We start from the raw sequence: 72,089 nt of genomic DNA, 5'->3' as shown, positions 1-72,089 counted from the left end.
TGACATGGACACATTTTTTGATTAACAAGATGCTTTCCAGCGGTGTTTGTTACACATTGCTACATACCTTTGGTATGGACCAATTACTATTATGTGTGATGGGAGTGTTTTAATGTTTGCAGTGACTATGAAGTAATATTGCATAGTGTTCATAAATATATTGGCATTTTGGGACACTTTTTCATGAAGTCCATATATTTGTGTCCATTGATGTGACTTATGCATCTCCAAAAACATTCTGTACTAATTGGTCTCTCCGCCGTGTCCCAACAATTGTATGTTCATTGCAAAATTGGTACTCATCTTCCTCATCATTATTCTCCGGGCCTTCATGGTCCTCATTTCCCTCATCCCATAGGACATTGGTCTGCACACATATGTGGTGCAAAATGCAGCACACAAGTATGATCTTACATACCATGGAGGGAAGTAGAGTAATCTCCTCCCATAAATGTCAAGACAATGAAAGTGTGACTTAAGGACTCCAAAGGTTTGCTCCACTATTGAGCAGGTCCTGCTAAGTGCATGGTTGTAGCTCCGCTGGGCCTCCGTCTGGGGCTGTCCACATGGGGTCATTACCCATGGGTGCAGACCATACCCTTGGTCAGCTGACAAGACAGGAGGGGAACAATCAGTCAATGGTCATGATAGTTGATAGTCCCACATTCAAGTACATTCATTTACTTGCCCTGAATGATGACATACACATTTTAACAAGTATGGGGTAAGCACTGATATTGTTTGGCATACTCTTGCTTTTATTTTTGGTATGACTGACACCGTACTAAACATACAATTATACTGGCCTATGTGATACACATACTCTTTGTGATACTTGTGAGTGACAATGCCATGGAAATGGTGAATCTTTACAGGTATAGAGAGTCAGTTTGCCACTGAGGAGGCACTCCTCTCACACTTTTCTATTGTGTTGGTTTGGGACTACTATTGGCATTTCTAACCTACAATATGTCTGATTTTTCAAAATGTAGCCGGGGCAGTTGATAGTGTCATATTCATTCACACATATTTGGATGTGACAGTAGAAGTCACTGCTGTTCATTAGCTAGTGCCATGGATAGATTAGTGAGTGCATTTCAATGTGGGACATGATAGTCTACACCCGGTGGTATGCTGTGTCCACTATGTTGACAAAACACAAGGGTAGAGATATGTGGGAGTCTTGCGCTGTACAGTGCAACTGATAAACTATTGATCCTGCACTGTTTCACTGATTGAGGGCAGTGCAGGACATATTTTTAGCATGATGCAGTGTCCTGGGTCTGCAATCCTCACTGACAGACAATGGGTAGCATTGCACCAAGACAGGCACATTAGCAGAATGGTGATTGTGTGGGTCCATGTTTTATGAGATGTACTTGTACATGAGGGTCTACCTTGCTGCACAGCCTGAAACCTTTGAGGACTGATAGAGTAGGTCTGTGTGGCACAAAGTGGACCACACATAGGATAGGACGTGTGTAAATGATGATTAATGTATATTTCCATGGAACGCATGACCTGGAGCGGGCCAATTATTTGAAACTTTCTCAGTTTCACAGGTATTGGATACATGACATGCCTCGTGACCATGAGAGTTACCTGTGAATACACAGACAACAGAAATGGAGGCTCTTCCTTTAACGCAGTGTTGCAGCACAACATTTTACATAGTGTTGCATTGCTGAATTTCTTTCCAACATTTCGAGACACACACAGGGTGTCATTCATGAGTTGTTGCCAGAGGGCAGCAAAGGAAGTCACTTAGCTGTCCTGCCCTACATCAAAAGTATAAAGCAGGAATGTGCCGTATTAATGAAATACAACTCATTTGTGTTCCTTCCGCATGCACCTGATCACAAATTGGTGCCTAGCGCCAAAACAAGCACCTTTTCACCATGGAGCAGGTGTGCCCCTGTTGTTAGCTCAATTGTTTGTATGCAGTAAGGGACACCTTCCTGCACAAAAACAATCAACATAGGATTTTTTCCTCTTTTTATGTGCGCTACAGAATGCAGGACACATAGAAAGATGAAATAACAAGGAGAAATAACGTTTTTTCTCCTCGTTATGCCTCCCCTGGGGAAGCACACAGTTTTGACACATTCCCAGATTTACAGATCCTTGAAAATGTGGGAATGTGTCAAAACATGTTGATGTTGCATGGGAAACCCCCCCACAACACCTAAGGAGCACATCCTTGATGTAGAGTATGGCAAGGCAGTGCTGTGTGCTCCCTTGCCTTACTCCATATCTATGAGGCCATGCAAAGTCAAGCAGGGTGACTGTTTGTTGCCCCATAGATAAGATTGAGAGACCTGCACTACCAGAGCGTCATGGAAATTGATGTTCCAGCAGCTCACGCCTCTTGTTCATGAAGCCCACATTGGCTTAGCAGGTCTTAAGTGTGACTTGCAGGGTTGTACTGCACATGTGCCATGTAGTATTGTGCAAGTCTGAGTCTCACACCTGCTACGTATGCACTGTCTCATGTACCCAACACAAATATGGTTCTTTTATCTAACATATTTTACTGTCATGAGGTCATTCATGTGCTTCAGATGGACTTACCAACCAGTAGGCCATTCCCATATCTCCCATTCTGGAAGCACTAATTTATGATGAATGTCTGAAGATGTATGCATCATGAGCACACCCAGGGTACTTTGCAAGCACATTGATGTACATCCCCAGCTGGTCCCCTATTCACTACACGTTGATTTAATATGTGTGCTTCTGATTGTGTTACAGGTGGGATGTAGCAGCAGGAGGCACCAGTTATACATTGGTGCAGTCCATTTCCTCCAACACATGTGGAAATCTAGCAATAGCATAGAAGCCATGCTTGTTTTCAAGTAGTTTCTGCTGTGTGTTGGGGAACATGAGGTTCTGGGATATGAGGCTTATGTTGACATCAAGAATGGATGGGAGGAATGCGGCGCAGGAGGACTGAGATGTTCCTGCCACTTCCGCTGTGGTGGTTTGGAATAAGCCAGGTGCCAGCATGTGGAGTACTGCCATAAGCTGGGCCTGCAGAGGGATTTTGGTGCACCTCTGGGATGTTGCCTGCAGACCTGGTGCAATCTGGTGCAGGAGCTGGACAATGGCCTCCCTTCTGAGCCTGCAACAGAAGATGACCTCCTCCTTCCAGAGGTCAAAGAGAGTAGTCCTCTGCTGGTATGTTCACTCCCTTCTCCTGCGCTGCCTTCATGCTGGTGGTGGTTGTTGTTGCTGTCTTCTTCCTGCTCCGAACTGCAGTATGAGTAGCTCCGTGGCGTAACAGAGCTTGTCATAGTGCTTTTGGTATGTTCTGCCTATGTCCCAGCGCCAATGCCTGGTTTGCAGACGCACAGAAATTGTGATTCATTTTGGACTCTGCGTGTTATTTGCTAACATGCGTCACTTTCCAATGAACTTGCAGATATGGATGCTTCTGTTCTGCAGTGGATTTTACGGGGGAGGTCTACCTTGCATATATTTATTGTAATATGAAGCAGCCGGATGTGGTGCAGGTAAAAAATGAAGCAGGACAAATAAAAGTTACGCATTATGCCTCATGCGTCACTTTATAGATATGGAGCACAGAATGCACCACCACTGCGTAAAACCAAAATTAGGCAGCAGCGGCTTACGCTTCTTGTAAATGTGGCTGTAGGTTATAGCAGAGACTAACAGTGCCTGGTGCCATATCTGAAAAATGTTTCTGAGCCTAGTTCCCAGAACCCATGTTGAGGCTGTAGGACCATTTCTCAGAAAGGCGCCACCAGCATCATTGTGTACATTGCATCAACAACAAATAGTAGATATTTTAAGTGAATTCTATGACACCATGTCTCGTTACACATATATTTGTGAAGACAGGCACCAGAAAGTGCTAGTCCCCTTCCTAGGAGATGCAGACTGACCCATCTTATCCCGCTGGCTGTTGCTTTTTAGGCTACTGTTTCTATTATTGAGCAGTCCTGCTTTTTAGTTGAAATGTTTAGTGTTTTTATGTTTAAGGCTCTAATACTGTAAACTGAGTAGTTTGTGTTTTGTGGACATAATAATTAAATGGTTGAATGACACAATATCAAGGTTGAAAATATCAACTGACAAATATCCCTTCTACTATATTGTCTTACAATACATCATGAATGTAAAACTATAGTTACTATTCTTAACAATGGCTCTACTAATCTATGCTTTCTTTGCAATGTATTCTTTAGGTCAATGAAAAGGAAATATATTTTGGTGTATAATGCAACTCGTGTGGTATTATGTGTATTTACCAAACACAAATACATATATAGGAGGCATAACTCATTAAGGTGTGATCAATTTAAAAGTCTAGTTCCTAGTTCCTTAGATAGTATATCTGTCTCAGTGTTTGCGGACTATAAATCTTCGCCCTATGGGCTGGTGCACTTTACTTTTTTTCAGCAGTGTGTTTTATTCTTTTTTCCTTTTACCCCCACAGTCCTTGGGGGTCCTTCAAGGTGACAGAGCGTATGCCCAGGGGACTTTTCTCTAAGCACCTTCTCGTATGCTTCCCATTGGAAGGCAGCAAGAGCCTGCATGTCCGGACTTGCCCATATGCTGTCCTTTCAACAGTAGCAATTGGAGGCCTACCAAGGCGGCAAGAAGATGTTGCCAACCGTCCAGCAGTAGGACTCGTGAGGTTCAGAAGCTCTGCTTGCCAGCCATAATATGAATATCATCCCTAGCCGGAACACACTGAGGTGAATCACTGCCGCAGTATTTTCTCAGAACCACAAACCACTGGCTGTCAGTCACCAGGTCTGTGAAAGGGCCTATTGTGTGTCCCTGAAGCAGGCCTCCACTTGCACAATCTAGCTGAATAGGAGAGCTCCCTTGAAGACAGGTCTCTCTGCAGACCTCTGGGGTTCCGTGTCATCCAAAGGCTAGTGCTAGTGAAGCATCTCTGGGAGGAATACAACACAGTAACAATTACACTAAACCCAGAGTTTGCCAAAGCTGTTGAGACTTGCTTTAGAATAAATTAAATACATTTTGAACTTCTATAAACTTTGACACCTGCAAAGACCTATGCAGAAAGAATTTGGCAACTTTAAGAACTGACACAATCACCAGGAGGTTACGTCTTCAAATCACATTCTTTTTTAAAAATATCTTTATTAGCTTTTCAATGCTTATGGCACATTGCGATACATACGATTGACATTTATAACTTTGATGCCCACCAGGTACTTCAAACGACATTCTTTTTGTATGAATAAAAGTTATTTGCTTCTAAAAATCTACACTTTCGCAGTAGTGTCAATAATTCTTCTCACAAACATGCAGTCACTTATCATCTAGACACTTTGTCGTGCAACTATTGTGTTTCTGAAACACAATAGTTGCACGAAACAAATCCTACAAAAACAAAATAGGTTCCTCCAATCATTTTGTCTTTACAAGAGTGATCATACATTTATGGAGGCAAATAAACAGGGTAGAACCTGCCTTTTTTGTCCATCTGCGTTGGTGCAGCTGGGTTTAAACCAAAATCTGTCATAATCTGCTCCTTAGCAGAACTAGAAATAAAAATATTTTCTGGGCCCAAAAATGACCAAAACACTGACTTTTGGGTGTGCCCAGTTCACCGACCGTAACAGTCCAAAAAGGTGTGAGCTGCCTGTTGTTATTCTGAATGTACCTTTGGTAGCCATTCGGAGTGATCTGACTTATTTATTGCTTGAGGAGAGTCAATCGGAATTCCTGAAACAGTAGACCAAATACAGCCCTTAGAATAAGTCCATATGGTTAGATCATTCAGAATAGCTGGGAGAAAACCATTCAAATGTCACTGCCCCAGACCTGCCTTCGCATCATACCCTGTCTATGATAAGTGGATGAGCTGGCAATTTAGCATTATTGTTGTAGCTTGTGCAAGATAGCACTGTAATTTTATTTCTGTCCAAGGCTGCGGCAACACCTCATGAAAGGGCAAATGTTTCTGGTATTTGGCTTCTGCTCCCACCAGACAGTAAACTGATAAAACAGAGACTAGTTCTAAAAAGGGGGCCGAGAATCAATGTTTCAGATGAAAAAGAGCTGTACAGCATTAATTCCAGGCTGTAATTCCCCTATCTTTCTCTGACAGACTCACAACTCCTAAGCAAAGAAACCACTGACTCACCTAAACCTCAGTTACAATCCCTGTCAGCAGTGAACCAATACTGGGCTAATATTGGTACCAGAAACAGCAGAGTTATAGCTCATGTTACACATGTGTTCAAGAGTTAAGAGATCTGCAGACAATCACTGCAGTGTATCCAACTAAACAGAGGGTACTCAAGACGGGAGGGTGAAGACCTGCTGGGTGGGAGCTTTGGGAGTTGGGATGTTGGAGGGTTGGGTGAGCAGGGATTCCATTCAGAGGGTGGACAATATTATGAAAAGTAAACTACATTTTTCTTATCTGTGTGGAGCATCATACTACAAAATGTAAGTAGGATACATGTGGGGGGTGTTTTCTTAGGGAAATATGGCGCTCAAATACTCAATTTACCTAGTATTTTCACTTCTAATATCAAATAAGCGGTGCTCTTAAAAGGGAAAAACCCACCTTCGTTCTCCAAACCTGAGTAATCAATTGACTGTCAGACAACTACAATTCACATTAAGGCACACGCTTGTAACAATAGTAAGACATAATTTGTCCCATATTACAAGTTCTCAATATGTAGGTAAGTGTTCCTTTAAGAAAATACTCACTATCCAGATCCACATGTTTCGATTTTGTCCATCATTATAACATCTTGAAAAACATAACTTCAGTCCTTCTGTGTGATTCAACCAATTTCTTAATTTTAGTTCAGCCAACACGTGTTTCGTCGTGGGAAGTAACCCATAGACTTCATCAGGGCTAATAATTGTCAAAATACTCACACTGGTGGCACGTTTCTTCGCTACACAAAAATATAATCTATTTGCTGACTGTATTCTTCAGCTAATACGACATATGGATGAATGGTAACATTTATAAACGGAGGAGACCGGACCCGATATAACCTTGGGAGAATTTTGACAATTACCAGCCCTGATGAAGTGCTTACAAAATGTAAGTCAATTAATGATTCTATTCGAGTACAAAACTATTGACAACAGATAGTCAATACCACCAAACCTATAGGACAAAAATTAACAAGTATATCAGACAACTGAACACAATCAAAAGGCTGCTTTGTGATTGTCTTCTAACTGATTGATATTTACCCAGTAGATTCGCAACTAGTACCCTAGACAAGTCTCATCATAGTATCAACCCAAATGGCACCTAGGGCCTCATTAAAAATGTGGTGGTCCCACCACATGACCACCAAACTCGCGGGGAGGACACCACCGCCATGGCAGTGGTGTCTCTCCTGCCCTATTACAATGTGCCTGCTGGTCTGACCGGGGGTAACATTGCAATAGAGCATTCCAGCCGGTCAGACCAGCAGTAACAGTGCTACAAGATAGCACTCAGGTCCCTTAAATGAGCCGAGTGCTATCTCGTAGCACAGAAGGGGCCAACCAGCAACCTCAGAATACTGCATACATTGGACATTCCGATGGTGCTTTGGCAAGGGGGGCCCCGTCACTACCTTTCCGCCAGCCTTCATGCGGGGTCCAACCATGAAAAGGCTGACAGAAAGGGGGCTGAACTCAGCTGATTACAAGCCTGACTACCGTCATGTCATCATGAACCATGTTCCCAGTGGGGATGCCAGTCCTTTGGCAGTCCACCGATGTTAGACCTGACAGCCTTATGGTGTTCATCCCCCAATGTTTTGCCTGCCTCCCTCCACTTTGCTGACACTGTTTTTGCTGGTTTTAGGACTCTGCACACTTTACCACTGCTAACCAGTGGCAAAGTACATATGCTCTCTCCATTAAACATGGTAACATTGGTTCACACACAATTGGCATATTTGATCTACTTGTAAGTCCTTAGTAAAGTGCACTACATGTGCCCAGGGCCTGTAGATTGAATGCTACTAGTGAGCCTGCAGCACTGGTTGTGCCACCCACATAAGTAGCCCCTTAACCATGTCTCAGGTCTGCCATTGCAAGTCCTGTGGGTGCAGTTTCACTGCCACATCGACATGGCATTTAAAAGTATTTGCCAAGCTTTAAACTCCCTTTTTTCTAAATATAAGTCACCCGGAAGGGAGACCCTAGGTAACCCCTAGGGCAGGGAACTATGTAGATAGAAGGCAGGACAGGTACATGTGTGCTTTTTCTGCCCTGATAGTGGAAAATTCCTAAATTTGTTTTCCACTACCGTGAGGCCTGCTCCTTTCATACAATAGCATTAGGGCTACACTCATATACTGTTTGAGTGGAAGATTCTGATCACAAAGGGGTAACCCAGTAATATTTAGTATGGCCAGAATGGTAATAGAAAAACTTACTTATTGGTGAGATTGGATTTTATACTACTATTTTAGAAATGCCACTTTTAGAAAGTGAGAATTTCTCTGCACTTAAAATCCATCTGTGCCTTACAGCCTGTCTCCAATCCATGTCTCGGCTGGTTGACAGTTCCCTTGTGCATTTCACCCAGACAACCACAAACACAGGATACTCAGTCACATCTGCATTCATCTGCATACTGAATGGGTCTTCCTGGGCTGGGAGGGTGGAGAGCCTGACACTTACATTTCAAGGGCTAATGGCCTGCCCCCACAAAATGAACTGCCAAACCCCTTACTGGGACCCTGTCAGACAGACCTGTACTGAAAGGGGACCTTGTGCACTTCAAAACCACTCTTTGAAGTCTCCCCCACTTCAAAGGAATGTTTGGGTGTATAAGCTAGGTCTCTGACCCCACCAACTAAGACACTTATGGACCTGGATCTGCAACCTGTCAAGAGGAACTGCCTGGCTGCCCAAAGGACTCATCTGGACTGCTTTGCTGTGAAGGACTGCTGCCCTGTTGTTGCCCTGCTGCCCTGCAAACCCCTGACTTTGCTAAGAAGTGCTCTCAAAGGGATTGAATTGAGCTTACCTCCTGTTTTCTGAAGCCTCAGGGCCAAAAAGACTTCATTTCTTCAAGGAACCTCCTTGTGCACTGAAAATCGTCGCATAGCCTGCCGTAAATGACGCACAGCCTGTCCTGCGAGGAGAAAATCACTGCACAGCCGAACCGGAACTACACAGCCCGACTTCCCAAGCGAAGATCGACGCAGCGCCTGCATTGCGACTGGAAATTCGATGCACAGCCTTATTGGATCGATGCACAGCTGAGCTGGAATGATGCAGCCGGACTTCCTGAGTGAAAAATTGACGCAGCACCTGCCGTGGGACACAAAATTTGATTCATCGCCTACTGGAACGACGCCTGAGACTTCTTCTCGCACGCCCAGTATTTTCCCTGCATCACCCCTGGGCGCCAAAGAAACCCACATTGCAGTGAGGAACCAAGACTGAACCCTGGAAAACGACGCAAAGCCCCTTGCAGCGTGAAAAGAAATGATGCATTGTCTGTGCTGCGCTGGAAATTCCGACACACACCATATTTGCCCACGCATGTCCTCCTCTGCAGTCTCTGTGCATGTAATTTTTGACGCAAACCAGGTACTTTGTGAAACCGAGAGACAACTGTTGATTTCTAAGGTTTACAACTCTTTTCAATCTTGCAAGAGTGATATCTCAACTTATGCTTATTGAATATTTATCGTTTGGCCTTAATTTAATCAGATAAATATCTTATATTTTTCTAAACCTGTGTGGTGTATTTTGTGAAGTTTTCACTGTGTCATTGTGTGATTTATTGCACAAATACTTTACACATTCCCTTCTAAGTTAAGCTTGACTGCTCAGTACCAAGCTACCAGTGGGTGGGAACAGGATAATTTGGATTGCGTGTGACTTACCCTGGCTAGGATTGTGGTCCCTAATTGGACAAATATGTATACCTTTGCCATCTAGAGACCCCATTTCTAACAACCGCCAAAGTCATAATTTGGTGATCGGACCGTCAAAGCTGTGGCAGTTTGACTGCCACCACGAGTCTGGTGGACTGAAGACCGCCAGATCCGTAATGAGGCCCTAAATCTTTTTCCCCTAATAGCTTCCTATGAATATCACAGAGTTCTAATAAAGAACTGGAATATTCACGTAGTTCAAAGAATGTCCCTGCACTTGGACATGTGCTGCTGAAGAAGACAGCTGTAGAATTATTCTCTTCCCTGTGCAAGCAACTGAATATGTGTGAGAAAATGATTCTCATCTCTGCTGCTACAAGTTCCTGAAAAATGCATCATGATAAACAGCCCACTCTGTGTGACTGTGTTGCATTTTTAAAATACTTACAGTATAACCATTTTCACCATAATTTTATATAGTGGCCTCAAGGTTCTGTCTGATATATAATATTACTTATTTTAAAAATGGTTTGATTACACTCCAATGTGATTGTATATAAGGTATATTTTGATTTAAGACAAATATATATATTTTAAATTAATGTTATAATTTCCTTGTAATTAACCTACAATAAAAATGGTTTACAAGCTAGTAAAAGTTCATGCAGGGTGAGGCAACTACTGACAAAAGAAGTGGAAGAAGTAAACAGAAAAAATGAAATATCCAAATAGTGATTCGTTCAGTTCTCAGTACCTGTAGGAGCAAGCTTGTATTAGAAAACCTTTAGATTCACCAGCTCTTATTTCAGTAACATGATATTTAAGAGTCCATCCTTTGTATTATGAATATAGAATGCTAGTACTCTAGTTGTTTTTTAGAATTCTGTGGTGACACTACAGTCGAACACTGTGAAATAAACTGGCTGACTGCCCCTGCCTTTGGAAGTGCCTGTTTCACTCAACATGTCAGAATTTTTACTCTTATAGATAAGAATAATTTATAGAGCTTGTATCATAATGTTAGCTTTCTGAAGCACTAACCATAATTCCCATAGTAAAATTAAGCCTCTATTTTTTTCATTTTCTACAGTCTCCTCCTAGGAAATTTCGTGTTTAAACTATGGGGCTTTAGAGTCACTTGTAGGTAGTTATTGGCCAGGGTGAGGTATGGTAGTCTGCTTCTCATCAGGGCCTCCTACTGACCTCAGGCCAATAAATACCTGAGAATGTCAGATAATATTGCTTATTTATTTACTGGCTCCATGCCGAATAATACTATTTGCACATAAATGTGTCTTCTCCGTCACCACAATCATTTTCTTGAATCTCTACATAGTCACTTGCCAACTGAAGTCCTACACCAGGAATGCGATTGACTGACACACTCTTGAACTTCCAATGAAAGTAATATATGTCTATTGAATATTTTCCAAAGTGTAGTATACCTACCACTAACACACTGATTGAAACTAAAGAATTACATTTCGATCCCTGCTCAAACGGGAGTTTGAAAGAATGATTGCACCCCTCTTTTTTTGAGGTGACAGATACTATCACACTACTAAGATATTCAAGTAACATTTGAGCACACATAGAGCACGCACAATGCAACTATGATCTAATGTGTATGCTGCTATAACATTACTGAGGTACTATGAGTTCAGCAGGGAATGTAAACAATTTCCTCTTTCTCTTAAGATATTTCAGGTGTTATCCTTATCCTTCAAATTCACAACTTCAAATCTCAGAAGAGACTACCCAGCGTTTTGGCAAACTCAGCTTTTCATCCTTTGCTTGTCCCTAGCATGACCACCAATCAATTTGGTAATACCACTTTTTAATAGCTGTCTTCACTTTCTTCTATTTAGGAGAGCTGATCAAATACTGTGTGGGTGTGTACAGCCTTATATTTCTTTTGATAATTTATTTATGCAGTGACACATATAGGGCACCCATCAATTACCCTTAGAGGTCGAAACAAATCTTTGGACTCAGATAGGAGTGAGATACCATCCTAACAATCTTTAGGATTAACATAATTAAGATTAAATAAAAAAACACTTTCAATATTGAAGTCAGTAATTTATGAACACCTATGTGGCCATGAATCACCACACCAGTTTAATCAAGTTGAAACATTTATTATACATATTTGCCCTTTAGACTAACAATGCTAAGATCACGTAAGTCAAATGCAAGACCAAATGATAAAAGTACAGAAACAATACAGGCTGACCAAATCTTCCAAAGAATCTTAACCTAGACGCAATATTTATCATTCAACATTCTCGAACCACCATGCAGAATAACAACAATAACAAATGTATGATAGACACAGAACGTAATTAGTTATCGCATGTATTTTGTTTACAATCAAATTATATGGAACAGTCAAATTTAGACTTTGGCATCCTTAACTATCACTCCAATTCGATAAGCATGTTTGGACTTCATTCAAAAAGAAAAGAAGACAAAAAATAATTTTGTAAACATCTGACTATGGCGCTAACCAAAAATAGCAGTTGGGTTTTCTAAAGGGAGAAAACATAAAAATCTGCAAGAAAGACAATGCACATTTGGTTATACCTCTCCTAAATGGATCAGCAAAAAGCAATATCCTCAGTGGAGCATCTTCTGGTCTTCTTCATTGGGCAAGGACAAAATACGGAATGATTTGGTAATGTCTGGCCTTAATGCATCGGAGCTGTCAATGGCAGAAAGCTAAGGACACAACACAACATTACACTAGCTTAGAAAGCAGAACTCTGAGCTTGCATCCCCTAGTTTGCTATATTAAATCCCTAGAAAGCAACTAACTAAGCTTCTATTGGTCAGGCTATGGGGTCATTTAGGTCAAAACGAATTAGCTTTGTCTCCACACATGATTGGCTCATCTTCTCTCACTGCAGTCACCAGTTTCCGCAGTGGAATACAATTGTTGCAGGTTATATATGAGCACTGAAGACTATTGTTCCTGGGTACACATTATCTCATACCAGGAAGACAAACAAAAGTTACAACATAAGAACATAACATTTTCACATTGAGCAAGCTACACAGGATGCTTAGAGAAACATTATTTGCAGTGTCAATATTTTGAAAACATTGCCTCAGGAAAATTACTAAAAGGTGAGACCTTTTTTAAAACCAGTGCTAAAACATGAAGAATACAATTTTTCAGGCTATTTAAACTATTAATCCTTTTAGTACAATTAATATTCATTTTCAGTACATTTAATTATGAATAAACAAAATACGTTTTCATTAGACAGTTATTGCTATATGTATGCATGTTATTTATGGTGTCCGCCATGTCAGCAACACGTTTTTATTTATTAATACACTATTTTCAAACAACCTTTTATTACATGTTATTTCACACTTTGATTTTAATGTCACCATTTTTATAATAATATCTGTACTCCAACAACTGTCTAGTTCACCTGCGTACCCCAACCAGTGGTTGACCACACAGAAAATGATGTATGCGCCTCCTCATACCTATATAAATATTGAGAACTGGAAAAAAATGAGAAGTTCAGCCTATGCCACAGAATTTGTCCAACCTCCAGATTACATGTTCCACTTCCAGTGAGATAGCTAGCTAGAGCGTCAGTTGTAATTACCTGCAACTAAACCTCAAGTTTAGTGGGTTGATGGGAATAACTGCACAGGTGTATATGTGTTTGTGCTTTAGTCTCTTTTAGGTATTCCTAACAGTTTGAGCGAATCATGTGATACTATACATCACCTTAAAGTCAGCATTTGTCTGAACATCTCAAACTAAAGAAACAGTATAAGGGAAAGTATTATATGTGCGGGTGTAGTTTTGCTTTGGAAATGAAGACTAGACCCAGATTATGATAAGAAGGTGAGATAGCAACAAGCAGTATTGATATTATCAGACATCAGACTGGACAGACCCATTTAAAATGGTACCTGATTACAATTTGAAAAGAAGAGAAACCCCATGTTATTGTCAGATTCCGAAACCAGGAAAGAGTTCAAGGTTGCTGTAAGTCTAAACATCAACATTTGAATTTGTTATTATTAAAAACTGTTTTTCTAATTATGAGATAGGATGCAGAGCATGTCTGGCAATCATCTGTTCCACCTCACTACTGATGTGGTGACAATCTGTCACTACTTTTCTTTCCTATTGTATTTACTAATGCACATTACATGTATATATCTAAAGTGTGATTTTTTTGTTAAGCTTGACCATAGTTGGAGATTCTCACGGCATAGATTTCCATAGTTAAGGTGTGTCCACGTTACCTTAGTCATAGTCAATAAGGCCTGAAATAAATGACTCGTGCTAACATTTAAAATATAGTTTTGGATGCTGTGCTCTCTCCATATCTCTCATTTCTAGACACAAGCTACAGTAGTCATAATTGTTACAACTGTTGTCGTTTTGTGAGAATTGTTTAATAATGTGAGAACGCTGAATAATGAGGACTCGACATCTGTAACATGGAAGGGGCTGACAGCAACGTGCCATCCTGTACGAGATATCTCCTGATAGCCTGGCAGTTGTGAGCTTCCTTCCTGTGATGCCTGGGAAGGAGGGAGGAGCCACCTTATCGGAAAATGCTGGATTTTCATTGGTCCCTACTTCTTGGGAACCAATAAGAGTTGTACTTCACTTTAGAAAAAAAAGAGTTGTAGAAACCGCATCTTTAATTGTGGGTTGCTGAGCTAGCCACACTCCATGCTCTTGAGACTTGTTACTTGTCTTTACCCCTGCTCAACAGTTAGATTTATTTATGAGGAAATCCTTTCTTATTTACCTAAATTAATTGTAGACTGCTTTTAAGAAAATTGACTTACTGACACATTCTGTTTCACTTCCACAACCTCAAATGAATCCTCAGCTCAGAGGTAGGAAATTTCCCTTCCAGGCAACTAAATCTTATTTCGTTCGCAAATGATTATCTTTAAATACATTGCTTTTGTATTTGATATTTCGACTTGCTTTGGAATATACCGAACAACGATTTTAAAAGGTGATTATTGATTTATGACAAATTTGAATGATTTGGGTTTGTCCTTTGCCAATCTGCTAATACACCTTTACGTTTTGCAAATCTACTTTTCTATGTCATCACAGTGAAGCCTAATGCACTTCAATGTCTTTTGTATACAGCTGTTAATTTGATGCTAAGCTCCAATTCGAGACAACGGTCCATCCATTATAGTGCAGCTTGTACTTGGATTTGCACCAATGATTTGCACAGTACAAACCACATTATAGGAAAGCACCCTTTTTGGCATGGTTAGCCCCCACCTTTTGCCTGGTTTCTGAAGTAGTTTTGACTGTTAGTGCATTGGGTTCCTGTTGACCAGGTCCCCAGTGCCAAGTCTCTTTCCCCAAAACTGTGCAGTTGTTTTGCTCAATTTGGAAACTAGTAAATGGTACCCATGGTACTTATGATTCAGCATCAGTTGTGCCACCCCTAGGGACCCCTCACCAAACTAACACAAGTGCTGCCTTTGAAGGCCGCATGTTTTGGTGCAGGCTAAATTGAAAACATGACATGTCACAAACCCCTGTGTGCCAGGTTCCCTATTACTGCATGTACCAGGTGTAAGTCACCCCTAAGGCAGGGTGCATCCAGACACTTGTGAGGCCAGATGCATGAGCAGATATGACCTGGCTATGTCTCTTTCAATTCTGAGACATAGGGGGTGATTCTAACCCTGGCGGTCGGTGTTAAAGCGGCGGCCAACCCGCCAACAGTCTGGCGGTAAAAAATATGGAATTCTGACCCTGGCGGGAACCGCCAACACAGACAGCCACTTTAACACTCCGCCCGCCACGGCGGTACAAACAAACAGCGCGGCGGTCACCGCCAACAGCCAGGCGGCAGACAATGTACCGCCCACACTATCACAACTCACCAATCCGCCACCTTTTCCGGGGCGGGAGCACCGCCGATAAAAACACGGCGGAAACAGACTACGAACGGGAAAACGCTCACCACTACGCACTCCAGGAGGAAGGAGGACAGCATGGAACCCGAATTAAACATCCTACCTGCTCTCGTCTACCTTCTCATCTACCACGAGTACGAAGTCCGGCGCAGACGACAACGGTGAGTACTGCACCTACGACACACGGGAGGGGGGAGGACGAAAGGTTACGGGCACACACATATGCGACCCCCCCCCCCCAACTATGTACACACCAATGCAGAGCAACAAGTCACAGTGACACCACCCAAACACCCCTGAAAAATGCTAGGACATAATCAAATTTGGAATAAATATTTATGTACCAAAAAGCTCCTGAAAATTATCGTACAACCATGAAAGATATTCACAAGAAAACAAATGACATACACATCAGAGTATAACTGAAGTAACAAGTCCTGCACATCCTACGAATTCATCATGTCCGTGGGCCAAAGTTTTGAGAAACAAGGGCAAAGCCCACACAGGAGACCTGAGTCCTTTGGAGAGAACACTGCAGGGGCATCAGATGTAAAAACTACAGGCACCTCAGGGGGAAGGGAAGGGGGGGTCACCACAGCCACATTAGTCCACGACGCCAGATCCACGAGGAGCCACCATGCCCACTGTACCATCCTGGGGAGTGCAAAGCCACAGTCTCTCAATGTCTCTACAGTGGGTGGGCTGCCCACTGTACCATCCTGGGGAGTGCAAAGCCACAGTCCATCAGGTGGATGACAGTCTCCTCTGGTCAAGGAGGAAGCATGGTGGGCACAGTGAACCATAAACAGTGATTGAGACGGCGGTGCCCAGCAGAGCGGTGCTTGACAGGAAGGGCCCAGCGGAGCGGTGCTTGAGACGGCGGGGCCCAGCGGAGCGGTGCTTGAGATGAAGGGCCCAGCGGAGCGGTGCTTGAGACGGCGGGGCCCAGCGGAGAGGTGCTTGAGATGAAGGGCCCAGCGGAGCGGTGCTTGACAGGAAGGGCCCAGCGAAGCGGTGCTTGACAGGAAGGGCCCAGCGGAGCGGTGCTTGACAGGAAGGGCCCAGCGGAGCGGTGCTTGAGACGGCGGGGCCCAGCGGAGCGGTGCTTGAGATGAAGGGCCCAGCGGAGCGGTGCTTGACAGGAAGGGCCCAGCGGAGCGGTGCTTGACAGGAAGGGCCCAGCGAAGCGGTGCTTGACAGGAAGGGCCCAGCGGAGCGGTGCTTGAGACGGCGGGGCCCAGCGGAGCGGTGCTTGAGAAGAAGGGCCCAGCGGAGCGGTGCTTGAGATGAAGGGCCCAGCGGAGCGGTGCTTGAGACGGCGGGGCCCAGCGGAGCGGTGCTTGAGATGAAGGGCCCAGCGGAGCGGTGCTTGAGACGGCGGGGCCCAGCGGAGCGGTGCTTGAGATAAAGGGCCCAGCGGAGCGGTGCTTGACAGGAAGGGCCCAGCGGAGCGGTGCTTGACAGGAAGGGCCCAGCGGAGCGGTGCTTGAGACGGCGGGCCCAGCGGAGCGGTGCTTGAGATGAAGGGCCCAGCGGAGCGGTGCTTGACAGGAAGGGCCCAGCGGAGCGGTGCTTGAGACGGCGGGGCCCAGCGGAGCGGTGCTTGAGAAGAAGGGCCCAGCGGAGCGGTGCTTGAGATGAAGGGCCCAGCGGAGCGGTGCTTGAGATGAAGGGCCCAGCGGAGCGGTGCTTGAGACGGCGGGGCCCAGCGGAGCGGTGCTTGAGATGAAGGGCCCAGCGGAGCGGTGCTTGAGATGGCGGGGCCCAGCGGAGCGGTGCTTGAGAAGAAGGGCCCAGCGGAGCGGTGCTTGAGACGGCGGGGCCCAGCGGAGCGGTGCTTGAGAAGAAGGGCCCAGCGGAGCGGTGCTTGAGAAGAAGGGCCCAGCGGAGCGGTGCTTGAGATGAAGGGCCCAGCAGAGCGGTGCTTGAGAAGAAGGGCCCAGCGGAGCGGTGCTTGAGACGGCGGGGCCCAGCGGAGCGGTGCTTGAGATGAAGGGCCCAGCGGAGCGGTGCTTGAGATGAAGGGCCCAGTGGAGCGGTGCTTGAGATGAAGGGCCCAGCGGAGCGGTGCTTGAAACGGCGGGGCCCAGCGGAGCGGTGCTTGAGATGAAGGGCCCAGCGGAGCGGTGCTTGAGATGAAGGGCCCAGCGGAGCGGTGCTTGAGATGAAGGGCCCAGCGGAGCGGTGCTTGAGATGGCGGGGCCCAGCGGAGCGGTGCTTGAGATGAAGGGCCCAGCGGATCGGTGCTTGAGATGAAGGGCCCAGCGGAGCGGTGTTTGAGATGAAGGGCCCAGCGGAGCGGTGCTTGAGACGGCGGGGCCCAGCGGAGCGGTGCTTGAGAAGAAGGGCCCAGCGGAGCGGTGCTTGAGAAGAAGGGCCCAGCGGAGCGGTGCTTGAGACGGCGGGGCCCAGCGGAGCGGTGCTTGAGAAGTAGGGCCCAGCGGAGCGGTGCTTGAGAAGAAGGGCCCAGGGGAGCGGTGCTTGAGATGAAGGGCCCAGCGGAGCGGTGCTTGAGACGGCGGGGCCCAGCGGAACAGTGCTTGAGATGAAGGGCCCAGCGGAGCGGTGCTTGAGATGGCGGGGCCCAGCGGAGCGGTGCTTGAGATGAAGGGCCCAGCGGAGCGGTGCTTGAGACGGCGGGGCCCAGCGGAGCGGTGCTTGAGACGGCGGGGCCCTCTTCAGCTGTGCCTATCCTCACGGCGGGCCCTGTTCAGCGGTGCTCTTCTCCACGGCGGGCCCTGTTCAGCGGAGCTCTTCTCCACGGCGGGCCCTGTTCAGCGGTGCTCTTCTGCACCGCGGGCCCTTTTCAGCGGTGCTCCTCTCCACGGCGGGCCCTGTTCAGCGGTGCTCTTCTCCACGGCGGGCCCTGTTCAGCGGTGCCTATCTTCACGGCGGGGCCCTGTTCAGCGGTGCTCATCTCCACGGCGGGCCCTGTTCAGCGGTGCTCTTCTCCACGGCGGGCCCTGTTCAGCGGTGCTCTTCTCCACGGCGGGCCCTGTTCAGCGGTGCCTATCTTCACGGCGGGGCCCTGTTCAGCGGTTCTCTTCTCCTCGGCGGGCCCTGTTCAGCGGTGCTCCTCTCCACGGCGGGCCCTGTTCAGCGGTGCTCTTCTCCACGGCGGGCCCTGTTCAGCGGTGCTCTTCTGCACCGCGGGCCCTGTTCAGCGGTGCTCTTCTGCACTGCGGGCCCTGTTCAGCGGTGCTCTTCTCCACGGCGGGCCCTGTTCAGCGGTGCCTATCTTCACGGCAGGGCCCTGTTCAGCGGTGCTCTTCTCCACGGCGGGCCCTGTTCAGCGGTGCTCTTCTCCACGGCGGGCCCTGTTCAGCGGTGCCTATCTTCACGGCGGGGCCCTGTTCAGCGGTGCTCTTCTCCACGGCGGGCCCTGTTCAGCGCTGCTCTTCTCCACGGCGGGCCCTGTTCAGCGGTGCTCTTCTCCACGGCGGGCCCTGTTCAGCGGTGCTCTTCTCCACGGCGGGCCCTGTTCAGCGGTGCTCATCCAGCAGGTCAAGGGAGCCAGACCTGGCCTGGACTCCCTGCTCAGTCGCCCTCGGACCGTGACGTTTCTGGACCCTTCGGGGACGGACTCCTGGCCTCCTTAGTGTCCTCCTTCCCAGCTGGGATGTGACATGTGGGGTCCACCTTCTCCGCGCTCCTGCTGCCCTTCCGCTCCTTTGATGGGGCTCTCGGGCCCTTGCCTCCCCTAGATGGTGTGGGTGGTGAAGTGGCCGCACATTGCTCCCTGGGGGCAGCCCTGTCGGTCCTCGCACGGCGGCCCTTGTTTTTGTGGGTCCTCTTGCTGGGGGGGGGGCTGGACGTGTCCTTGCTGCTGATCGATGTGTCACTGCTGGCAAAGGGTGGGCTCCAGAACCCATGCACAACAGTGACACCCGAAGCTGGGCTGGTGGTGGCTGCGGTGCTCTTGGGACTCTTTGCAGATGGAGGGGGGAGCTCATCGGAGGGAAAGAGGTCAAGATTAGCCAGGAAAAGTTTTTTAGGGCCAAGGTAAAGGGTAGGAGAAGTGGAGATGGAAGTGGAGGAAGAGGAGGTGGTTGTAGGAGAGTCAGGTGTGCTGTCATTGGGTGAAGGTGCTGGTGCTGTAGGCTGTCGTGAGGTGGATGTCTGTTGGGTGGGTGGCTGCCTGCGTTTGTGTGTCTTGGAAGAGGGGGTGACAGACACAGTGGGAGAGGACACAGGGGACGTGTAAATGGCAGTGGGGGTGGTGACTGCACGAGTGTGGACTGTACTGGAGGGTGAGGTGGTGATGGAAGCACTGGCTGATGTTGGGGTGCATGCAGGTGTGAGTGTAGACGTCACAGGGAGGGAGGAGGGAGACGAGGAGGAGGGGGACACAGAGGTGGTTGTGACTGTTGGAATGTCTGCATCTGGGTGTTGCTTGGGTGAGTGTTTGTGGGATCTGTGGTGCTTGTGTTTGGATGAGCTGCTCTTGGGTGTTGAGGTGTGTGCAGGCTGGTCTGATGGTGTGGATGGGATAGGCTGAGGAACAGGAGACAGAGAAAGGCTGGAGGCAGTAAGAAGAGGGAGGCTGGAAACAGGGACAATGGCTGCCGTCAGTGCTGAGGCCAGAGCAGTGAACGCTCGTTGATGGGCAGCCTGACCCGAATGAATGCCCTCCAGGTACGCATTGCTCTGTTGCACCTCCCTTTGCACACCCTGGATGGCATTCAAAAGGGTCGTCTGCCCAACAATGAGCGTCCTTACCAGGTCAATGAGCTCCGCACTCAGGGCAGCAGGGGCAACAGGGGCAGGGGCTGAGGTGCCTGGGGCGAAGGAGACGCGCGCCTTCCTGGGCGAACGGGCACGGAGCGAAGACTGAGGGGCTGCTGGGAGGGCGGGGCTGGTGCGCTGGGTGGCGGCTGTACCTGTAGAGGCGGTGGGCACGGATGTTGCCGCCACCGCTAGGGAGCTCCCATCCGAGGACGTGTCGCTGTCGCTGCTCTCACCAGCGGTCCCCGTCGTGGTGCTCCCCTCGCCCTCCGGATCACTGGTGCCCTCGGTGTCGGTTCCTGGGCCCACCGGGGCCTTGTGTCCTGCAGCTCCCTCGTGCTCCGATGCCAAATCTCCTCCGCCTGATGATGCTAATGCACACATGCACAAGAAGATGAAGAGAAAGGGTGGGGGGAGAAAAAAGAAGACCAGGTTGAGTGCATGCAATGTCAACACCGTTGGCGGAGAGGACAGACACAGGAGCCTAATGCACTAAGCTGCGCATTCGGGGTACACTACTCAGTACTACTGACTAGGACAACAGGCCAAGAGACGTCAAACGCGCACATGGGAGATGCTGGACCTTCAATGGCTGTACTTGTCACCCTACAGAGGTGGGGGCCGGGGGCACAGGGCCATGCCTAAGGGAGAGGACTACACTACAGAAAGCGCCCTGGCCTAATGTCACCCACAGCCCTCCTCCCCCACCCAGACGCCTCCACTGCGCAGAAAGATAGGAGAATGTGCTGATACTCACCCCCTTGTGTCTGCTGTGATGTCTTAAGGCGCCCATCCAATTCAGGGTAGGCCACCGCCAGGATCCGGGACATCAGGGGGGTCATGGTGCGACTGGCACCCCTCCTAGGTTGGGAGGCCATCCCCAGCAGTGTTTCTGCGGTCTTCCTTGTTCCGCGGCGGATGTCCTCCCACCTCTTGCGGCAGTGGGTGCCCCGTCTGTTGTGGACCCCCAAGTTCCGGACTTCCTTGGCGATGGCACGCCAAATCTCGATCTTCTGATGGGCGCTGACCTATTTGACATGTACAGGGTGGAAAGGAGGAAATCATCAATGACCTGCATGTTAGATGTGATTGGCCCCCCCCACCAACTTTGCCATATGGCACATGCTCTCATCAGTCGGGCGTTGCACTCCTCATTCGCCCCCCACCCCACCAACTTACATCCACCCCAATCCACACAGGCATAGCCCATTCCATGTGCACCCGGTGTACTCACTTGTTGGTCTGGAGGACCGTAGAGTAGCGCATACTGGGGGAGGACCCCATCTACGAGCTTCTCCAACTCTTCAGACGTGAAGGCAGGGGCCCTTTCCCCAGTCGCAGCAGCCATTCTATCTTCCAGACCGAGGTCACAGCAGCACTTGCAGTATAGGTCCTCTCCTGTGGATGATCAGGTCTCGAGTGATTAATCAGATAGAAAATGGCGGTCACGCCCGTGGCGGTGCGTACCGCGGCGGTGCGTACCGCGACCGCCGGCGCACATCGTCATTGGCTCCTGAAACCCATAGGGTTCAATGTTAACCAATGCGGCTTTGCGCCGCGGTCTTCGACCGCCTACCGCCACGGTGTGCCCCGCCAGCGCATTGACCTCACATCCCATTGTCCCACTTCACAGGTCAGGCAGCCGCCATTTCAAGGGCCTACATGGCTTAATTTTGACTGTGACACACAGGCCTAGGCCTTGCATTGCCACACATACACACCTTTCAACCCATTGCCATTCTTTAACTGTGCAAGCTGTCTGTACGTACCTGTGGTTTGCCTGACTCTGTGCTCCATGTTGTCCTTCCTAGGCACCGTCCGCTGGGACTTGCGAGGAGAAGGACGAATCCTCGCGTGTTCCGACCGCTGGTGGACCTGTCGACAATGGAAGAACGCCATATAATACTTCGATACAGACTTGACCGTGCCACTATCCATGAACTGTGTGCCCAGCTGGAGCCAGCCTTGATGTCCCCCATCCGCCAACCCACAGGGATTCCCCCTCTGGTGCAGGTTTTGTCAGTCCTCCATTTTTTGGCAACTGGGTCATTCCAGACCACAGTGGCCATGTCATCTGGAATGTCTCAGCCTATGTTTTCAAAGATTTTGAGCAGAGTGTTGTCTGCCCTGATGAAACTCATGCGGAGCTACATCATTTTCCCAGAGGAGGGTGACTTGCCTACAGTGAAGGGTGATTTCTATGCCCTGGGACATATCCCCAACATCATTGGTGCCATTGATGGGACCCATGTGGCTTTGGTACCCCCAAAAGACGATGAGCAGGTGTACAGAAACAGAAAAAGTTATCATTCGATGAATGTCCAGGTGGTCTGTTTGGCTGACCAGTACATCTCCCATGTAAATGCCAAGTTCCCAGGGTCAGTGCATGATGCGTATGTGATGCGAAATAGCAGCATCCCCTATGTGATGGAGCAGCTACAGAGACAACGTGTGTGGCTAATAGGTGACTCTGGTTACCCCAACCTGCCTTGGCTACTGACCCCAGTGAGGAATCCCTGGACCAGGGCAGAGGAACGGTACAATGAGGCCCATGGGCGAACTAGGAGGATCATCGAAAGGACCTTTGGCCTCCTGAAGGCCAGGTTTAGGTGCCTGCATATGACTGGGGGATCCCTGATGTACTCACCAAAGAAGGTGTGCCACATCATCGTGGCCTGCTGTATGCTTCACAATCTGGCATTGCGACGTCAGGTTCCTTTCCTGCAGGAGGATGGTGCAGATGGTGGTGTTGAAGCAGCTGTGGAGCCTGCGGAGAGTGAAGAGGAGGAAGACTCAGAGGACGACACAGACAACAGGGACAGAGTAATAGAACAGTATTTCCAGTAGCACACAGGTAATAATCACCCATGCCATTTTACATTTCCTGAAAGCCTCCTGCATCTCAACTTTGTCGATTTCCCCCCAGACCTATAAACATGATGTTTGATTTTCCCTTCCCTTTTCTGTGCTGTATGAGCCACTGCGTGACCTCGGCTTGGTTGGCCCATGGACTAATGCTAAGTTACCTCGGTATGTGTAATTCACAATGTTAATAATACGTAATTGATATGTAATGTGTCATACATTTGTAAATAAGACAGGCTGAGTCCTGATTGATTTCAGTGCAATGTGTGATTTATTATTAGTGCATAGATATCGGTACATGATAGTGAAACAGTGATGGGTGGGGGTGGAGTAATGTCCTTGGCGGAGTCCAGTTCTCAGTCTCACAGGTGCATTGTCCATATGCCTGTGGCAGGATGGAGCAGGGGCAGTTCAAGGTTTGACAGGGTGGCAATGTGGAACAGTGGGAGGACTTCAGGGGGTATGTGATGCTGGCGGGGGACTTGACATCCTACTCTGTCGTTTTTTTTTATCTCAGGCTCCTTTTGCGGGGCGGTTGTTGTTCAGCAGGAGGTGGGGTTCTGGTGGGCTGTCGTTGTGGTGGGGCCTCCTGTCCACTAGCGCCGGCGGAGGTGGTAGGCTGTTCCTGTTCCTGGCTAGTGACAGGGGCCCTGTGTGATGCCACATGGTCCCGAAATGTGTCCTCTATACGGTTCAGGGCCTGGACTATGCTACCCATAGCGGTTGAGATGTTGCTGAGTTGGTCGCTGAACCCCATGTAGCGTTGCTCCTGCTGTGCCTGGATCTCCTGGAACCTGGCCAGTACCGTCGCCATCGTCTCTTGTGAGTGGTGGTAGGCTGCCATGATGGTGGTGAGGGCCTCTTGGAGAGTGGGTTCCCTGGGCCTCTCCTCCCCCCCCTGTCGCACAGCAGCCCTCCGAGTTGCCCTGTTTCCCTGGGCCTCTGTCCCCTGGACGGTGTGCCCACTCCCACTGCCCCCAGGTCCCTGTTGTTGTTGGGTTGGTGGGTTACCCTGGGGGCCCTGTAGCGGTAGACACACCGCTGCTTGACCTGTCCTAGAGACAGAGGCATGGGCCCGATGGGTGGGAGCTGTGCTGTTGTTCCCAGAGGGGGTTGGGTCTGCAGTGGCCTGTGTCTGGGTGAGGGGAACCGACTGCCCAGAGGTCCCCGATGGTCCGGGCTGGTCGTCAGGTTCCAGGTCGACAGAGCTGCTGTCATCACTAGGGGCCTGTTCCGGGGGTGGGATGGACATTTCTGGTCCCTCCTGACCGGTGTGTTGTCGTTCGGGTCCTGCATGGGGTAAGAGGGTATGGTTATTGTTTCTGTGTGTGCATTAGCTTGCGTTTTATGGGTGCCCTTGTCCCCCAGTGCTGGCATTCCCTTGGGGGAGGTGTTGTGAGGGTGTTTTGTGGGGGGGGGGATGGGTATGTGCAGTGGTCATGCTTAGGTGATGGGTGTCCATAGTTTGGGGGTGGCATGCAGGGGTTGGTGTTGGGTGGGTTGTGCTGGGGAGACATTCTCAGGGAGGATGTGTGCTGGGGGGTTGGGGGTGAGGGTGGGGGTTAGCATGCTGGGGGGGGGTGAAGTGGTTGGCCTTGTACTTACCAGAGTCCATTCCTCCGTGTACTCCAGCGAGGCCATCAGGATGCAGGATGTTTAGTACCTCTTGCTCCCATGTTGTGAATTCGGGTGGAGTGGGTGGGGGTCCCCCGCCAGTCTTCTGCACTGCGATGTTGTGTTGCGAGACCATCGAGCGCACATTCCCCCGTAGGTCGTTCCATCGTTTGCGGATGTCCTCTCGATTTCTGTGATGCTGTCCCACCGCGTTGACCCTGTCCACGATCCGCTGCCAGAGCTCCGCCTTCCTTGCTATGGTGGTGTGCTGGACCTGTGAGCCGAAGAGCTGGGGTTCCACTCTTATGATCTCCTCCACCATGACCCGGAGTTCTTGGTCCGAAAAGCGTGGGTGCCTTTGTGGTGCCATGGGGTGGTGTGTATGAGGTGTGGGGTGGTGTATGTGATGATGTGTGTGTTGGTGTGTGGTGCTTTGTGCTTCTATGTGGTGTGTGTGATGTTGTGGTGTGCCTCTGTGTGTCTGGCTCTCTATTCTCTGATGTGTCTCTCTCTCCTTCGTCTCTGGTTTTTTTGGTAGGGGTTTGTGGGTGTGTGTTTTATATGGTATTGGATGTGTGGGAGTGGTGTGTGTATGTGTTTCAGGTGTGCGCCTTTCAAATTGTCCAATGTGGTAGGGGTTTGTAAAGGTGTGTGTATTTTGACCGCGGCGGTGTGTACCGCCAATGGAATACCGCGGTTGAATGACCGCCGCGTCGATTTGCGGGTCATAATGGGATGGGCGTATTTCTGTTGGCGTGGCGGTGGAGGTTTGGTCTTCTCCAGTTTACCGCTGGCCGCTGATGTGGTGGACTGCAGTGGAGGGCGGAATTTCGGAGGTTTTGCAGTTGTGGGTCAGAATGTCTGTGGCGGCTGAGCGCGGCCGCGGCGGTATTGTGGCGGCCTTCTGACCGGCGGTAGGCGGCTTTTACCGCCGAGGTCAGAATGACCCCCATAGTAAGCACACAGAGAAGCTATTTAAAAAATGCATTTGATGCCCATTGGTCATTACCAGTTCCCCAGCTACATGATGGCTTTTCTGAATCCTAGGATGTTTGGTATCAAACATCTGAGAATAATAAACCCTCACTGACCCCAATGATGGATTTATTAATAAATGCAGGCAGAGGGCTCCTTGGAGGTGTCCCATGAAAACCTACCAATTACTGGTATTGACCAGTTCAGCCACCACAGATGCATTTCTGGCCCCTCAAGGTCAGAGCTCTCGAGAGTCTGAGACAAAAGCCTACAGTCGGTAGAGGTGTGACCTCCTCTCCCAGACAGTTAGACATTCCAGGGTGGGAGCTTCAAAGGCCTTGCAACCTTTGTAATGCGTCCCAGGTCTCTCAAAATGGCAGAGATGACCAACCCCCCTGTCCTGACTCCACTTTTGGCAGCAGCACCAGCGGGAACATTTGTTAAATTAGGAGGGGTGCCCACTTCATGCCAGTCCCACCCATAAGGTGGATGAGTTGGAGTGAGCACTACTTTTCAAATTCCTCATCTTGTTTGGAAAGAATTACTTGGGTCAATGTTATGTCCATTTCCCAGCAGAAGTGGTCCTAAGAAGGGTGGAGTCACTCTGAAGGTGGCCAGCCCATTGGCTATCACCTGACACTCTCTGTAACACCATTACATTGAGTATTTAGGTGGCACCCCTGAACTCAAGAAGTCAGATTTCGACAGCTACAATGACCCAGAAAAAAGAGTTGCACCTGCAGATGAGGAAAAGAAGAAGCAGCTGACCTCAAACCAGCCCCTCCGGCCTGCCTGCTGACCTCGAAGAATCCTGCACAAGAAGCCAACTTATCCAGACTTCAATAAAGTCTCCAATCTTCTGTGGGCAGCAGACTTGCCCAGCAAGAATAAACTCTAAAGAAAAGATTCTGCAGCTGTTGGACCCCGGAAACCCAACACCAGAAGTGACCACTGCACCTGAGGTTCATGGCCCGAGGTGCCAACGTGTGTCCCCAGCTGCCAAGAGACTGACTCCAGTGTGATCTCACCAATCTTGGTCTTTCCTGAGACACCTGCAGGCTGTGCATGCAGGCCCCCCCTCTCCCACAGGCTTGCGTAGAGAGAAAATCTGACAACTCCTGAAACCACTGCACCCATGACCCCTGACCCCAGCTGAGGTGGGTCACCAGTGCCAACGATGACCTCCAGCTGCTAAGAGCTTGAGTACACCCTAGGTCCTGTCCTGCCAGACTCCCCCACAATGCCTGTAGCCTCAACACACAGGACCTTCTGACCGTGAGTGCTCCCAGACATAAAAATACCCCTGCATCTGTCACCCCTGGGCACAGGAGAAGAGGACCAAAGGTGCGCCTACATCCCTGAGCACCTCAAGTCTACTACCTACCTGCTTATTGTTCCTGACAGGCTTCCTAGTCATAACCTGCAGCCCATCTTCATGAGGACCAATTTCCCATAGAAAACCATTGGGCACCCGACGCCTTACTGCACCTCTGCACCTGGCTGCCCCAGCACCACCTAGTGTGACCTGTTGTTGTGGTTCTGGTCAGTGCCCAGTACTGACCTTAACTCTCTGAGATTGGCATTGTAAGTCATTGTTTAAGCTGTGTTTGCTGAACATTGTTGTCCTCCTTAGAATAACATTGGGAGAACTCTGAAAATTACTGTTTCTGAAACAGCAAAGTATTTATGCTTAAATGTCTATGCAAGTGAGGGGGTGAACTGGACCCCCCCTACTTAAACATGTGGAGACTGTGCCACAAGTGTCTAGCACCCCTCCTCATAATGAGGAGGACTTAAGTTCCTCAAGGTCCGAAGAGAGACTCTCTAAAGAGGAGATGCTTTCAGAGAGATTAGCTAGTAGACTTGCCATCAAAGACAGAATCTTAGTAATAGAAAAAGAGAAAAGAGTAATAGGATGGAGGCAGAATTTTATAAATAGGGACAGAGTAGAGCACTGTGACCCTAAAATCCCCAAAGGGATTGTCTCCAAATATGAGGAAAGTGAGGATATCACCAAATGGTTCACAGCCTATAAAAGGTCCAATGTAGCCAGGAAACTTGCTAAACAGCACTGGGGCTCTCCTGTGTGGGAGGTGTTCCTCAGGAAAGTGCAGGGATAGGCTCCTGACACTGAAGCCCTCATTACGAGTTTGGCTTGTGTTTACTGAAGAACACCAGTGATGGCAGCCTCACGACAGCTGTATTACAAGTTACAGACAGAAGATGGCCCAAAAACATCAAAAAATCTGACACCACCAGGCCGGCCGAAGGCAAGAGAGAGGCGGTCCCCATAAATCAGCACAGCGGTCCTTCCACAGCAGAAAACCATTGGTGGTGCCACCCGCCATGCTGAAAAATGCACCTCCAGAAGAACTCAAAGCCACATTGGACAGTACGAACACCCCCACATCTGAGACACATACTCACATCAGACACACCCACACACACCACTATAAAACACCCCCCCACTCACATCCCACAATCCTTTGCAAAAGGAATGATTCACACAGACCTGGAGATACTGCTATACCTAATATATAGCACATATACACCATTGGTGCACACACATCATGCACAGCACAACTGCACACCAACACCACAACCCACAAGCACACCAACCAAAACCCCCCACACACCCTACCAAGCACCAAACACATCACCCTTGCGCACAACACCCCCATACAATCCACTTCTCTACCACCATGTCCTCTCAAAAGTACCCACGATTCACAGACGAAGAGTTAAGGGTCATGGTCAATGAAATTGTCAGGGTAGAGCCTCAGCTGTTCTGAGCACAGGTGCAGCATACATCCATAGATGGCAAAATGGAGATATAGCAGAGGATCATTGACAGGGTCAATTCAGTGGGCAACCATCCACGCACAAAGGAGGCCATCCGGAGAGGTGGAACGACCTTAGGGGGAAGGTGCATATCATGGCATCACAGCACCACATTGCCATCAACAAGACTGGCGGTGGGCCCCCACCTCCTCCCCCAGAGTTCACATCTTGGGAGGAAAAGGTCTTGGACATACTGCATCCAGAGGGCCTGACCGGAATAATTAGAGGACTGGAGTCTGGTAAGTCACTAAGACTCCCCTGCCTCCAATGACTCCTGTGAAGTATGCATCCCCACCACCATATCACTCTCTAATTCAACCCACCTTACACTTCCTCCCCCATCCAATCAACCAATACCCCTCTCCTGCATGACACACCACCCTGCGACCATATCCCCACAAAGTCCACCCCTATTGCACGGATAGCACTCACAATGGCAAGCACAACAACTCCCACAATGCATGACTCGCCACAAATGAAAAGCTGCCAGTCCCATGTAACAGTGGAATACCTGCACCTAAAGCCATCGCAGAAGCTACAATAACTGGATGCTTTGACTGCGGACCACTACATGGCAATGACAGCTATGCTATCCACAATCCGCAACCCTCCATGGAGCATAGAACCAATTCCACAATCCATCACCCACTAACATTTTCTTCAGTGCCGCATCTGTCATTACCATCAAGGGGAAGCAAGTCAAGCCACTGTATGCATCATACAATGATACGAACAAGTACACAGCCACAATGTAACTCTCTCCCTCTCCTTCGACAGGTACCCCTGTCACTGCTGCCCTGCAGAGGATGCCAGGCAGAGACAGCCCTCCCCAGGATGAAGGCCCCAGTGAGGACTACAGCTCTGGAAGTCTGGACATTGATGACTTACCTGGCCCATCTGGGACATCTGGTCAGGCCACCACCACCGGCCTCACCCTGCCCACATCTGAATATCCCAGCCCTTTGGTAACAACAATACAGGCAACCTCTTGTCCCCAAACCTGTGTCCCAAGGACTGTTGAAACATCAGTATGCCCCACAGTACAGGGACCTGAGTCTACCCCTGACACCCAAGACGATGATGGCCTTGGTGTAGCTGGGAGTAGGCACACAGTGCCAGGGGCACAGGGGGCCAGGGCCAGTTGGAGGCCACCTGTAGGGCAAGGCAAGGGGCCCCCAAGGGGAAAGACTGGCCAGAAGGTCATCTCCCAAGTCCTGGGAGCATACCAGCAATCCCAGAACAAGATGGACCAGGTACTCTCCACCTTGCAGGAGAACCAGATGCTGCAGAGGGAATACCACCAGGAGGCCATGTAGCAGTGGCAGGCTCACAATGCCACCATGGCCACCATTGCAGGGGAGCTAAAGGAACTCACATCCATCCAGCATGCATCCTCCTCCCACCAGTAGACCCCTTCCGCTAGCCACATCCCATCTGTGCCATCCACTTCCGACTCAGCCAGTGAAAGGGAGGCCCTGCCAGATGACCTACAGGCAGGCCACTAGCACCCTACCCTCTGTAGTTGAGGAAGCCCCACATTCGCAAACAAGGTCATCCATCCAGCCATCCTGCAGGGCTGATGGTAAGACCAAGACCATTGTTAGAAAGTAAGACCCGCCTAACCATTCTCCCTTCTGTGCCAAAGACACTCCCTGTTGACTGTCCACTGTCATCTCAACATTTTCCCATGGTCCTTGGATACTAGATCTGTACTACCAACAGTTAGGCCAACTGCTCTGATGATTTCAACCGCCATGACCCCACTCATCACCCATTTTACTTGTAAATCACAATAAACCACATTAAGCATAGCTACTGCTTACCTGTCTTTATTGTAACATGCATTAATTAACTGTTGTACCATATGTCAGCTTACTTAAACCATTGACCAGCAAAGGTCTGTAAGATGGACAGAAGGGGGAGGCATGTCCAGCAACTTTGGTAGAAGAATAGACTTATCCTCAAATCCTGTGTCAAGAGAGCCGCCAATCAAGGCAGGAACCAGAGTAGCACCACCCAAATTACCTGCAAATACACCAAGACAGGTACAACCATCACAATAAGTCTCTGTGGCCCAGCCAGCACACATGCAGTAGATTGTCATCCGCCCTAGTGCAAGTACCCAAGTGGCAAGTGAACACAAATGACCAAAGGAGATCCACATTTTTAAGACATCCATCCCCAATGGTCTATCCCTCACAGCACACAGTACCCAACAGAAGCCAAGTTCCACTGTCAATATGAGTTACCTTCATATCTGTCCATTGTGTACAGTGAGGACAAGTTGCTATACTGTTGACACAACCTTGGTTGCCCTTCCTTTAGCAGTTTAAACTGTATTACAGGGACCATACATCATGGCAATTCCCTTGCAGTTATGATGGCAGCCAACAGCACAGTAAACATAGCACTGACATGAACAGTGACACCTTCCCCGATGGGCAATATGTCATTGCCACAAACACACTCAGAGGGATAGCTGCACTTAACACCTCCACTGATAGCACACCCCAGGATGGGCTATGTCACAAGGCAAACAGGAGTGCAGTTCACATACAAGACACTTGACACATACCTGTAGATCACAGGAAGTATTGTTGTATTGACTCTGTCCTTGAGTCAGCTATATCCTCATCATCTTCCTCCTCATCAGTGTCTAAGTCACCATCATCAGCCTCAGGTCCAGCTGCCACCTCCTCAACATGCAGTAATGGTATGTGATATCCCAGAACCAGATTGTGTAGCATGCAGCAGGCAACTATGATCTGGCAGATCTTCAGTGGTCTGTAGAGCAGGGCACCTCATGAGATATGTAGACACCAAAATGTGTCCTTTACCAGCCAAATGTCCTCTCAATGACACTCCTCGTCTTGCTGTGGGCTTCACTGAAACAGTTTTCACCATCTGTTGTTGGATATCTCACTGTTGTCAGCAGCCAAGGAAGGTTAGGACTGCCATAGTCACCTGTGTGCACAAAGATTGGACCTATCACAATACCGGTAGCACGTTGGGGAAACCTGATGTAGCTGTCCAGGTGTTTCAGTAAAGCACACAGTACTTCGTCCAACACTATACTGATCATAGGCTGTGACATCCCTCCTGCCAAGCTCACTGTCATCTGGAACGAGCCTCGAGAAAGGAAGTGTAGAACAGATAAGACCTGTACTGTGGGAGGAATGGCATAGGGATTACGGATGGCTGGCAAGAGATCCGGTTCCAACTGGGTACACAGTTCCATGATGGTCTGACGATTCAGACGATAGGTCTGAATGATGTGTCTCTCTTCCAGGGTAACCAGGTCAACTAGGTGCTGGTACACCTGTGCATGTCTCATTCTCACCATTGTACTGTATCTAGAAATAAGAGAGAGGAAAAACCACACATGGATGTCGTCAGTTCACATGCCACCTAACACTATACATGTAACTTGGTGAGAAAAATGTGGTTAGGCCATCTACGATGCAGCAAGTGACTGCACATGTTGTGTCATAGTTGTCAGTTCACACACTTGACTATCCCTGAATATCACATATGTAAACCTTGCTTTGATGTGTGAATATGGTTAATCTATGCACGTCACTAGAATTCATACATGACACACTTATCATTCACCTACAATACTCTAGCTACATGTAAAATGGCAAGCACAGGACAGATGGAAGTGACCTAATTCTGCTGGTGTTAGTCATCATGGCAGTTGGCGGTCGCAACCACCATGCAACTCCTCATTGGATAACATTGTTGCCTATGGGAGGCTGGGACCAATGATGATCACTGTAGGCGGTGATGGTCATGTACACAGTGGCAATGACCGCCATTTTGTGTCTTACTTGACTCCTGACACTCGTGCAAGCAAGACCTCCACTGTGTAAGCTGCTGTGTTCTGTATCTGGGAGCCATTATGCTACGTCCTGCTGCATGGACAATGGTATGGGGCACCAGAGCAGCAGGTGAGTCCAATGTTTCTGTCCTGCCTGATGGTGATGTGTGTGGGGTTGAAGGGCATGTAGATGATGCATATGGAGTGGATGCATGCAGATGGCAAAGGACTAGGTGTGGAAGTGCCATTAAGATACGTTTGTGTGGTCATGAGATGTGTCTGATGTGTGAAGTCCACTGCCGTTGTTGTGATGCCACTCTACATGACTTTCTCCTTCTGTCTGTGTCAACCATGCAGGTCAGCCCCCATCAGAAGGATTTGGCACGCATTTTGGTGGTGGCCTACCCTGAGGAGGATGGGCACTTGAGGGCAGCATAGCAGCCACAAGGAGGTAGGTACACACTCACACCTCCCTAATGTTAGGCATGTATGGTTTTGGGTTGGCTACTAGTGGGTAGATATTGTACAGATCATTGGTAGTTGCTCATCGTCTATGGGTATGAGCCATACTGGCAGGAATTTTATCGGTAATGTGTGCCAGAACCATGCAGACAGTGACTCATGTGGGTAGGAAATTTTGGATATTGTCTCCTGACATTTGTCATCTTTTGGGTGACCAGCTCCTTCCATCAGCATCAGTATACCTGGGGTGTCAGGGCATTGCCATCACTAATAGTCTTCCACCATGACAGAGGTAATTGGTGTGATCTTAATCAGCTACCTCAGACTGTAGGTGTATATGCTGCAGGGGACAAAATGTTACTGGCCACATTGTTGATGGATTTGTTGGCATGCTACCTTGCCCTGCAGGAATTGGTAGAGTAAGGAGTACAGGGCAGGTCTTTGTACACAACAATGGGTGTGTGCCAAATACTGTGCTACTGTGCATTGTCTGATCCTTCATGTAGTCAAAGGTGCCAATTTTCCACACATTAGTTGGATTAAAGTGCATAGCTTCTGTTTCCCCTCTGATATCACAAAGTTGAGCATTACAAAGTAAAGGTATGAAATGGCATGGCCTTCCAGCAGTTCATTTGGTTGTCCGTCTGTGTGAATGATGTGTAGTTATTGCCCCAATGCACCCCTTTTTTCTCTCCCACCATCCTTCCCTCTCCTCCTCTGGCTTAGTGTGCATCAGCATCATCAGGCAAAGGAGAAGGGGCACTGGCGAGTGGGGAAACTGAAGCCCACGAGACCCAGGAGGCTGATACCAGTGGAGCTGAAAGGACCAGTGGGAAGGAGGACAAAGGGAGTGCCACAGGGGAGACCAGATCTACAACATCCTCTTCAGATTCCTCCTCCGATGGATGCTCCCTGGAGGTGGTGGACCTCTCTGGGAAAAGCCCAGCACCATCCTTGCCTACCACCACCTTACCAGCACCGCCTTCCCTGTAGCTCCCCACCCAGTTGCCCGTGACCAGGAGGGTGGGCTTCTCCTTCGCCATAGGCACCTCTGACCCTGCCCCTGCCAGCCCTGCTGCCCTCAATGAGGAGGCTATCGACCTCCTGAGGTCCATCTCTGTGGAACATTCAACCGTTGTCAATGCCATCCAGTGTCTGGCATCGCAAATGCAGTAGACCAATGCCTTCCTGGAAGGCATTCTCGGTGCCCTGACTGGCCTGCTGAGATCCTTTCAAGCTCTGGCCTCCTCATTGATGGCAGCCAGTGTCCCTTTGTCATCCGTCCCCCCTCCAGCTACCTGTGCCCAATCCCACACTCCCCTCCACACACCCATCCAGAGCACACAGTCAGACCAGCATTCATCCACCTCAACAGACACGGTTTGCAAAGACAAACACATGCACCACAAGTCCCACCATTGCCATGGACACAGCCAACAGACACATGCACACACAACAACATCCAATCTCTACACAGACTACCCTCAACCTCCTCCCTCACAAACACAACACCACTCATACCTGCGTTCACCACATCAACACTCTCAGATCCATCCACAAGTCCCATCATGCCTACTGTCACCATAATAGCAGACCCCCGTACATCCACCCCATTCACCACATGCACACTCACCATTACGATCCACCCCCCATGAAGCACATCCACCTTGCCTGCAGGTACCACCCCAAGAGACACTCACACATCCACCCCGTCATCTTCCTACATTTCCTCCACCCCCAAGATACCTAAACGCCCACACTCACCCACCCAAAGGACACCCAGCACAGACATGGCTTCCACCCACGCACCTGCACCTAAGGCACCTACCAAGACTCACCTTACAACCACTCCCTCTCCCTCCCACCCATTTTTCCCATGACCGACCTTGTGAAAAGATTCCTCTATGAGTTTACCCTGTTCCCTCCCACTGACCCTGTTCTTGCTTCCCCCAAGCGCTCCCATGACCTCCCCACACCCGGTCCTTCCACCTCCCTTTCCTCCCATGGCCCCCCTGGTCGTGGCCATGCCCCTCTCCCACCCCCTACAGAGACTACCACCACCCCAAAAGGCACCAGCTGTCCTCTACATCTCCACACTCTCCACCTGGAATGAGTTCTGGTGGCCCACCACCCTCAGAAATGCCCCCACAGACAACGCGCGCCACCTCGGCATCATCTTAGACTCATCGCTTTCAATAGACCGACAGGTGAGCGCAGTCTCATTGAGTTGCTTCCACACCCTGGACATGCTTCGAAATATCTACAAGTGGATCCCCACCAAAGACAGAATGACAGGTCCCGGAAAAGATTACATCACATCCAGAACGCCTCCACCCGTCTCATCAAGACTGCCCCACGACACAGCCATACCTCTGCCCTTCTAAGAGACCTACACTGGCTGCCTATTGACAAGAGAATCACCTTCAAGCTCCTGACCCATGCCTACAAGGCCCTACACGATGCCGGACCAGCCTACCTCAACCACAGACCTACACTCCCAACAGACAACTCCACTCCGCCGACCAGGCACTCGCCAACGTCCCCCGTATCTGGAAAGCCACAGCTGGAGGAATATCCTCCTCCCACATTGCCGCCAAAACCTGAAACACCCTCACCATCCACCTCAGGCAATTTCCCACCCTGTCTCAGTTCAGGAAGGACGTCAAAATCTGGCTCTTCGACTGATCCTCAGCACCCCTACCACCTCCCCCAGCGACTTGAAACACGCATGGATGAGTTGCTGTGCTTTACAAATCCATGATTGATTGATTGCTTGATTGATGATATCCCTCTAGCTGGGCATCTTGGCCAGGCCAAAACATAGAGTTGGTTAAGTTGGTTAGTAAACCAATTCTACTAGCCAGGTATGTCCCAAAAGATGAAGGAGTTTTCTAGCTCCTGTCAAGACAGGTGTCCCACCAAAGGTCCCCTTAATTCCGATTCCAGTGGTTGGGGTTCCCTTTGAAAGGGTAGAGATTGACATTGTCAGTCCCCTTGACCTTCCAACAGCATCAGGGACAGATTTATACTGGTTGTAGTGGATCATGTAACCAGGTACCCTGCAGCAGTTCCTCTGAGGACTACTACTGTCCCTGCAGTCTCTTGGGCCCTCCTTGGTGCATTCACCAGAGTGGGCTTTCCAAAGGAGGAGGTGTCAGACAGAGGTACCTACTTCATGGCTGGCTACCAAAAACACATGTGGGCTAAGTGTACTATGACCTATATGTTCACTACTCCCAACACCCACAAATCAATGGCCTTGTTGAGAGGTACAACAAGACATTGAAAAGTATGATTGGTGGACTCCCTGAAAAACTCAGAAGGAGTTGGGATGCTTTACTCCCATACCTGCTTTTTACTTGCAGGGAAGTAACACAAAAGGGAGTAGGTGTTTCCCCCTTTGAGATTCTGTTTGGGCATCCTGTAAGAGGCCCCTTTGTCTTGTGAAGGGGGGATGAGAGAGATCTCTCAGAGAGCTTAAGCCAGAGATTGTGGATTGGCTGAGTTCATAGAAAAAGCTTCCAAAAACTTGAGGCCAGCCAAGAGCTCCAAAAGCTCTGGTATGACCAAAAGGCTGCACTGGTGGAATTTCAACCAGGGCAGAAGGTATGGGTTTTGGAGTCTGTGGCTCATAGGAACCTCCAAGAGAAGTGAAGTGGACCATACCCCATCCTAGAAAGAAAAGGGGACGTCACCTATCTGGTGGACTTTGGCTCTTGCAGGTGCCCTAAAAGGGTTATTCATGTAAACCGCCTGAAAGCGGAGAGTGAGCCTCTCCCTGATCTCTTCTCCAGCAATCCAAAATATGGCGCATTAGAGGTAGTCTTATCTTATCAGACACCCTCACTGACCAACAGCAGGCTGACTATAAGCAAGTCTTACAACAATATGCTGAGCTCTTCTCCTTGACCCCTGGTCATACCACTTGGTACACACATGATGTGGATACTGGGGATACTGTCAAAAACAAAATTTACAGCTAGTCTCACCGTGTCAAATAGAGCATCAAAGCTTAGGTCAGTAAGATGCTGGAATTGGGAGTCTTGGACCGCCAGGGTTGTAATGAGGGCCATAGTGTTTTGGGGCATTTCCTTTCACGGGCACTAGGCCTACCCACACAAGTGAGGTACCATATTTATCAAGAGGCTTGGGGAAATGCTGGGTGGAAAGAAATGTGTTGCTCCTTTCAGATTCCAGAACTCTGTGTCCCTGAAATGTGAGGAAAAAGTGTTTTTTGGCCACATTCTGAGGTTTGCAAAGGATTCTGGGTAACAGAACCTGGTGAGAGCCCCACAAGTCACCCCATCTTAGATTCCCCTAGGTGTCTAGTTTTCAAAAATGCACAGGTTTGGTCGGTTTCCCTAGGTGCCGGCTGAGCTAGTGGCCAAAATCCACAGCTAGGCACTTTGCAAAAAAAGGGTCTGTTTTCTTCCGGAGAATGTGATGTGTCCACGTTGTGTTTTGGGGCATTTCCTGTCATGGGCGCTAGGCCTACCCACACAAGTGAGGTACCATTTTTATCGGGAGACTTGGGGGAATGCTGGATGGTAGGAAATGTGTGTCTCCTCTCAGATTCCAGGACTTCTGTCACTGAAATGTGAGGAAAAAATGTTTTGTTTGCCAAATTTTGAGGTTTGCAAAGGATTCTGGGTAACAGAACCTGGCGAGAGCCCCACAAGTCACCCCATCCTGGATTCCCCTAGGTGTCTAGCTTTTATAAATGCAAAGGTTTGGTAGGTTTCCATAGGTGCCGGCTGAGCTAGAGGCCAAAATCCACAGGTAGGCACTTAGCAAAAAACAGGTCTGTTTTCTTCGGGAGAATGTAATGTGTCCACTTTGTGTTTTGAGGCATTTCCTGGCACAGGCACTAGGCCTACCCACACAAGTAGGAAAATGTGATGTGCCCATGTTGCATTTCCTGTCGTGGGCATTAGGCCTAACCTCGCAAGTGAGGTACCATTTTTATAGGTGGACTTGGGGGAACACAGAGTAGCAGAACAAGTGTTATTGACCCTTGTGTTGCTCTACATTTTTTTCCTTCCAAATGTAAGACAGTGTGTAAAAAAGACATCTATTTGAGAAATGCCCTGTAATTCACATGCTAGTATGTGGACACCAGAATTCAGAGATGTGCGAATAACCACTGCTTCTCAACACCTTATCTTGTGCCCATTTTGGAAATACAAAGGTTTTCTTGATACCTATTTTTCACTCTTTATATTTCACCAAATGAATTGCTGAATACCCGGTATAGGATGAAAATCTATTGAAAGGTGCAGCTCATTTATTGGGTCTGGGTACCTCGGGTTCTGGATGAACCTACGAGCCCTTTATATACCCACTACCAGAAGAGTCCAGCAGACGTAACAGTATATTGTTTAAAAATCTGACATTGCAGGAAAAAGTTACAGAGTAAAATGTGGAGAAAAATGGCTGTTTTTTTCAACTCAATTTCATTTTTTTTTTTATTTCAGCTTTTCTTTTCTGTAGGAAACCCTTGTAGAATCTACACAAATTACCCCTTGCAGAATTTTATCTACTTTTCAGAAATGATTAGCTGTCCGGGATCCAGCATTGGTTTCACACCCATTTCTGTCACTAACTGGAAGGAGGGTGAAAGCACAAAAAATAGTAAAAATGGGGTATGCCCCTGTAAAATGTCAAAATTGTGTTGAAAAATTTGGTTTTCTGATTCAAGTCTGTCGGTTCCTGAAAGCTGGGAATATGGTCATCTTAGCACCGCAAACCCTTTGTTAATGCCATTTTCAGGGGAAAAATCACAAGCCTTCATCTGCAGCCCTTTTTTCCCATTTATGTTTTTAGAAAACAAAATTGTCGCTGTATTTTGGCTAATTTCTTGATCTCCCTCAGGGAAACCCACAAACTCTGGGTACCTCTAGAATCCCTGGGTTGTTGGAAAAAAAGGACACACATTTGGCATGGGTAGCTTATGTGGGCAAAAAGTCATGAGGGTCTAAGCACGAACTGCCCCAAATAACCAAAATAAGGCCTGGCACCTAAGGGGGAAAAGACCTGGCAACGATGGGGGTAAGAGAACTCTGAATTGAACTGACTATTCTGAAACGGAAAAGTACTTATGCTAAAAAATCTACTTACCTGATTGCGAAGTTCTTGGGTTTGAGACATATATAAAAAGAAATGTTATTTTTCTAAATTGGTCTCATGATTTATTCTTTGAATGTGTGTTTCATTTATTGCCTCTGAGTACAACAAATGTTTAGCACTACCCTCTGATAAACCTAAATGCTCACCCACACTACCACAAATTAGAGCATTAGTCCTGTCTACTTTTGCCTCTACAATACCAATTGGGGATCCACTGCACTCTCTGTACAGACACACAACCCACATAGATTCAAACTGGTGGCAGAAAATGTTTCTCACTGAGCCTTAGATAGTTAGAATTTGGCCAGCACAGTTCCTGACTCTGAGACATTCCAGCATTTCTGAAATGGTTGCAGTGTCCTAGGACTGTGAGTATTGTAGGGCTATGTGTCTTTGATTGTGTGTTGTCGAGCATTGCAGTGTCTGCAGTTTTAATGAGTTAGTGTGTTTTGCTTTATGGTATCCATTTGAGTCTAGAAGGGCTCTGGATCGAAAGTGAGATTTGAAATGCTGCTTCGCATGTATATTATTTTACTTTTGAAGAGAAACATGCTTGCTGCAAGAATTAAAGTTTAGTTATCAGACTCGTATTAGTCTAAGTTCCCGGAATAGATATTGAGTATATTAAGTTGTGACTTGTCTGTTAAGGTTTGTGGTGTCGAATCTGGAAGTGCTATTGGCAGCACAAAAGATAGAGACTAATTAAAATTATTTTGCAAGGGTATACTTACTGAGATTGACATTTGGTTATTTCTTTTGCACACAGAAGTAGACTGGATTCGTCAGAGTGATTTCCTGCTGGTGGAGAATTCTATTCCAGGAGGGTGTTATTCCCTATTTCCTCTAGAGTGACTGATGATTTCTTTAGTGGAACAGACAATCTGATGGTGGTCTTCAAAGGGACTGATTTTCATGGAGACTTTAGCTAAAACAGGTTTCACAGTATGTGGGTTTGAAATTCTTACAACTTGTGTATGTTTTCCCAAGAGGGGTAGGTGTGGGACTTCAACAGTTCTTAAAATAGAGCAGGTAATTCCTGTGTCAATAATAAATGACACGGGTGGGCCATTCGCCTCTCCACCCACAGAAGGGCCACTTTAATCAACCTGCATCCCTCTCCCTCTACCCTGTGGGATACCATTCCAATTCTGCATCATCTGACCACCACTTTCATATCCACCTCCCTGCATTCCAGCGCCAATACCAGGACCAAAACCAGAATTTGCCACATATGTTACATTCTAGAATCTTCATCTGAGCCAACGTGAATTTCTCTTTGATTCTCCTATGTCTTTTGTCCTTTGGACGTCATTATGTGGTGCGATATCAATGGGTAATGTAGTTCACCCTCCTGCACCTCCACACACCATGATGCGAATCTGTTTCCTTGTTTATTTTTCAACACAGATACTACCTTAGTGATAGTACTTGCAGACATTTGGGCCTAGATTTATACTTGCTTTGAGACGAATTTGCATCATTTTTTTTTACACAAATTTGGCGCAAACCTAACTCCAAATGTATACTTTGGCGCTAGACCAATCTAGCTCCTAGGTTTTGGAATTAAAGTAATTTTTTGCTAGCAGGAAACGTGCATCAATGAGATGCAAGGTAGTTGTTCCTTGGCAAACAAATTCTGATATGGCCTTGGCGCCATATTTATCCCTGTGCTAAAATCAAGCACGGGGGAAGGTGGCCTTAAATGATGACACTAAGGCCCATATTTATACTTTTTGACGCACAACTGCGCCAACGCAGCTGTGCGTCAAAATTTTTACTGCCGGCTAACTCCATTCCAACGCGCCATGCGGGCGCCTTATTAATGGAATGACGTTAGCCGGCGCTGCGGACTGGTGAGCGTAAAAAAAAATAACTCACACCAGGCAGCGCTGGCGTATGGAAAAATGGGGGTTGTGCGTCAAAAAATGGTGCAAGTCAGGTCTGAGGCAAAATTCAGGCCTCAAACCCGATATTCGCCATTTTTTTTTACGCCCCAACCTCCATTGACATGACTCCTGTCTTAGCAAAGACAGGAGTCATGCCCCCTTGCCCAATGGCCATGGGCATAGTGGCATGTAGGGGGGCCCAAATCAGGCCCCCCTATGCCACAAAAAAAATCTGAAAAAAATACTTACCCAAACTTACCTTTACTTCCCTGGGATGGGTCCCTCCATCCTTGGGTGTCCTCCTGGGGTGGGCAAGGGTGGCAGGGGGTGTCCCTGGGGGAGGGGAGGGCACCTCTGGGCTCCTTCCGAGCCCACAGGTCCCTTAACGCCTGCCCTGACCCAGGCGTTAAAAAACGGCACACATCAGGCTGTGCGCCGTTTTTTAAGGCCCACCCCCTCCTGTGCGTCAAAATGACGCCAGAGTATAAATAAGGGGCACAGGCCTTAAAGTCATTTTTTGGAAGGGAACGTCTACCTTGCATATAATTAACGCAAGGCTGGTTCCCCCTTCCAAAAAATGACGCACATGGTGGAATTTTGACGCCCACGGGGTCGGGCGTCAAAGTTTAAATATGGGTCAGGGTTAGCGCCGATTGTGCATCAAAATTTTTGACGCACATTCGGCACAAACAGAGTATAAATATGCCCCTAAGCTTGTTTAGCACCATTATTTAATGCCTGGGTCAGGGCAGGCGTTAGGGGATCTGTGAGCCTATTTCCATGGTCAGAGACCATGGAATGGGCCCACAGGTGCCCTTCCCTAGCCCCAGAGACACCCCCACCCACACCAGAGGGACGCCAGAGGATGGGGGACCCCCATCCCAGCTAAGTAAGGTAAGTACAGTTAAGTATAAACTCGTGAAGTGTAGGGTTTCAAAGAGATCCAATTTGGATAAAACTTTATCTGTTTCAGTTTGTTGACCACGTCCGTGGTATCATGCAAATAACGTGGTGTTTGGCCGATCAATGGCTTTAAAAACACATTCAGATATTTTGCCATAAAAGGTTCCTGTATTGAGTTCACGCCCAAGATAATGGATCAACCTGGTGGACTAATCAGATCCTTAATCATCTTCGGCAGTGTGTAAAACACCGGAGTCCTATGGAGTTTATGCCAGAAGAATATTTTCTCTTTTTCTGTCGGCCACCCCCCTTTGATTCCTGTTTCAATCAGTTTTATGATCTCTTCTCTAATTGAAGATGGCTGGGTCCCCCTGGATGTTTTGGTAATGGGATAGCTCTTGGATTTGATGTTCCAAATGTCAATGTAGGCTCAAAGAAACCTTGTTACTCAAATGCTTCATGATGGGAACAATCGAAAACATTAGGCCATAATTGGAATTGAAGTATTGATAGTGTTCCTGCTGATATAATAGTGTTAATAACAGACTACAGGAAATTTCTTTGGTTAGGTGTAAACTATGATATTTGATTCCCTCACATACAGATGAAGGCAACTGTATGCATACGTAGAAGTCTCTAGCTTCCGTTCTGTTAACATATTCATAATGCAGTTTATAATACATATTTGCTGACAAATCACTTCTAGAACCATCAGTTTGTAAGACTTTCTCATCTCTATACAGGGTATCTTGATCTGCAATGGAATTTGCTAAATTCGGGTCACTTGTGGTTGTAGCTTACTCTGAATTATTTTCTATGGACAAACTCTATCCAATGAACATCAATATAATCATGATTACTGTTACCACTGCTAAATCTACACAATGTCTCTAATAAAGGCACCGCTGATAATCACTATTAATCATTTCCGAAACGTAAAGTCTTTGTTCATCAAGCGTCAATGAGGATTCAAAGTTCAGCTCAACCGCAATTTCAATCTCAAGAATGTAGAACTGAATTTGAATTGTTAAAGAAAAATGCTGAAAACTTCTTCTCCTAGTCATTGGCAGCAAAGTATGTCCATTTAGGAGCTGAGTATCTTCGACTTGACACTCTCTTACTCTTAGATCTTCTGTTTATTCGACCCTCAGTATGACTGTCACTGTGACTTGATTCTTCAGACTCCTCAGCAATAGTCGGAGGCACTTGTAAAGCTGGCACTGAATGCTTCTTGGGCCAGCTGTCTCTTGGTAAAGCTTTTTTCTCTAGCAAGACTGGTCCTTTGTCAGCATCCAAGCTTGCATGAGCCAACTGATTCTGTCTCGACCCTTCAGTACCATCCACTGATGTCGACTCAGTCAGAAACATCAAACAGAGTCTACGCTGCAGCACCCACATGTCCAGGCCCCTACAGCTTGGCTAACCTGATCCCTGTCACTCACTGTAACAAACCATTGTGGAACAAGTGCTGCATCACCTAGGGGACCTGGAACTTTGCAAGTGTGTCTTCCATTCACCCAGCTCAGGAGACCAGCACACTTTACTGCTTTAATCGTTACCAAAACCGCCTAATGAGGCCCTTTCCAATGCAATTCCAAGCACATTTTCTTTGCGTGCTTTTTGATCATTACCCAGTCACCTGGACATAGGTCATGGCAAGCTCCTGCTGCAGCTGTGCTGTGGCTTCTTCAACCTGCTGAGTTAAAGAATGAACCATGTTAGCCAGTCCTTTGCAATAATTCAGTACCAAGTCCTCTGTAATGTTCACAATCACACTTGCTGGCACTGCTGGCAATCTGATGGCTCTCCCCATGAGAATTTCATGAGGGGATAACCCAGTCTTTCAGTCAGGTATACTGCGCATCCTCATCAAGACACGAAGCAATGTGTCTGGCCATTTCAAAGTGGTAGATGCACATACTTGCGCCAGTTTGGACTTCAGCGTTCCATTAATCCGTTCTACAAGTCGTGAAGTCTAAGGTCTGTAGCTCTCACTGTTGAAGTGAGTTCCTCATTCTGACTCCAGAGAAGTCGGAAAGCTGAAACGAGGTATCAACTCCCTAAGCAACAGCTTTGCTAGTGTGAGACTATAATTTCTCTTGCTCGTGGAAGCTTCAACGTGGAGTAAACAAATGCAAACAACAAACAAGATATATCTTTTGTCCTTTGCACACAGGTAATTCTATAAAATCAAGCTTCATTCTGTTGAACAGTACTCCAGATCTGCCTATATGACTTAGTGTAACAACTGTGCATTCATCTGCTGGCACGGGACACATCTGTTGCACACAGCTTCTGCAACCAGTCTGAATCTGGGGTTAAACCCTGTTTGTCTGAATCGTCTGATCATTGCATCTCTACCTATGTGTGTCTGTCCATGGTAATCTCTTGCCATAGGGAACGATATGGTATATAGCAACACTGCTCTTCCATCACTTGAGATCCAAACATCATCTTCATATCTTGTAACACAACCTGATTTGACACAGCTTTGCTATTCTTCCTCCATTACTTCCTCCTGCAATCTCTTAACTGTTTCCCAAGTATCAAAAGCAGTTAACAGGACATTTTAACTTGTCTCATCACTATTTACATTGCTCCACTCTCCCTTAAAAGGAGGTGCAGCTGAGGCTGCAACATCTCACCACCTCATCAGTATATGTATTTCCTAAAGTTACATAGTGTAGGAGGCTGGCTTGGTTTGTAATGGGTACCTTGGGTACTTATACATTACACCAGGCCCAGTTATCCCTTGTTAGTGAAATGTAGTAGTGTTCTAGCAGCTTAGGCTGATAGAGGTAGCTATAGCAGAGCAGCTTAGGCTGAACTAGGAGACATGCAAAGCTCCTGCAATACCACTCATAGTTACACAGTACTTATACACAAGTAAAGACGATACTCAGTGTTACCAAAAATAAAGGCAGTTTATTTGGGTGACACAAGGAAAAAATATCTTAGAGGCAATACTCCTTCTGGAGGTAAGTATTATACACAATATATACACTAGACACTAAGGTAAGTAATTAGACATAGGATAGTGCAAACAATAGAAAATGCTATAGAATGCAATGGGAGAAAATAGGTCTAGGAGTAACACAAACCATATACTAAGAAAGTGGGATGTGAATCACAAATTCCTCCCTAGACATGTTTAGTGTGTAGAGAATCTCTAAGAGAGTAATAATACAGCAAAGGTAAGTAAAATACCCCACCTCAGAGCCGAGGAAAGTAGGAGTTAAATACTGCAAGTTTCCTTAGGACACACTACAAGCCGTGATAAGAGTTATTGCAAGAACCAAGCAAGACTGCAAATAAAAAAATGAAGGATTCCTGGACCTGAAGACTTGCAAAGGAAGGAGACCAATTCCAGAAGTCAGAAGATGTTCCAGGAAGGACAGGAGCCGCTGCCAACCCAGAAGAGGGTGCAAAACAAGAGTCCCCGTTCGGATGAAGACTGTAGAAATGCACCCAAGGAAGATGTCAGCGGGTTCCTGCATGATACAATGGATGTCCCTCGAAGAGATGTTGGATGCAGGTGAGTTTTGGCAGTGGATTCGTCCAGCAAGCCTTGGTTCCTGTGCAAAGTCACGTTTTGCATCAACGTGGCATTGTCTGGACCCAGGAGGGACCTGGGGGGCTCAACTCTGCGTGAGGAGGGAGAGGGGGCTCTCAGCACTTCAGAGAGCCCTCAGTCGAACAGACAGCACCCACAGGAGTCCCAGGACTCAGGGACAAAGGAGGTGCAAAATTCAGTTGGTGCAACACTACAAAGAAAGGACCCACACCACCGGAGGTCAACTCAGTAAGTTGAGCATTGCAGGATAGAGTGCTGGGGACCTTGGCCAGGCTGTGCATGAAGGAATTTTGCAAAGAGTGCACAGAGGCCTCAGGAGATGAAGAAGATGTGGTGCACAGGGGTACTGTCATACTTGGGGAAGGCAAGGTCTTACCTCTTCCAAACTGGGACAGCAGGACCTCAGGACAGTCTGTGTCGAAGGGGTCCGCCACCTGTGTTGCAAGGAGCATGTTCGTTGCCAGGAGAAGAGTCCAAGAGAGCCGGTCGTCGACTTAGAAGGTGCCTGCAGGAGCAGGGAAGTGACTCTGTCACTCAACGGGAAATTTCTTCGGTCCTTCTGGTGCAGGGTGAAGACAGGGAGTCTCCAGAGTGTGCACACTGTGGAAAGTATTGCAGTTGCTGGCTGGAGCTGAAGTTGCAGAGGAAAAGTAGCCCTTCTGGTTACTTTGTTGCTGTTACAGAGGTTCCTGGAGCAGTCTGCGGTCGATCTGAGGTCAGAGGATGAAGTAGTAGTTGCAGAGGATTCCTGCTGGAAACTTGCAAGTAGAATCTGAAGAGAAACCCACAGGAGAGACCCTAAATAGCCCTGAGAAGGGGATTGGCTACCTTATCAAGTATGGACCTATCAGGAGGGGTCTCTGACGTCACCTTCTGGCACTGGCCACTCAAAGGCCTCCAGAGTGTCCCCACATGTGGGAAAGTAAGATGGTGAAGTCTGGGACACCCTGGAGGAGCTCTGGGCACTACCACTTGATAGGCACCACCCCTGGACAGGTGATGGGGAGGGGAGTGGTCACTCCCCTTTCCTTTATCCAGTTTCGTGCCAGAGCAGGGACTGAGGGTCCCTGAACCGGTGGAGACTGGCTTATGCAAGGAGGGCACCATCTGTGCCCTTCAAAGCACTTCCAGAGGCTGAGGGAGGCTACCCCTCCCCAGCCTGTAACACCTATTTCCAAAGGTAGAGGGTGTAACAACCTCCTCCCAAAAGAACTGCTTTGTTCTGCCTTCCTGGGACTGAGCTGCTCAGACCCCAGGAGGGCAGAACCCTGTCTGTGAGGTGGCAGCATCTGTAGCTGCATTGCAAGCCTCAGAGAGCTGGTTTGGCAGTACTGGGGCTCCATGGTGGAGCCCCAAAATGCATGGAATTGGCTCCCCAATAGCAGATTTGGAATAGGGGGACAATTCCATGATCTTAGACACCTTACATGGACATATTTGGAGTTACCATTGTGAAGCTACATATAGGTATTGACCTATATGTGGTGCACATGAGTAATGATGTCCCCGCACTCACAAAGTTCCGGGAATTGGCCCTGAACTATGTGGGGGCACCTTTGCTAGTGTAAGGGTGTCCTCACACTTAGTAACTTTGCACTTAACCTTCAGTAAATGAAGGTTACACATATAAGTGACTTATAAATTACTGAAGTGCAGTGAAAATGGCTGTGAAATAGTGTGTGCAGTATTTCACACAGGCTGAAATGGCAGGCCTGTGGAAGGGTTTGTCTGAGTTCCCTGTGGGTGGCAATAGAAATGGTGCAGCCCATAAGAATATCCTGGAACCCTAATGCTCAGGGTACCTAGGTACCATATACTAGGGACTTATAAGGGGGGGGGCAGTGTGCCAATTGAAATTGGTACATAAAGTCACTAGCCTATAGTGATAAATTTAAAAGCAGAGAGAGCATAAGCACTGAGATTCTGGTTAGCAGAGCCTCAGTGTCAGAGTCAAGCACTACTCACAACACACACATTAGGCCATAGATTATGAGCACTGGGGTCCTGACCAGCAGGATCCCAGTGAGACAGGCAAAAATATACTGACATACAGGTAAAAATGGGCGTAACATGCCAAGAAAGATGGTACTTTCCTACACAACACCCCAAACGAGGGACACTAAGGCTAACCTTGCCCTGATGAGACTTCATTGTCTAAGTGGAAACATCTGGAGAGTCCACCTGCATTGGAGTGGGTACTCCCAGGTCTATGTTCCACTGTAAAGTCGATACCCTGTAGGGAAATGGACCACCTCAACAATTTAGGGGTTTCATCTTTCAGTTGTTTAAGCCATAATAGAAGTTTGTTGTCTGTTTGAACGATGGAGTGAGTCCCAAAGAAGTAGGGTCTCAGCTTCTTCAAGGCCCAGACCACAGCAAAGACCTCCCTCTCTATGGCAGATCAACGCTTTTCTCTAGATGTCAACCTCCTGCAGATAAAAGCAACAGGTTGATCCTAGCCCTCTGAGTTAAGTTGTGATAGTGCAGCTCCTACCCCAAATTCAGAAGCATCTGTTTGGACAATTACTTTTGTGGAGTAGTTTGGGCTCTTGAAGATAGGTGCAGAGCACATTGCCTGCTTTAGCCCCTCAAAAGCTTTTTGACAGCTAGCTGTCCACAATACCTTTTTAGGCATTTTCTTAGAGTTGAGGTCATTAAGAGGGGCAACAATGAAGCCATAGTTCTTAATAAACCTCCTGTAATACCCAGTGCAACCTAAGAAGGCTCTGACCTGGGTCTGTGTAGTAGGGGGAGCCCAGTCCATAATTGTCTGAATCTTCCCCTGTAGTGGTTCAATCTGTTCTCCATCTACCAGGTGGCCCAGATAAACCATGTTCCCCTGCAATATCTGAAATTTTGAAGCCTTGATAGTTAGGTCTGCCTTTTGCAGGGCCTCCACAACTTTCAAGAGGTGGACCCAGTGGTCAGCCCAGGTGATTGATAATGCCCTCCTGTGGTAGAAAATGCAGTTTTTGAGTTAGCATCCTTTGACAATTTGTTCTGCCAATACCCTGCAGTCAAATCAAAGGTGCTTAGATACTTGGCAGATGCCAGTGTATATATTAGCTCATCTGCCCTGGGTATAGGGTGAGCATCAGTTTTTGTTAAAGTATTAAGACACCTATAGTCTACACAAAACCACATTTCTCTCTTTCCTTCTTTGCTATGCGGTTTGGGGACAAGCACCACTGGGCTGGCCCAGGGGCTATCAGAAGCCTCAATAATTCCTAGATCTAACATTTTCTGGACCTCGGTTTTTATTCAATCTCTGACATGGTCAGGCTGCCTGTAAAGTTTACTTTTGACAGATAAGCTGTATCTAGTATCAATTGTATATTCACACCAGGTAGTTGTACCAAGTATGAGAGAGAAGAGGTCAGAAAACTGTCTTTGTAGATTTTTGCAGTCCTCCTTCTGCTCAGCAGTGAGGCAGTCTGTAAGAACCACTCCTTCCACTAAGTCATCACTGCTTCTGTGTTGGAGAAGAGGTCAGGGAGAGGGTCACTCTCTTTCTCCTGACCCACATCTATGGCCATGAGCAGGGTTAAATCAGCCCGGTCATAGTAAGGTTTAATGCGATTGACATAAAGCACCCTAAGGGGGCTTCTGGCAGTGCCCAGGTCCACCAAATAGGTGACCTCACCTTTCTTTTCCACAATGAGATGGTCTCCACTCTATTTGTCCGGGAGTGCTCTTGGGGCAACAGGCTCCAATACCCACATCTTCTGTCCTGGGTGGTACTCTGTCAGGACAGCCTTCTGGTAATGTCATTTATTTTGGAGCGCTTGGCTGGCCTGAAGGTTCTTAGTGGCCTTTTTCATGTACTCAGCCATTCTGGATCTTAGGTTAAGTACATAGTCCACAATGTCTTGCTTTGGAGGTTTTAAAGGTCGTTCCCAACCCTCCTTAACAAGAGCAAGGGGACCCCTAAAAGGGTGACCAAATAGGAGTTCAAAGGGGCAGTAGCCCACTCCTTTTTGGGGTACCTCCCTGTAGGCGAAAAGGAGGCATGACAAGAGGACATCCCATCTCCTTCTGAGTTTCTCAGAGAGTCCCATGATCATGCCTTTGAGAGTTTTATTAATCCTCTCAATCAATCCATTTATTTGTGGGTGATGAAGGGTGGTGAACTTGTAGGTAACACCACAATTCTGCCACATTGTCTTGAGGTATGTAGACATTACGTTACTACCTCTGTCTAATACAACTTCCTTAGGCAAACCCACACTGGAAAAGATTCCCAGGAGGGCTGTAGTGGTCCTTAAGGGGATAGCTTCTGGATACCTTGTGGCATGGTCCACCACCACAAGGATGAATCTATTGCCAGAAGCTGTTGAAGAGTCAAGGGGGCCAACAATATCAACCCCTACCCGTTCAAAGGGCACTCCAGACACTGGCAGTGGGATTAAAGGGGGCTTTGGGATGCCACCAGTCTTGCCACTGCCTTGGCAGGTGACACAGGAGCAACAAAACTCCTTTGTGTCTTCTGAGATATGGGGCCGATGAAAATGTGGAACAAGTATGTCCCATGTTGTACTCTGGCCTAAATGCCCAGTCAAGGGAATGTCATGAGCTAGAGTTAAGAGGAATTCCCTGTACTGAAGGGGGGTGACCAGTCTCCTGGTGGCTCCAGGTTTAGGGTCCCTTGCTTCAGTATAGAGGAGATTATTCTCCCAGTGAACTCTGTGGCTGTCATTGACATCCCCATTCGGCTGTTTGACAGCTTGCTGTCTGAGACCCTCTGGTGTGGGACAGGTCTGCTGTGCCACACTCAGTTCATCCCTGGGAGGCCCCACTGTGCCCAAAAGCTCAGCTGTATCAGCTTCCAGCTCCTTGGTGTTGCTTCTGCACAGGGAAAGGATTCCTCTTCCTCAAAAGGGGAATCATCTGGAAAGGAAGGGATAGTGGACACAGGTTTGCCCTTCCTACCCCTAGTTTTTGGGAGCACTTGGTCCATTGTTCCAGGATCCAAGTTTCCCTGTCATCTTTGCTTCTTGGCCTGAGCCCTAGTAAGTGCAAAGATATGCCCAGGAATGCCCAGCGTTGCTGCATGGACCTCCAACTCCACTTCAGCCCAAGCTGAAGTCTCCAAAATATTGCCTAGCAGACATTCTACAGTTAAGTCAGTGGCTACCACAACTTTCTTTGGACCAGTAACCCCCACCCCAGTTGAGATTCACAACAGCCATGGGGTTGCTAACAGTGTTGCTATGGGCGTCTGTAACTTGAGGTGCTGCTCAGGGGCAACCAGTTTCTCCATCACCATTGTGACACTGGCACCTGTGCCCCTGTAGGCCTCAACCAGAACACAATTTATATGGGGTAGTTGCTTGTATTTATTCATATTAAGGGGACTAGCAACTAAGGTGGCAAGGTCAATACCACCATCAGAGACTAAAACAGCCTCAGTGATCTCCCTAACTAGACCAACCCCCCACTACATTACCAAGGGTGAGCCCAGCTACACCCTTTGACTGGCTATTAGTAGTGCTTTCCCCACCACCACTGCTATTACTAAGGGCACTAGTGGAAGCAGTATGGGTTGTGGTGGTGGGAGATTTGGTGTATTTTTTGGACAAGTGGGATCACTTACCCAATGACCTTTGACTTTACAGAGATGACACCATGACTTTTTATTATTGTGAGAAGAGGATTTGTGCCCACCACCCCCATAGGATTCTGTGGACCTGATGAAGACTTTTTTTATCTTTGTCCCCGCCCTTGTCATGAGACTTACCATCCTTCTTCTTGCTGTCCTTGTCACCCCATGTATGAACTTTTCTGTTGACCCTTGTTCTGACCCATTTGCCTGCCTTCTTTCCCAATTCTTGGGAAGAGGTCAGATCTGAGTCCACAAGATACTGATGCAACAAGTCAGACACACAATTATTCTATATATGCTCTCTCTCAGAATCAAGTTGTATAGGCTTTCATAGTCAGTCACGTTACTGCCATTCAACCAACCTTCTAGGGCCTTCACTGAACAGTCTACAAAGTCTGTCCAATCCTGTGATGAATCCTTTCTGGTCTCTCTAAACTCCATCCAGTATTGTTCAGTGGTTAAGCTCAGATAATCTAAGAGTGCACTTTTAACAATGTGGTAGTTATCTGCATCGTCTTCTCTGACAATAAGGAGTCTGTCTTTCCCCTTGCCAGAGAAAGATAGCCACAGGATAGCAGACCACTGAACTTGAGGGACCCTCTGAACTGTACAGGCCCTCTCAAGTGCAGAAAACCACTTGTATATGTCATCTCCATCCTTGTAAGGGGGGCCACTTTATGCAGATTTCTTGAGTCAAATGAGGGTTCCCTAACATTTGAATTCCTGAAACTGCTGCTGCCACCATGGGGACCTAATCCGAAACCCTGCCTTTCCTTTTCCACAGCCAGGGATTCCCTGTCTAAGGCCAACTGTTGCTGCTGTATCCTCAGTCTGGCCTCTTCTAAACTCAGCTTTCTGAGTTCCTTATCTAGGGACAGGTCCTCAAGGTTAGAATTGTGGGATACCTCTGAGACAGAAGTAACATTGGAATTTGCAGAGGCTGATCTTTTCCTAACTGGAGCTACCCTAGTGACCTGGCATCTAGGTGTGAAGGGAGCCCTACTAGTGTGTGAACCTTTCCCACTCCCAGTTGTACTAGGGGGCCTATTCACAGAAAGATCAGTGGAAGGACCCTCCCTAAGATTATCAGTGTGCTCCCCTGAGCCTCCCTGGTAGGAATCTTCCTCTACTCCCACCTCTGTCTAATCCTGACCAGTGCTAAGTCCCTGGTCATCTTTCAGGAGGAGATTTAAGAGGAACTCCTTATTCGGAGTCTTCCCAATCCCTAAACTTCTTTCAATACAGAGACCCCTCAGACTTTTAAAGTTAAGATTCTCATCTGTAGTTTTTACAACTCTAGGGGTAGCTTCTACAGAAGACATATTGAAAGAGAAAAAGTTTAGGAAAGTGAGTAAAAAGTTAGTAGACTAACAGAGCTAACTTTTTAGGAAAAGAAGAAAACATTTTCAGAAAGAACTTTGTAAAACTTTTGCAAAGTTTAAAAAACTTTTTAGAAAGTTAGAAATTACCTCTAGGCATACATTATGTATAGCTCTAAGCAATGGAGCAAGCTTTTCTTATGAAAAGCACTAGTAACAAAGTAGTAAAGCAATTGCAAGTACTTATCCCACCGCTGCTTCCAATGTAGGAGGCTGGCCTGGTTTGCAGTGGGTACCATGGGTACTTACACCTTACACCAGGTCCAGTTATCCCTTATTAGTGAAATGCAGTAGTGTTCTAGCAGCTTAGGCTGATAGAGGTAGCTACAGCAGAGCAGCTTAGGATGAACTAGGAGACATGTTAAGCTCCTGCAATACCACTTATAGTTACACAGTACTTATACACAAGTAAAGACAATACTCAGTGTTACCAAAAAGAAAAGGTAGTTTATTTGGTGACACAAGGCCAAAAATACCTCAGAGGCAATACTCCTTCAGGAGGTAAGTATTATACCCAATATATACACTAGACACCAAAATAAGGTAAGTAATTAGACATAGGATAGTGCAAACAATAGGAAATGTTATAGAATGCAATGGGAGAAAATAGGTCTAGGGGCAACACAAACCATATACTAAGAAAGTGGAATGTGGATCACGAATTCCCCCCAGACAAGTGTAGTATGTAGAGAATCACTGGGAGAGTAAGACTACAGTAAAGATAAGTAAATTACCCCACCCCAGAGCCCAGGAAAATAGGAGTAAAGTACTGCAAGTTTCCTTAGGACACACTACAAGTCGTGATTAGAGTTATTGCAAGAACCAAGCAAAACTGCAAACAACAAATGGTGGATGGTATAATATTATATAGGTCTTCTCTTTATTCTTTTTCAAAAGCACGTGTATCCATAAAGGCAACAGCCAACGTGTTTCGTCCTTTAACATAGGACTTCGTCAGGGCTGGAATACAACTAATGTGACTCACATTCAAAAAACACATAGCAAAACCTAATTACTATAAACATAACTCCACATAACAAATATATAATAAACCATAACAACATCACGAATAAACACATGCGGCTCAATATCCTGCCTCAAATGAAGAAAACTGACAAATAAATGTTTCAATTTTATGTAAAAAAACACTTGCAATACACACATATAGAAATAAATTATAAAAACATGTAAAAAAATAACAATTACATTATCATCCAACATTATTATGATTTTTTATGTGTGGCACATTTCATGACCCCAATCCTTGCAAGCAGCTGTAATGCACTGAACAAACTGTAAATGGATAGGGTATCCAGAGGAGGTCATGAAACCTCTCTGGGACCACAACTGTCCAAAATTATGAATGACACCTAAACCGTATTGACTATCAGTGAAGATGGTCACTTTAAGCCAGTGGTCTCCAAACTTTTTTAAGCCGCGCCCCCCAGTTTCACAATTATTTTATAAAGATGGCAATGTTTAAATATGTCTAGACGTATTTAAACATTGCAGTTAAGTACTGTTACCTTTTTAAAAGTGCAATGACATGTTTCTGATTAAAACAAAACACTTATCTGTGTAATGCTTCTCTTGGGCAGAGCCGGTCTCTATCATGGGATCACTTGAGGCCCCCGTAGGGGGGCCCACCCCCCAGTCTGAAGTTCTCTGCTTTATGTTTTTCAGAAACCTAGTGGGCTTTGGTAAGAGCAATCAATTCGGCTACTTGGGCAGGAAAGATTCCTTGAAGCCTGGAGGCTTCTATCACACCTGAGACTGTGCAAACTGCATAACTAGCTCTCAGGGTACCATCTTTATCTCTTAAACCGGAGCCACCAACAAAAATGACATAGTCATTTTCAACTAAGGGGACATCATGAACGTCAGGTCTTGGTTTGGTGGACGATTCAGTCACATTGAGACAGTCATGTTCAACCTCATCCTCACTGTCATCAACATTTTTAACAGGATTAAGTGAGAAAGTGGCAGGATTTAAAACAGTGTAGTGTTTAATATTTACATTTGGAGAAGCAAGTATAACTTTCTCATAGCGGGTCAAACGTGCACTTGTCAGATATTGCGTCTAAAAACAAAACATTTCCCCTGAATGGGGAATAAAAACGTTCCGGGAATGACCCATAGCAATGCCTTTGCACTGTTCAATGTTGATGCTAAGTGCAGCAACAGTGTTTAAAAAACCAGGCAGCACTGATGCAACAGGATCAAGTGTGGCAGAAAAATAAGTCATTGGCTTGCTTGCATTTCCATGCATCTGTGTCATGAGAGACTGAGAGAGCACATCCATTCCTCTCACAGCAAAATAATGAAAAACGTTTGTTATAATCAGGGCTTCTCAGAACTTCCTCTGAGCTCTGTGAAGTCATCCATGCAGCTGTCATCCAATGGTACTGGATCAGGCACATCCTCATGGGTCAGTCTCTGTAAAGGTTTGGCCAAAAGGGAAAAGTTTGGAATCCACTGGTGACAGTAGCCACCCATTCCCAGAAACATTCAGACTACTTTCTGTGTAACAGGGGATTCATTTTCATGACTGCTAAGATTCTTTATTGGGACACCTTCCTCAAACCTTTCTCAGTGTGGTAACCTAAGTACAGAACTTCTTTCTTGCAATACTTTAATTTTTCTGGGGAAACCTTATGTCAATTTGCTCCTAAGGGATTCAAGAGGGATATTGTATCTCTCCAGCATGTTTCATGGGTGTCTGAGACAACTAATAGTTCATCTATATAATGCATTAAGAATGACTGATCGGTCATTTTAAGGGATTCCAGATTCTTTTTCAACATGACTGCTGAATACAAATGCAAAAGGAATTGGCCTTCCTTATGAGGGAGAATAGAAAGAAGGCCTGGCAAAGGTCAATGACTGTAAACCCATTCTGCTTCACAGGTAATTTGGAATACAATTGCTACAGGATTCAGTACCACCATACAACATGGAACGACAATCTCGTTCACTTTTCGCAGGTCTTGAACTATGCAGTACTTTCCATGGGGATTCCCCAGTCCTAAAATGGGAGAGTTACATGGATTTCCTAAAATCTCTTTCAGGATACTTTTTTCAATTAGACCTTTCATTAGCTGCCTAATTCTAACTGTTGTCTTGGGGGTCATATTGTGCGAGGTTGTCTTTGGGGACACTGCGTTTAGCTTCGATGGTATTTTAATAGCCTCAACTCCTTTAAAGGGTCCTATGTCTTTTCCTGAAAAATCTTAAATCTCAGGTATAACTGTGACTTTTAAATCTTCATGTAAGTCATTACATGTCAACATTGCGTACAATCAAATCAAATCAAATCATTAACATTTATAAAGCGCGCTACTCACCCGTGCGGGTCTCAAGGCACTAGGGGAAAGGGGGGGTTACTGCTGCTCGAAAAGCCAGTTTTTAGGAGTCTCCGGAATGCGGAGTGGTCCTGAGGCTGGTGGGGAGGGAGTTCCAGGTCTTGGCTGCCAGGAAGGAGAAAGACCTCCCACCCGCCGTGGAGCGGCGGATGCGAGGGACGGCAGCGAGCGCGAGGCCAGAGGAACGGAGGAGGCGGGTGGGGACGTAGAAGCTGAGGCATCGGTTGAGGTATTCCGGTCCCTTGTTGTGGAGGGCTTTGTGTGCGTGGGTGAGAAGTCGAAAGGTGATCCTTTTGCTGACTGGGAGCCAATGCAGGTGTCTCAGATGTGCGGAGATGTGGCTGTTGCGGGGTACGTCGAGGATGAGGCGGGCCGAGGCGTTTTGAATGCGTTGCAGGCAATTTTGGAGTTTGGCGGTGGTCCCAGCGTAGAGGCTGTTGCCGTAGTCCAGGCGGCTCGTGACGAGGGCGTGGGTCACGGTTTTTCTAGTGTCGGTGGGGATCCAGCGGAAGATCTTGCGGAGCATGCGGAGGGTGAGGAAGCAGGCGGAGGACACGGCGTTGACTTGCTTGGTCATGGTGAGAAGGGGGTCCAAGATGAAGCCGAGGTTGCGGGCGTGGTCTGTGGGGGTCGGTGCGGTGCCGAGGGCCGTGGGCCACCAGGAGTCGTCCCAGGCGGACGGGGTGTTGCCGAGGATGAGGACTTCCGTTTTGTCAGAGTTCAGCTTTAGGCGGCTGAGCCTCATCCAGTCTGCGACGTCCTTCATCCCCTCTTGTAGGTTGGTCTTGGTGCTGGCGGGGTCCTCGGTGAGGGAGAGTATAAGTTGGGTGTCGTCGGCGTAGGAGGTGATGATGATGTCGTGCTTGCGTACGATGTTGGCGAGGGGGCTCATGTAGACATTGAAGAGTGTCGGGCTGAGCGATGAGCCTTGAGGTACGCCGCAGATGATCTCGGTGGGGTCTGAGCGAAACGGTGGGAGGTAAACTCTTTGGGAACGGTTTGAGAGGAAGGAGGCGATCCAGTCTAGGGCCTGGCCTTGGATCCCGGTGGAGCGGAGGCGGGTGATTAGGGTGCGGTGACAGATGGTGTCGAAGGCAGCCGAGAGGTCGAGGAGGATGGGGGCGACTGTTTCACCGTTGTCCATCAGGGTTCTGATGTCGTCTGTGACTGAGATGAGGGCGGTTTCCGTGCTGTGGTTGGTTCAGAATCCGGTTTGTGAAGGGTCGAGCAGGTTGTTGTTTTCCAGGAAGGTGGTCAGCTGTTTGTTGACGGTCTTCTCTATTACCTTGGCTGGGAAAGGCAGGAGAGAGATGGGGCGGAAGTTTTTCAGGTCGCTCGGGTCAGCCGTAGGTTTTTTTAGGAGGGCGTTGACTTTGGCGTGTTTCCAGCATTCGGGGAAGGTAGCAGAAGAAAAAGAAGAGTTGATGACGGCCTGGAGGTGCGGGGCGATGATGTCGTCGGCTTTATTAAAGATGAAGTGAGGGCAGGGGTCCGAAGGGGCGCCGGAGTGGATAGAGTTCATGATGGATTTGGTTTCTTCAGTGTTGATGTGGGTCCAGTTGTTGAGGGTGAAGGCCGGGGGTGCGGGTTCGGTGATGTTTGGTTGGGTCTGGTGTCCGAAGCTGTCGTGGAGGTCGCTGATCTTGCGATGGAAGAAGGTGGCGAGGGATTCGCACAAATCCTGTGAGGGCGTGACGGCGTTGGCGTTGGGGTTGGAGAACTCCTTGACGATGCTGAAAAGTTCTCTGCTGTTGTGGCTGTTTTTGTCCAGTCTGTCGGTGAAAAAGTTCCTTTTGGCAGCGCGGATCAGGTGGTGGTGTTCGCGGGTAGCGTTCTTGAGGGCGGTCATGTTGTCAGCGGTGTGGTCCTTGCGCCAGGCCTTCTCGAGGGTGCGACAAGTTTTCTTTGATTCTTTGAGGGTGTCAGAGAACCAGAGAGCTTTTTTGGTGTTGGTCTGTCGATGAGTGCGTTTGAGGGGAGCAAGGTTGTCTGCGCAGTTGGAGATCCAGTTTGTGAGGCTGAGGGCTGCGTTGTTGGGGTCGGTGGTGAGGGTGGGTTGGTTGGCGGCGAGTGCGGAGAAGAGTTGCTCTTCGGGGATCTTGTTCCACTGTCGACGAGGGATGGGTTGAGTGCGGAGGTGGCGGGTCTCGCGTCGGAATGTGAAGTGGACACAGCTGTGGTCGGTCCAGTGTAGAGCGGAGGTGTGGCTGAAGAAGATGTGTTTGCTGGCGGTGAAGATAGGGTCGAGCGTGTGTCCGGCGATGTGGGTGGCGGTGTTCACCAGTTGCTTGAGGCCGAGGTTGGCGGGGTTGTCGAGCAGGATGGTGGTGTTGGGGTCGTTGTTCTGTTCCAGATGGAAGTTGAGGTCGCCTAGGAGGATGTAGTCCGGCGAGGCGAGGGCGTGCGGGGAGATGAAGTCGGCGATGGCGTCGCTGAAAGGGGCGCACGGTCCGGGGGGGACGGTAGACGAGGGATCCTCTGAGGGTGGTCCTGGGGTCGGTGCGAATTTGAAAATGCAGATGTTCAGCGGCGAGAGGGGTGTCTTCGGTGGAGGTGGTGACGCTGATGGAGTCTTTGAAGACGATGGCGATACCTCCTCCTACTTGGTTGGTGCGGTCTTTTCTGGAGATCTTGTAGCCTTCGGGGATGGCAGTGGCGATGTGGTGTTCATCCAGGTTTCCGTGATGAAGGCGACGTCCGGAGCTGTGGAGTCCAGGAGGTCCCAGAGTTCAACGGCGTGCTTGTGGACAGAGCGAGCGTTGACCAGGATGCACTTGAGGTGGTTGATGGCGCGTGGGCTGGTGGTCGTGGTAGTTGCGTGGTGGAAGATGCGTTTGCAGGAGTTACAGGCGAAGGGTCCATGGGTGCGCTTGGGGTGGGCTTGGAAGCAAGTGTTGGAGCGCCCGGGGTTGAGGGCGTGGAGGGTGGTGGGGTCGTAGCGGGTCAGCGGGGTAGGGGAGGGCTGGGGACCAGGGGTCGTGGCGCTGGGCGCGGGCCAGGTGCGGACGGGCACAGACGGGCTTGCCTCTGGCGCGCCTCTGGCGCACCAGCGGCGCGGTTGCGCAGCGGCCGCCATAAGAGGGAGGAGGGGGGGAGGGGTCAGCTGGGGGCGAATGGGAGCTGGGGGGCGGGGGCGTGCAGGAGGTCACGGCGGGAAAACGCGAGGGAGGGGGGACAGGTAGAGTGAGAAGAGTTGGGGGAGGGGGGTTTAAGGGTGGAGGGGGGGTGAGTGTTAGAGTTTTAGGAGAATAGGGAGATAGATAGGAGTAGGGTTGAAAAGATAGGGGAGGGGGGGTGGTAGAGGTGGGTGAGGGTGAGAGGTAGAGTGAGAGGATAGGAAGATAGGTGACAGAGGGGGTGTCAGGACGGGGGAGAGATAGGGAAATAGATAGATGGAGAAATAGGTGGAGAGATAGAAAAATAGGTAGATAGGAGGAGAGGGTGAGTGAGGGAGTTAGATGGAGAGATAGGTAGAGGAGTGAGGGAGGCAGGTAGCGAAAGGGTAGATAGGGGTGATAGTGAGGGGGAGGCGAGTGAGGGAGGGGGGTGAGGCAGGAGGGCAGAGACAGGGGCGGGAAGAGACAGAAGTCGGAGAAAACCGAAGAACAGAGGAACAGAAGAACACCGAACAACAGAAGAGAAGAACACAGAAGAACAGAAGAACACAGAAGAACAGAAGCGAAGAACACAGAAGACCGGAAGAACACAGAAGACCGGAAGAACACTGAAGAACAATGTGACTCTCGGGTACTGCTCTACAATTTTACAAGGCACTTCATTTGTCTGGAGTTCAATACCCCGGGGTGTGCCGCTAATAGAACAGTTTAGCTTACACAATAGATCACATCCTTGCAAGTTTGTGGGACTTGAATCGCAAACCACAAATTGGTGCTCATCTTTGAATTAACCTATTTTTACAGGGACGTGTTCCGTTACAAGGTTTGTTAACTGCTCATTTGCAACTCCTACAACTTGGATCCTCCTTCCTGAAAGGGCAAATTTGACACTTCTGCTGTTCTGACAGTGGAATGTATAGCTCCAATATCAACCAAGAATGACACATCATGACCCATAATGTTGGAATTTACATAGAAACCAAGTCGATTTACTTCTAAGGATGCAGCGAACGTGCAATCCTCATCATCAGAGCTATCAGCTTGTACCATTTCTGAAAATGTTTCCTAACTCAGGTCAGTCAGGTGATACTGGGATGCTATCTGATCAACATTTGAATTTGCAATCTGATACATATTTTGATGGGAAACAACCGGCTACTGTTGGGTCATTGGGGCTTGTGGTATCTGTATTTGCTGTCCTGGGGACAATTTCACATTTTGTACTTCAACACTCTGGATTTGAACTTGATTACAGCTTTGTGCATGAGCAACTCCAACATTCTGCACTTGATTATCCACATTATTATAGGGACTCGCTATCCGCCAATGTCCAAAGTTTCTGCAAGCATGATTAGTTTTCATCAAAGTCTGAACATCAACAACATTTCTGTTCTGATCTGCCTGAACACTCCATCCTCTACCTCTTGGCTGAACAACATTGATTACTTGCTGTGGAACAGCTCACATTCCACCTGTATTCACCATCATCTGTGGGCTCTGATTAAATTCTGTGCAGCCTTCAATTGTATCATCAGTATCTTTTCCTTAAAAGTTTTCTGCTTCATCTCCAAATCATCGCTGCAGTATTTTGCATACCACAGAATCTCGTCAATCAGTTTGTTCAGCCAACAAATCAGGTACTGCTGAATCATCTCACTAATGTTTGACTTCAATCCTTGCACAAACCTATACATAAAATAACCCATATCTTTAGGTTCTACTGTTTCTGTAGCCATATGCTGTTTGAAAGCTTGCAGAAGTCTTTTATGATGTGCATGAATTGGTTCATTTGACTCATGAGCTGTTCTGTCAATTTTCTGCCAATCAGTATCTTTCGAGGACACTTTGTTTTTCAGAAACTCAATTACCTTCTATTACTTTTTCATTACATACTCAGAAGAAGCACCTGTAACTGGGTTTCTCCGAAGTTCACAATCAGGCCAACCAACACTCCTCTTACATTCTGTCTACAAATCAGCTGGAACCAAAATGTCAAACAGTAAATTCAAATCCTTCTACAGGCACTTCAAAGTTTCACAAATCTCTCTGTCTGCTTCTACCATTCCACTGGTTTCTCTCTCACTCCCGGGTAACCATTTGTAAATGACAAAAAAATCCCTCCTACTCCAACGTACATGAACATAGCCTTCACCTGGTATTTCTCTCATGGGCATCATTTTCACATTGTTCTCAGCTTGATTTTCTCCTGCTGGAGCCACATTTGACTTCACTTACTTTTGATCTCATTTCTTCATCCATCTGCCATCCCATTTATTTACAACCCCCCATTTCTGAATGTATGTAGTCAATTCTTTAAAATGCCATTTCATTCCGGGAGACCTCATGTTAGCTATGTCTTGTGTGCTGAACTCCAATCTGTAACTTCTCTTCAGGGGGTTTGATTTTTCTAAATCCACATCATATTTCTCTGCTACTTCCACCAATCTCTCATATGCCTGTTCCTGCATGTTATGTAATGTCTTTGCACATGTACCGCAGTTCATCGTCTGTGTAAGTTTCCAATTGGGCTGTGTCCAACGTGCCTAAAATCATTTAATTCAATTCTTATTTTAATCTGGATACATTCATTGATCTCCCTCTCTTTTAGGGTTTCAGTGAAACCTTGCAAACTTATGTTATTTTTCTGTGGTACTGCTGGGCTTGCCTGTCCCACATTCTGCTGATTCAAAGCATTAAAATGTGACATGCTCGCTGGCGTGTTAAAAGGTACTCCTCTTCGTGGTGTGCTGCAATGTAGATTTGGAATCTGATCAGACCTGGGTATATAAGGAGGTGGGTTTTCCTGAGGAAATCTTGCATCAGGAGTAAATCCCAAATGGCTTACAATCTGTGTACGGGTTAACAGTGTATTAGGATATGCATTTCTTTCCATTTCTGAATTATTGGAATATACCAATCTCTGCATACCACTTGGTGAAATCCCAGTTGCTTTAGGTGGTGTCTCAGGAACTGTCAGACATTTTTTGAATGGGCCTTCCTTCCAGACATACCTGAAGCATACAAAGGGACAATGGGACACATGGTCACAGGAACTGTTAACACATCTAGACCCATATGATTTGTCTGATTCTGAGGAACTGTCATTCCGAAGCTCTGTCCTGTCAGGACAGTGGTGTGACTTTGTCCTGTTTGACTCTGGGTAACATTTGACATTGTCTGAACCGGACTAAATATTGGCACAAGTTGATTTGAATACAATTTTGCACAGGCGGATTCATGCCACAGAATACCAACCACAACTCACACTCGCACTTGGTAAACTATGGGCACTGTCAACGATGTCTCATGACAAGTACCTCACTGCAGACAATAAATTAACCAAGTGTCTTTTACAACAGCAACAATCGGGGACATTTTTAGCAATAAGTGCCACAATCAAATGAGAAGACAACTCTGCAAAACACTTCACAGTACCACACTTCACCACAATCTTCATGCCAAAAGTAATGCAAATGCAAAAGCCTAACAATATTTACACTTGTATGCAAGACGCTGGAACCTCATCAGTCTTCGGAATGGATCATGGGACAAAATGCAAAGTGGGCAATTTTTGGACTGGGCAATCACATAAGCCAATCGTATCTCCTTAACACTACACAAGAATTGCTTTCTCCCCTGTGGGACAAAACCATCAGTCTGCTACCAGATCTGCTGGAGCAGTTTCACTTTTGCAGGAATCAATACTCAATTAGGCCGGTGGACCTTTGGAGCCTTCAACATGGTGTGTGGTAGAACCATACAACACAATTTCAATACAGTCTGATTAAATTCAGCTGTATGACCCAATTGGCCATACAAGGAAAACTCCAGTAAGAAATAAAGTTAAGGGTGTTTATTATAAACTCAAGCTCAAAGTCATGTAAATAACTTTCAGGACAAAGTTATAAAGATAGAGTATCATAAAGGGTTGCCCAAGGTGACAAAATAGATTCAGGCAAACTAACATCAATAAGACTAAGCATTCAATAATGAATACACAAAACATTAACAGAATCAATTGAGATATGGAAATTAAGTGTTGCTCAGGCTTAGAAAGCATCAAACAATTTCAAGATCATTAAGATACAGTTTCAGCTGAGCAAAGGGAAAACCTACCATGAGGGAATTAAGGATTCACATGTGTGGGGGGGAACAGTGGGGGCAAAAGACAAAAAGGATAAAAAGAATTTAGAAAAAGGAAAACTCGGGCAACCAAATACTAAATATAGTGGGCAAAAGATAGGTAAAAAGGGAAAGCGTCAGCATGTCAGAAGCTCGATTGAGAGTCTTCTGAAAGGGGTTAGGGGGAAATCTCTAAGGCCCAAATTTATGAACGGCCTAGCGCCAACTATCGTCACATTAGCGTCATTCTTTTTATGCTAATGTGGCAATAGTGTGGCAATATTTACAGAGTATCACAATGCACTTATTGCACCACTTTGTAAACCCTTGCGCCTCATTATGCCTGCACTAGATATAACGTATGCAAGGGGGCATTCCCCAATTATGGGGCCCGCAAAAATAGTGCAATGGAATCTATGATATTTCACTGCGTCATTTTTAGTGCCATATTTAACACCTGCAGTGAGCAGGCGTTAAAAGGAGGCACACCATTTTTTATAAAGGGCAGCCATGTACTTTGCAGGATTAGCGCCAAAGTTTATGGTGCTAATCCTCCGAAATACGAGTGTCAAAAATTATGATGCTATTGTCCTAGCCTGAGCCATGGTGTGCCTTATGTTAAATACAGCGCACACATGCTGGAGTTAGGGGGGCACAATGGGTCGCAAGAAAACTGGTGCTTCATGACACGAAGCGCCACTTTTCTCTACTCTGGGCCTAAGTCTCAGTGGTGCATCTCAAAGGGGCAAAGCAAAAAGGAAGGTATGTCTCCAAGGGGCTCAGCATTCAGCAAATGTTCAGATTGAAATGCATCTGGAAATCTGACCAAAGTCCAAATGGCCATCAGTATATTAAAGTTCATAAAGCAATTTGATTCGCTCTAAAAAGCAGTCCATATTACATCAAATTGGCATCATCCAATAAAAATCGATCACACAACTCCACATCGTTACTCCAAGGAGTCTTCCCAGGTCTGTCATGGAAACATCTGACATCTGTGTGACTCCACGCAGGTTTGAAACAGTTGTGTTCTGCGATGTTCCATACTCAAGGAAACAATTACACTTTCTCTCTATGTCTAGACAATTGGGGCTAGTACCAAAAGCTAGTCTTCTCAAGGGAACAAAGTCTGAAAAGAAAGTTCACATAATGAAACAACCATTTGCAATGCAATAGGTCTCGCACTTGCATGAGTTGGAGCTATTGGTGTTGTAAATGCATAACTAGACTTTTCTTGCCACATAATTCCAGTGGCCCTGCACATAACTAAAGGGCTAGTGTGCAGAGAAGCAATGCATCAGAAAAATATCCCTCCATAATAATTGCAATGGTTTTCTTTACTCTCCCCGAGCAGTTACAAATACGATTAAAAGACAGTGCTACAAATTCATGCCACTGACAGAATACGCACCACACAAAGATGTATATATTATTAAAAGTACTGATAAAAATACCACCACTACTCCTGAGCTACGCTAAAGTATGGGTTTTGCTCTAAATGTAGTGTCACAGTTAAGTCTTTTGGCAGGCCGCCCGCACTCTGCCTTAAACACATAAGAAGTAGTAAGTGTAAACGGGGCCTAAAAGCCCGGGACATTCACTGCACCAAGGGCTCCTTGTGGTGGGGGCTCGTGACTGTGCTGGCACCCAGCCCCTGTCACTCATGCCCTCAGACTGTTTTATTACAATCACCTTCAAGGCAGCATTTTGAAGATGAGATAAGAAGCTGTGGCCTCGTTAATGATTGTGCCAGGCACAGGAAGGGGCTGGGATGGTGGGGTGGGGAGGGCAGTCCCTAAGGCTAACAGGCTCTCCTAAGGCCTGTAACTAATGCATAACGGCTGTTCACATCTCTTAAACTTTTCAACAGCACACAAATCATTTCTTCTTTCATAAATACACCAAATAGACTGCACACTGATCGTTTTATTGCATTTGAACTATTTAAATGACTGTTAAGTCAAGGATGCCAATACTCGATACAGGACTTGGAGGAACACTTCAAAAACCAGTGTAATTAATTTGAAACCACTGAAATGGCGGGGGATGGACCGAAGCAATGACAGGAGAGGGGGGTGTGAGTGAGGAGGCAACAGATGGCCAACTAAAAGGATCAATCAGTGAAGTCTGCTGGGAAAGGGGGAGGAGGGGCTATGCTGTAACAGGAGGAGTGTGACGTAGAGTGTTGGCCAACAAAAATGTTCCCTTAGTGAAATCCCCTGGGAGGAAACTAAGCACAAAAGGAGGGACATTTTGAAAAATGGAGCAATAAAAAGGAAGCATTTAAGACTAGCACAACAAAAAACAAACATGAATCAGAATTTCCTGCACAGTCACGAAATAAAAGCTTAGCAAGCCTCACTTAGGCTAATGCAAGAGACTTATATCAATACATTTAATTAACACATTTTAATAAACACATTTAATATGCAAACTTATACATTCATCATCAATAGTGCTTCCATTATATATATGGCACATTTAATTTAAAAAAAACCTGTGTCGAACTCTACATTATAAATGAATGCACATTAATAAAGACGTGTCAGTGCAATTTCCACATTCAAACCACTAGTACTTTGATTAACATAAGGCATTAACTATCACATATTGATGATTTTTGTGACATAAGAGACATCACTAAAATATTGGCTATATCACTAGTTAATTTAAGGCACGTTTACATGCTTCATTCATGTATGTATGTTTTCAATGATCCTTAGAACTATTTAGATATAGCCTAATGACAGTTTCTAATGTTTCGTTTCTACTGGGAAAACCAGAACAAAATGCTCAGGGTAGCTGACACATCTTCACATAAGCCAGGCCTCTAGAAATGTATCCCGGTTATGTGCAAATTCATCTAGAAAGTCCTTTCTATTCTTCATTTATGCACAAGCAAATTAAAAACTGAGCCCCATTCTCTTCATAACTTTATAAACAATATTTACCTTAAAAGTGTACTTGCTATATATAAAATGGATCAATACATCCCCTCTCATTTGGGTTTTATGTATTGTGTTTTGCTATAAAATGCTAAAAGTCATTTGAAGTCATTATTATACTAATTAATTATTTTGAAAACGGAAAGCTTTTGAATGGTTTCATGTTATATTACCAGGTATTATTACTCAGTAGATTAATGTATTTACTACATTGATCTGTTTTAACCCCTTGATCAAAGTTTAAATGCTGACATGTCAACTTTGCCTTTCATCCCCCTAAGAATAAAATGAATACTGTTATGAAGTGTGATAATATACACCAATAATTCAGCAGCAGGATGCCCACAGGTGAATGTGTGCTTTCCAGATACATGTGTTATTTTTTTCACCCTACAGATGACCTATGAGAAAGCTTTTTCAGGAATCTAGGGTAGGTGGGGTTACTGGGGCTGTGAATATAACAATCAGAGCCATTTACCCCTGGTATCCTGGTACTTTCCTATTGCTGATCCCAAAACTGAGGCCAAAGTGCACTCCTTTGGGAGTTACCCTCAGGGTAGCAAAGACAAGCAGACAAAGGCTTACTAAGGGAGTTGGTGTGGGACAGAAAGTCAGAACACAATGAAAAATATAATGACAGTCAATAAATCAATAACTAGCCAGAGGTTTCTTATGGTTGTGCTCCTCAGAGGTACGTCCTTGGAGTATAAGGTGGCATCATCTACCACAACCAAGATATACTTGTTGCCTGAAGCAGAAGGGGGTCAAATTGATCAACAATGTCTATGCCCATTCTATCACATGACACTCCAATCACGTACAGGAGCACCATTGGCGGCTTGGTTTGGCTTCCTGATTTGCCACTCACGTGAGAAGTTAGGCAGGTTTTGTGGAATTGGTGTGTGTTTCGGACCATCTCTATGTATCCCCAAACCTGTCCCTTGTCTTTTTGATGCCAAGATGCCCAGAAAAGGGTAGCTTGTGTACTATCAACAACATTAAGTTTCAGCATACCAGTGGAATCAGCAGCCTTTGCTGAGCCAAGATTCTGGGTCCAGTCCAGGGCTCACTCTACTGCAGCCTCTCCTCCCAGACCATGTTGTTTTTACTAACCACTCCAGTGGCCAATTGTGCCTCGGGCTGTGGCGTAGGTTCACCAGAGTAAAGCATCCTTTTGTGTCTGGTGGAACGTTCTACCTAGATTGAAGCTCCAGGAGCCTACAAATCCTGGACCACTGCAAGAAACCCAATTCCAACACAAAGTTTACATTTTGGGTATCATCCTCATCCCCGTCTGGAGCAGTAGCAATGAGCATCATAACCAGTGACTTTTAAACACCTGCCATATTCCACAATACACTACTCTCCTATGATCCAGCATCTCATGGAGTGACAAACTCCTCTTCCTGAGACTGACATGTAACTGGTGCCGTGTTAAACACTGCTTACATTGCCCAGGTCATTTAAACCTAGCCCTGGCACTGGCTTAGGTTCACTGAAGTCCCTACCCAGTAGACACCTAGTTCTCTGTTTTTCTCACACTACTGTACTGAACATGGCCACATTGCTATTGCTTTCTACCGCAAACATGCTTAGTAGTTACTCAAAGTAATTTCCACTGGCAAGCAGGTAATTTCCAGTGTTAACAGGGAGACACTTCATCCCAACCATAGTCTAATAGATGCCTGTATAACGCAGGGCGGGAACCTTCCTCCCATTGATACCAGCTTTACTTTTACTAACAAGCCTCATGCTGTTTGGATGAATGTGTTTAAGGGAATCTGGGTTTTCTCTCCCAGATATTTGTAGCAAGTAGGTTGAGTCCCGCTGGGCCCTCATTGCCACTCATCACTGCTGATAGCATACTGTCTAAATACAGCTGATATTAGGTCATTAACTGGGCCATCCTCCTTTTGATGTCCTTCCCAGAAATACCTAAAAAAAGGTAGTACCTTGGATGAAGAGGCTGACACCTTCCCTCCCTTCTCTTTGTGGTCTGGCTAGTAATCCATTACCCCCTTAGGCTTCTGTCTTAGCTGGCCCCATGTAACCTATTATGTCCCTTCCCTTCTAGTTTGGAACCATTCTTCTAGGAACTCTTCTACCCCTTAGGCTTGGAATCATACTGGTCCAGCCCTATTTCATCCACTTGTCAGTCAGAGAAGCACTATTGGAGTAGAGTAGAACACTCCTCCCTGGGTACACAACCACCCACTGGTTAAGGAATCATAAATCCTTCAATCCCATCCCTTTCATCCACTCATTTTTATGACACACAATGTCACTGATCCAATTTCAAAATGGTTGTATGAGAACTTGAATTGTTTCAGCTCAGGCTGTATTATTAGAGCTTTCTACATACACTTATATGGCAGCTTCTCCTTCTCATATCCTTTTAATGACTTCAATTCTTCAAAAGGGGAGGCAAGCCACTAACGTTGCTGCCTTGGAATTGTCACCCAAATTTTCTGCTTCACAAGCAATATCAAAACAAACGAACCATTCCAAAATGCCTGTTCTTGAAATATGCATTTGTATTCATCTTTTTTGATACATTAGCTGTGGATTCCTTGGATTTTGTCGGTGCATCACTAGCCCCAGAGCTCACCCCTTTTTCGGTTCCTAAGCTCCTAAGCAAAGCTTCTCTTTTTGTAGGACTATGCATTATTTTTCCAATTCTCTATAGCCCTTTTGTTCCTATTCTACCTGTTTTCTCTTTCTGGATCCACCTATGTTGCTTTTCTGTCCTCTCTTTGTCTTCTTGATGGGCTAACCTGAGTTTCTCAATCTCAAGCCCCCAAGACATTTCACCCACTTTTACTTAGTTTTCTTTAGTGTTAATCTGAGATCCAGTGTGTCAAGGGAGTATAATATACGAAACGGAGTGATGCCTGGGACAGGAGCAACCTAGGAATGGTTGATGAAACAGCCTAGGGGAAATTCTAGAAAATAATAACCAAAATTCTGTGTGGAAGGTCTAGAGGAAGCCCGTTCTTGGGGACTTCAGTAACCTACATTTACAGGGTCTGGTAGCAACTCCAAGTTGTCGCTACCAAACCCTCCTGTGATGTCCCTATAACCTTCTTTTTTGTAAGAGGCTATTCTCCCACTGGTCCATCATGACCCCTATAATGACCTCTCTACATTTGGCCACGATGCCCTTCATCACTGAATGCAAACTTCTTTAATTCACCATTTTTAACCTCTACTAGTGCATACAGGAGATGGAATATAGTGATCCCACCATTTTCACCAATTGCAGAAACTTTATCAGGAGTCCCAGGACAGAACGGGGCTACTAGGCTCAGACAATAATAATCAGAGCCTTTTACCAATGATGTCCTGGGCCATATCCTTGACCGGAAAGTGTGACTACTAAGCACATCCCTTTATGACTTGACCCTCCGGGTGCTAAAGTCAAGCAGTCCAAGATTTACTCAAGAAGGCTGCTTGTGTTAGAAAGTCAGGATGCAATGAACCGTAATGCCATTCAGGTATTCCACCAAAATATTGAAGAAAACATATTGTGGTACAAGATTATTGTGTCAAAAATATTATCGACTCAAATATATCATAGAACAGACTATAGAAGGTAAGAATATAGGGTCTGATTTAGAGTTTGGAGGCGGGGTTACTCCATCACAATGGTGATAGATATCCCATCCGCTGAAACATAAATCCCATAGAATATAATGGAATTTATATTTTGGCAGACGGAATATCCATCACTGTTGTGACGGAGTAGCACGTCCACCAACTCTAAATCAGGCCCATAATCGTTTTAAGCATATAATTGTTTTTAAAATATCATTGTATGTAATATTGTTTTATTTAATATAGCTGTAGGACATATCTTTATTCAAATTAATTTACTATATAATCGTTCTAGTGTTATTAGAAGGCATTAATAATATAATATTATAATGTGAGATTATGAGTGCATTTACTTTATACTTAAAATATTGTATTTCTTTTTATTTGTATTCAATTTTATTGCTGATGAATATATATATATATATATATATATATATATATATATATAGAGAGAGAGAGAGAGAGAAAGAGAGAGAGAGAGAGATATGTATTATTCTAAATATGTTTATATATATATATATAAATATATATATACATATATATATAGAGAGAGAGGAAGAGAGAGAGAGAGAGATATGTATTATTCTAAATATGTTTAAGCATTTTTATTTTTTTTACATTTAAAACGATTTTCAAAACATTTTGGAGTTGGAAAGGTAAATCCAACCCTTCCAAAGTCCTACATTTTCCATACTTTTTCCTACACTAGAGAGGAAATAGGATGTGTGGACACTCAGAAGTCTAATGCTTTTCCTCTGTTGATCAGCTTGGAGTGAGAATAATAAATCTAACCCATCCAAAGTCTAATACTTTCCCTGTTTTTGTTCATGTTAGAGCAGGACTGGCAAATGTAGCCTCTCCAAAGACCAACACTTTCTCTATTGTTGGTTATGTTGGAGTTAGAATAAATCGGACTCCTTCGAAGTCCAACACTTTCTCTTCTATTCAGTTTTGTTTATTAATATCTATTTTATTTTTCATTTAAATTAAAATTATTATTAAAAATAAATACTTTGTATTTCTTTGTTTATATTTTGCTGGTTTTGTATTAATTGTATTAATTATTGAAAGTAATACCCTTTTTAGGCTTAGAGTGCTGCATTATGCCAAAAGGATGAAGAGAAACTTGGACAGTTCCCAAGCTTTCGGCGCACTCTGCAACACCAACAACACTCAAAACAGCTCACCTCAATTGTCTGATTTTTCAAACAGAGTTTTTAAGTACAGGATTAGCACGGTGTCCTCCAAGCTGAGCTAGAAAAGTGATGAAGCCTTTTGCAATTTAAACAGCAGTATTTAAGCATAGGACTACCTAGTACCATCCATCCCAAGCCTAAAAATGACAAAAGCCTTTTACCAACACACACACAGTATTACAGCTTTGGATTGGTAAAATACCATCCAAGGCAACCTGCAATTAATAAAACAACCCTTGACACATATGCTTTGTTATTAGTAAAGCTTGTCAAAGAGTTATAGCTTTGTCCAGACACAAAGGAGCAGCACCCAGTATAGATCTAAGCAATACCATTTTCATGCTTAGACTGCTGCAAAAAATATTCAAAAAAGGAAGCAGGGAACCCTAGGATGTTCCCTTCTTTTAGGTGGGAAGCACCTCAAAAGACTGTTTTTTAGCAGTGCCACCCATGCCTAGCTAGAAAAGTGATAAAGAATTCTGCTATATATATATAATAATAAGAATAATATATATAATAATATATAATATATATATATATATATATATATATATATATATATATATATATATATATAATATATACAAAATAGTATATATATATACATATCTATAAATATATATATATATAAAAATCCAACTAGCTTTCCCCAATTTCCAGGAAAGATGGAATTCGCAGACTGACGAAAGTCATCTTAATTTATTTACTAGAACACATCTGGACAGAAACAAGTTTCAGCTGTCTATGCAGCCTTAGTCAACCTGAATGCGCCATTTTACATTTCTATTTCATACTCTCATGACTTCCCCATGGTTAGCATAAAAAAAAATACTACCATTCTTATTGGCACGGAATAACATTATCAACAACAGTCTTTCACAAGTATTCACTTTGTTTCAAAATTTAACAGTTTCTGTGCCTGCTGTATCATTAGACATCCTGCTCTTTTTAGAGTCACATTATCCATACTGCTTTAATAGACTCTCTCACAATGAAACTTTACCATTTGGTGAAATTCCTTATAAATGGCTTATATTGCACTGTTTTACACTCACATTTATTGCTTAAATTACCTCTTGTCATGCCTGTCCTAAAATAAAATCCTTTGTACATTAAACCTTACCTTAAAGGAAAACGGGATGCATTTCAAAAATGAAAATGAAAAGTTTTCTTTCCATTTTTTCG

This window comes from Pleurodeles waltl, chromosome 7 (genome assembly GCF_031143425.1).
Source record: "Pleurodeles waltl isolate 20211129_DDA chromosome 7, aPleWal1.hap1.20221129, whole genome shotgun sequence".
Taxonomy (NCBI): Eukaryota; Metazoa; Chordata; class Amphibia; order Caudata; family Salamandridae; genus Pleurodeles; species Pleurodeles waltl.
This window is presented reverse-complemented; position numbering follows the sequence as displayed.